The sequence below is a fragment of the Hemitrygon akajei genome, chromosome 16 (assembly GCF_048418815.1).
Source record: "Hemitrygon akajei chromosome 16, sHemAka1.3, whole genome shotgun sequence".
NCBI classification, from domain to species: Eukaryota; Metazoa; Chordata; class Chondrichthyes; order Myliobatiformes; family Dasyatidae; genus Hemitrygon; species Hemitrygon akajei.
The window spans coordinates 33091189-33157170 of NC_133139.1; the positions used below are offsets into that span (position 1 = coordinate 33091189).

Genomic DNA, 65982 nt, shown 5'->3' on the forward strand with positions numbered 1-65982 from the left:
CCATGTACAGTAGTCAATGAAAAGGCAGGCATAACTGGGACCCTTGGCTACACCTTGAGTTTGGTGGAAGTGGGAGGAGCTGAAAGTGAAATTGTTGAGGGTGAGGACCAGTTCCACCGTACTGGTTGGGTCTGTTGACAAGAAAAAAGCAGAGAGCTTTAAGGTTGTCTCCAAGGCTTTAAGGTTGTCTCCAAGGCTTTAAGGTTGTCTCCAAGGTTTCTCCATGGAGAAAGTATAGGTAGATTGTTTTTTTAACAGAGGCAAGTGCATGGTAGTAAAGGCAGATACGTACATTAGAGACATTTAAGAGACTCTGATAGGAATATAGATGAAAGAAAAATTGAGGGCTATGTTGGAAGGAAGGGTTGGATTGATCTCGGAGTAGGTTGTACAATTGTGTACAGTTCTGGTCACTGAATTATAGGAAAGATGTCAACAAAATAGAGAGAGTACAGAGAAGATTTACTACAATGTTACCTGGGTTTCAGCACCTAAGTTACAGGGAAAGGTTGAACAAGTTAGGTCTTTATTCTTTGGAGCGTAGAAGGTTGAAGGGGAACTTGATAGAGGTATTTAAAATTATGAGGGGGATAGATAAGAGTTGATGTGGATAGGCATTTTCCATTGAGAGTAGGGGAGATTCAAACAAGAGGACATGAGTTGACAGTTGGGGACAAAAGTTTAAGGGTAACACGAGGGGGAATTTCTTTACTCAGAGAGTGTTAACTATGCGGAATGAGCTTCCAGTAGAAGTGGTAGAGGCAGGTTCGGTATTGTCATTTAAAGTAAAATTGGATAGATATATGGACAGGAAAGGAATGGAGGGTTATGGGCTGAGTGCAGGTCAGTGGGACTAGGTGAGATTAAGCGTTTGGCACGGACTAGAAGGGCTGAGATGGCCTGTTTCTGTGCTGTAATTGTTATATGGTTATAGGTTAAATGATTAGCACAACAATGTAGGCTGAAAGGCTTCTACTGTACTGTTCAATATTCTAGGCATCCTGCACTGTCTGTGTATGAAGGAGAAAATGCTCCCTCTCATCTTAAATATATGTATTAGACATTTTGACACAGAGAAAAAAATACCAGCTGACTACCTTATTTATGTCTTTCATAATTTTATAAACCTCATTCAGGTCTCCCCTCAGCTTCCACTGCTCCAGAGAAAACTGCGCAAAACTTATTCAATAGTGCATATCTTCTAATCTTGGCAGCATCTGGTAAACATGTACAAAAATGCTGGAAGAACTTGGTAGGGCTCTATCTACGGAGGGATGACTGGTCAAGGGAATCACAGTGATCCCAGCAGAGATGGAGTGGGAGGGGGAGGAAAAGTCGACATTTTGGGCTGTGAAGGAAGGGAGCAGAAGCCAGAATAAAGTGGTGGGGGAAGGGAAGAAGTGCAAGATGGCAGGTGAATGAGGAAAGGATGGTGGGAGAGGAGGAATGAAGTAAGAGGTTGGGAGGTGATGGGTGGAAGAGGTAAAGAGCTGAAGAGGGAATCTAATAGGAGAGGACAGTGGATAGTGAAATAAAGGGAAGGTGGAGGGGAGCCAGAGGGAGGTGGTGGGCAGGTGAGGTGAAGAGAAGGGAGTCAGAGGGTAACCAGAATGGGGAATAGAAGGAGAGAGGAGTGATTTAGATGTTCATCCCATGGGTTGGAGACTTCCTGGACAGGTTATATGTTGCTCCTCCAACTTGAGTTTGACTCATCATGATAGTACAGAAGGCCACGGACAGACATTTTGGAATGGGAACATGAAGTGAAATTGAAATGGGTGGCCACTGGGAGAACCTGCCTTTTGTGGTGGACTCAGAAAAAGTGCTTGACAAAGCAGTCTCTTGATTTGCATTGGATGTCACTGATATAAAGGAGGCTGGTCTGGGGCAACAAGTACAATAGATGACCCTGACAGAGAAGCAGTGTTGCCTCTCCTGGGCTCTGAATGGTGGTGAGAGAGGAAATGCAGGGGTAGCTGCAACACTTGTCACGCTTAGATGAACATTGATTTCTCTAAACTGATAATTTCTCCCCCTCCCTTTTTCCATTCCCCATTCTAATTACCCTCTCATTCTTTCTATTCTCCTCACCTGCCTGTCACTTCCATGTAGTTCCCCTCCTCCTTCCCGTTCTTCCAAATCCCTCCTTCTTCAGCCCTTTACCACTTCCACCTATCACCTCCCAACTTCCTCCTTAAACTCCTTTTCCCTTCACCTACCTTCTGCCTCACCTATCACCTGCCAGCTTGTACACTTTCCTCTCCCCTTACTTTCTTACTCTGGCTTCTGCCCCCTTCCTTTACAGTCCTATCGAAAGGGCCTGAAATACCCACTTTTTATTCTCCTCCACAAATGCTTGCTGAGTCCCTCCAGCATTTTGTATGTGTTGTTCAAGATTTCCATCATCTGCAGAATGTCGTGTTTAGTATCTGGTAAACCACTTCTGCACCCTTTCCAAGGCTTCCATGCACTCCCTATGATGGTCCCGATGACTGCTATGATGGGGCGACCAGAGTTGAATGCAATACTCTAGATTCAGCCTAACCAGGGTTTTGTAAAGATGTAATAAAATTTCATCTGCCATCTTTAACAGGATCATACCATCAAACATATTTTCTCCCCCCCCCACTTTCCGCTGGGATTGCTCCTTCAGTGATTTCCTTCTCCATTCGCCCCTCCCCACTAACCTCCCCCCCGAAACATATTCCTTCCAGTGACAGAAATGCTACACCTGCCCATTTACCTTCTCCCTTACCTCCATTCAGGGCCCCAAACAGTCTTTCCAGATGAGGCAACTCTTCACCTGCAAATTTGTTGGGGTCGTCTATTCTATAAATGTGGCCTCCTCTACATAGACCCGACGTAAACTAGGGGTCTGCTTTATCGAGCACCTCTGCTCCATCCATCATAAGCAGAATTTCCTGATGGCCAACCATTTTAATTGCTATCCCCATTCCTGTTTCAATGTCGGTCCATGGCCACCTCTTTTGCCACAATTTGGCCACTCTCAGGATGGAAGAACAACAGCTCATATTCCACTTTAGCCTCCAATCTGAAGGCATGAACATTGATTTCTCTGTCTGGTAAAATAAAATTCCCTCCCCTTCTATTCTCCACTCTGCTTATCACCTCCCCTGGTGTCCCTTCTTTTCTTTCCCCCAGTCCACTCTTCTCTCCAATCAGATTCCTTCTCTAGCCATTTATCTACCCACCCAGCTTCAGTTATCACCTTCTAGCTAGCCCCCCTTCTTCTCCCTCCTTATAAAGGTATCGGCCCTAAACATCGACTGTTAATTCATTTCCATAGATGCTGCCTGACCTGCTGAGTTCCTCCAGTTTTTCGTGTCTGTTGCTCTAGATTTCCAGCATCTTCATAATCTCCTGTGAATATAATTTCCTGACTATTGAATTCAATATTAAAGGCGAACTGTGTCTAGACTCCTGACCACCTCCTCAATTTGGAGACAAATAGGAATGGGCGCTACTTTATCAGTCACGTGCAAATAAGACAATTCTGGCTTTGAAAAGAACCGATTTTATATTGATAGTAGATGCACGTATTATTTCAAAACCAACCAAAGGAAGGGATTTTTTCCGCTAAAGAAAGAACATTTTCCTGAAGCCACACAGCGACAACACGAGCCCCTCACGGCCGGTTTCCGTTCACATGGTCGCCGTGGCAGCGAGCCGGAGGCCCTGCAATCCCAGCATTCCGCGCCCGCCCAGTCCTTCCAGCCTGGCCGCCATCATCGTCAAGTAAGTGAAGGAAGGACGGAATTTAAAACCGGGTTGTTATCCGAGCCATCCTGCTGCTGGGTGACTCTTACTAGGTGGGGATGGAAAGGGTAGCGTTATATGTGATGTTTGGACAGGGTATTGTATGTGTGTGCGTCGTTATTTGTGAATTAAGGAGGGGATTCGGACTCGGGGGGTGTCCGGCTGGAGAACCGTCTTCGCTCGGCGAAGGGGTTGCGATGTCGGTATTACTCCTTTTCTTCGATTTTCCGATTTGTGCTTTCACGATTTTATATCGGATCATCTGCTAAACGTTGGTCAGGTGGTTTGAAGATTTGAGCAGCGTGGCAGGTCCAACTCTGCTGATAATACAGGGGGTTTTAGCCTCACCTCGGAGCTAGATATCTAATGGGAGGTTCTTTTACTCTGTTTTGAAGGCTTTATTCCCGTGGCCTACCGATCTTTTTGTCCCTATCTAATATCACTAACAAATTAGTGTTGCGTAAGGAAGATTTGCCGTGCACAAATGGGGTAACGTTTCCAACATTTCAGCGGTGGCCGTATTCAGGAGTGATAAATAAAGCTGTTGAGTTTATGGTGCCCTGAAGATGTGATTGAACCTCAATTTTCTCGTTAATCTCTGGAATAAGAACGTATTGAAGAGGTGTTGGTAATCTAAGCGTATCCTACAGTAATGACATCTCATAAGTATGTAATTTGTTAGGTGTTTGGGGTGTTGAGAAAGGAACTTTGGAAATACAGGCCCTTTCCATATCAATATAGGATTTCTCCCATGAAACGTCTGTGTAGTGCAATATTTAAGATGTTTCACAACGAGCTGTACAGCAAAACTATATGAGTGTAGTCTACTAAAATTGCAACTGAGGCAGCCAATTTGTATTGAACAGGTTTTTACAGATGTGATGGCAATTTTAGAAATGTTGCTTGGTGTTTGTTGGGAAACTTTATACCAATGCCTTGAGATTCTTTGTAATCAATTCATTCATCAGTTGTTTCATTTTGTTCATAAAATAGTACCTTTTGAGCCTCTAGCATGCTTTGTACTGACCCAGTGGCATGGCTAGATTTGCAGGTGTGCCTGGAGTAGAACTTCATGTCCTGGAGTCACGCCAGAACACTACCAAGCAGTGGGTGAAATTTCCAAGTGCCACTGAATATTTTTCATTGAGTCTTTCCAAAGGCTCATGTTATCTGAAACATTGGCACTAACAGATTTGAAAGCTGCGGTATTTTGAGTTGTATTTGATCCCAGTTGTAACGTGAAGCCATGATTATACTTAAGATTTCCTCAGCTACTTTCCTTAGTAGCTAACTTGTTACCCTGAGACTTGCTGCTAGTTCCAAGACACTAGTCGATCAAAAAGACCTGTCACCTCTTGGTAAAATCTCCTTAAGATGTTGATGTTTTAATGATGTTACCTCCTTAAGACCTTATTGAAAATTGAAGTGGTTTTCTATAATTTTAATAATGCCAGATACGCAGAGGGGAGGAGTACAATGAGTAACTATAAGAAAGTTATAGTTAGACTATTATAAATGTCTCAATGTTAGAACTTATTTATTTACAAAGTAAGAGATTTTTTGGCATTGTGGCAGATGTAGAATGATTATTCCTTCGAGTTTTGAATCATTGACAGGTGATTAAAAGGAAGGTGAGATCTTTAAAACCTGGAAACATCTATTATGTCGTAATTGATGGGCTTAATGCTCACCCCATGAATTTTAAGGAATTGTGTGGATACTTTGGGAAGATGGGTTACAAAGGCGCAGGAACTGGGTCTAAACTTGGTAGTTGCATTAACTCAGACACATTTGAGCCAAATGGTACTATTTGTTGTAAGTTTCCTATTTGAATCTATGTTTCTGTGTTGGAGAGTTAAGTTGAAAATCATGGTGAACAAACTTAACTTGTATAGTACAAAATACATGGCTAGTAAGGTCAAATCAGTTACCTCTGAGATGGAATCCTCTTGCTCTCTAGGCAAACAACAGAACTTTATAGTTAAAGTCATACATGATTTTAAAAATGCACTGAATATATGTGCATTTGGAATTAGTTGGGACAATATCAAGAACTATAAATGCATTGAAAATCTAAAATGTAGAAAACAAACTTAAGGTAGTTGGATTAATGGGAGTTGGGGGGAGGGGTCACCAAGGAGTAAAAGGTTTCTGGAATTGTGGGTGATGGGGCTGAAGTGATTTTTCTTTCACTAAGAATTGGTCAGCAAGTATTCAGTGGGCTGAATGGCCTCAATCATGGATTCTGTTGTACAATGATGATGTTATCAGCATTGAGATACCAGAATTTAAATCCCATCACAGTAACTGGGCATTCAAATTCAACACAGCTGACTGAAACTATGGCACGTCTGACTCTGAACCCACTGAAAAGTTCAATCGTTACTGCCCTGAAAGTTTGAATTATTTAGTTCAAGGCCTGTTAAGGATGAACAATAAATGCTGTCCTTGTTAGTAATATGCATATCCTGTGGTCAAGTTTATATACGTGGGACAGTCACAGAATGGATGATGTAGAACAGTTTGATGCGAGGAATTGGAAACCATTGTTCCAACTAGGTATCATTTTAAAATAGGTGCTGCAAGAAGGAAGATACTTGGTGATTATAAATCTTAGATTTAATCACTAGTTGGGTCATATTTAATTGGAGAGTTTGCATTGAATATTTACTGGTATAATTCCAGAGATTGGGGAATAACATGGAGAATTAATATTTTTCCCCTTTAGAGCAAAAACATTTAAGATACTGCACTGAGGAACTTGAACTCATGAATTTCCAATTCATCCAATTTCCATTCCTGAAATTGACAGCACTCAGCTAAAGTGTCACCAAAATTGATGTACAAATTTGCTGTATTTTTGCATTCACTTTGATTTGAATGACTGTTGAATATTTGTTTCCCTGCTTCTATATAGAAATGGCAATCAGGTATCCTATGGCAGTTGGCCTGCACAAAGGTCACCCTGTCACCAAGAATGAGACCAGCCCAAGGCAAAGCCGCAGACGAGGGGTGAGTAACCACACGAGTTGTTAACAGGAGCTGCATCTTTAATTTTAATGCCTGAAGTTATTTTCCAGGTTTGGCATTCTCAATTCTCCCCTCCAATCAGCAATCCCTGAAAATAGCATAGCAGTTTTCTGAAAAGATCCCGTTCTGCATGGATTTAGGAAACTTAATTTTAAGGTGGTGAGGAGTTGTAATATATTGGAGAAATATTACAGTGATTGTCATCACAATTTATCCTTGCCTATAGCAATCTTACTGGAATTGACAGGATGCACCAGTCTCAAAGTAAGGAGTGGGCCTTTTAAGATGAAGCTGGGATTTTTTAAAATCAGAGAGTGTAGAGTAGTGGTCGCCAACCCGTCGATCACGATTGACTAGTTGATCTTTGAGACTTTCCCAGTAGATCCCGAAAAAAAGAAAATACACAAATACTGTTCAGAGACTGTTTCCAGGTTGCGGGGTTTTAGTTCCGTTCTTTCTGCCCAGCGCGCCTGCGTGTAGCTCCCCCGCAGTACACAGTGTACTTCAATGGTCCCCAACAATATGAGTCAGCTGCACCTTTCCTCATTCCCTGTCATGCCGACTGTTGAACTTGAACGCACGCGAGGTCATCAGTCGCCTAAACGCAGTGATACCCTCGCGCCAGGGATCACTGGTTGGCCTCGGGTGGCCGGCGGGAAGTGCTGTTGTTATTGGCCTGGAGCGCGGACAGATGGGTGCCTCCTCTAATCCTGTTTCGCACACCAAATGTTCGCGGGGAACCGGGTGCTAAAATATTTGCAGACAACCTAATTCGGGCTCAGCGTTTCGTAAGTATCAGAGCAGCTACCTCGCTGCGATCTACTGAAGCAAACTTTTGTTAGCCGATAGGTCCTACGGGGGGGGGGGGGCAGGCGTGCGCTCTGTTGCACTCCTCACTTGGTTGGTCGCGCTCTCCAGACTGCGGCCCCAGCACGGGGACCTCCGGCCCTTCCCTTGTCCTCTCACAACCAGCCACACCTGGCCAAGGTGGCAGGAGGCTGGAGTTTGGGCCCGGAGGCTGTCTAATGAGGCAATGAAACCCTCAAAACTGCTTCGGTACCTTGAGTCCAAGCACCCTGCACTTAGGACAAACCCGTTGAGTTTTTTCAGCGGAAAACACGAGCAGCGTGGGACAGAAGCTAAGTGCCGAGAGCTGCTAAAACTAAATTGCAGAATAGACTGGACATAAAGAACCTGCTTCAAGTATCGCTGTATTCCCATCGTGTTTAACCCCCCCCCCCGGTCGGCTGGTCCGCAAGAATATTGTCAGTACTAAACCAGTCCGTGGTGCAAAACATGGTGGGTACTCCCGGTGTCCATACATTATTTCTACTTCCGGGTTGTGGGGTTTTACTTCCGGTCTTTTCTGCCCCAGTGCGCATGCATGAAACTAATTGATCTGGGGTCGATCTTGCTTTCACTAAGGCCGAGGTAGGGGATCTTGGGCTTAAAAAGGTTGGTGACCACTAGTGTAGAGAGTAGTGAACTTATGGTTAATACAGGAAAGTAGGACTGAGATAAAATGTCAGTCATGTTATATAATAGCAGGGCAAAGCACAAAGAGTTGAATGGCCCATGTCTCCTCGGTGTCTTGTTTACTTATTGGTATTGGCTTAACTTTGAGCAACGGAGTTTGACTGTCTTCATCCTCCAATTAACTCAGCACCACAATTTAATGAGGGAAGATGAGGTTAATGGTTCTGGTTCACGTCTTCTGTTTTTAGTTTATTCTGGTTTATAATATAAGGAATAGCAGAAATAGGCTGTATGGCTTTTGAGATTGTTTTAACTTTGATTCCCATTCTGTCTGTTCTCCACAATCTCTTAGTTTTGAATATACTAATTGGCTAAATCCTGCTGGCTGTGGTCATGTGGGAAAAATGCCTCTCTGGAAAAATTGTCAGATATTTGTAAGCTTTAGTTCTTGTACAGCTTTGACACAAGTCAGAACGCTGCGTCAGCTTGTATTTTGTCTGTGATGCTCTGGAGATAGGGTCTCTGTGGCCTTGTGCCATGCCTCATGCCTTCAGGATACGATGTCCAATGAGATTCCACTTGTGCATCTGTACCAGTTTAGTGTGGTTGGCAGGTTTGGGGAGCAGATAGGCTTAAGCAAAATCTAACTGATGACTCAACTACAGGTCTTTTGGGTGATGGATTTCAAAGATTTACCACTCAAAAATTCCTCATCTGTGTTAAGAGACCTGTTCCTCAAGTCTAAACTCCAGTGAAGGTACCCTCACAGCTTTTACCTGATCAGACAAAAATTAGATAGAGTACTCTTGTTTAAGAGGGTGATAAGTTTAAGTCCATTCTATCAAACCCTCATCCCAATAATCAACATGGTGAATCTTTGCCTAAAACAAGTATATTCCCTTGAAGATTAAATCTGTGCAGAATACTTGAGTTATATTTGCCAAATACCTGCATGGTTGTAGGAATTCTTTAATTCCTGTAACCTTTTAACAAGGGTCAACATTACATTTTGTTTACTGCAGTACTTGAATTCCAGCATTTTGTTCTATTGGAAACATTTTATCTCTCCCTGACAGCTAATAATTAACATTTTCATACAGTCTTATCTAACTGGCACAATAGATAATTTCACGTTTCCCAACTTGAAACTGCCCTTTATTTGTCCACTCTGTGCTTACTCCTTTTTCAGATTTTTACCCTCTGAAACTTTACCACTTAGCATCATCTAACTTGGGTACATTAAATTTATTCCTATATCACAACAAACATTAAGCATAAATAGCTGAAGCACCGGCTCTGATTTCTTAAGTTTACTAACTTGAAAAATAAATCTGTCCCTGTTTTTCATATTAATTAACTGTCTATTCATGCTAATCTGTTCTCACCATGAATTATTCAGCAATGTTTTGAGGAAAATTTAAATAGGTTTAATAGATCCAAGTCCAGTTTAGTGGTTTCCCTTTTATCTGCTCTGTTGGTTACTTTCCTAGTAATCTGTAATAAATTCTTTAAGTGTGGTTTTCCTTTCATAAAAGCTAAGGTAAAATATGATTTTAGAAAATTGTTGTTTATCAGCATTATTTATCCACTAAAAACAATGGTAACAAGTGGGTTTGGAATGGAATTTGAGTTCTATTATTTTTTTTCAAAAGCGCCTGACCAAGCATACCAAGTTTGTCAGAGATCTAATCCGTGAGGTCTGTGGCTTTGCCCCTTACGAGAAACGTGCAATGGAATTGCTGAAGGTCTCTAAAGATAAGCGTGCACTCAAATTCATTAAAAAGAGGGTAAGCAACAATATGGTCAACATGTTTTCATATCTTAAATATATTAAGTTTTTATTCTGGTTGTTTTGAATAATAACAAGTTAACTTGATAATGTATATTAACATGTTTGAGGATTTTTCACAGAACCCCCCCCCAAAAAAAACTTCTAACGCATAAAAAAACTAAAAGTTCAAAAACCAAATGTCAGCAAGTATTCATCCCCTTTTGCTCAATACTTAGTTGAGCCACCTCTTGTAAGTAATACAGCCAATAGTCTTTTTGGGTAAGTCTCCATTCGCTTTGCACAATGTGATGGAGGAAGATTTTGCCCTTTCTTCTTTGCAGAATTGCTCAGTTGGGTAACAGCAGTGGACACTGATCATGAGGTCTTGCCAGAGATATTCGATCAGATTAAGGTCAGGACTCTTGACTGGGGCACTCAAGGACATCAGTTTTCTTTATTTAAAGCTGCTCCATGGTTGCTTTGGCAGTATGCTTTGGTTCATTGTCCTGCTGAAAGACGAACTTCCTCCCCAGTTTAAGCTTTCTGGCAGGGCTAGCAGATACTTATCCAGGAACTCTATGTATTTAGCAGCATTCATCTTTCCATCAATCCTGACTAGATTTCCAGTCCCTGCTGCTGAAAAGCTGAAAAGCAGCCCTATAGCATGAGCTACCTCCTAAGCAAGTAGGGATGGTGTTACTTGGTTAATGCTACTTGGTTAATGCACAGTATTAGATTTACACCACACATACACCTAGTGTTAAGGCCAAAAAGTTCCACTTTAGTCTCATACAACCACATCTTTACAGTATCTTCTGAGTGATGCTTTGCAAAGTTAATATGGGCAAGGGTATGTTTCTTTTTACCAGGGCTGCTTCCTTGCCATTCTTACATAAATCCCCTTCTGGTGCAAGACCTGGGAGATTGTGGGGCCATGAACAGTGGCTCCAGTTGCAGCCACTGACTGATACAACTCAAGAGTGACTCTTGGTGTCACAGTAGACTCTGTGCCAGTACCAATCTTCTCCGGTGACCCAAGTTTAGAGGGTCAGCCTGACCTAGACCATGAGGTTCTGGTTTTGCAGTGAACTGCACTGAGCTCCAAGGTAGGTTCATTGCCTTCAAGATTGTCTTGTCACCTTCCCCAGATTTGTGGTCCTGTATTATCACTTCCCTGACTTGTCTTGAATCTAATTGGGCCTTACAGAGAGAAGTGGGTATTTATTCTTGTAAATTCATTGAAAACAAGTCCAAATTTTATTGCACCTGAGGTAAAGCAGATGAATACAGCTCCACAATTTTGGTTTTTAATTTTTAGTGAATTGTTGACAGGTTTTAGAATGTTTCTTTTGATTTGACATGATGCACAATGTTTTTGTAGATCAGCTCAGTATATTTTTAATTTAGAAAAATGAGACAGTAAAATGTGAAATAGTTTAAGGCACTGTGTATCCATTCTGATGGTTGGTTCATTAGAAAAATATCAGGTTTGGAGATGTCTTGTTTTATGCTGCATCATCCATATTAAATTAATAAAGCAGAAAGTATCCCAATAATAGTTAATTGATATGGCTGGAGATTATAGTGCTGTATGCTAGGTACGTCCTGAGATATGGGTAATTTGAGTGAGTGTGTTACTTGTGGAGCAGCACTCTAACACAATGGAAGGCAAAAGTTCCCAACTTGGGGACTACAGCAGTAAACAGGTTGGGAACCTTACCATAAAGGAACTGTACAAGTTGAGAGTCTATGGATTAAAAGATGCAGCCCAATATACACAATTAATTTAATTGTAATGCTGGCAGTATTGAAACCAAAAAATAATTTAAACTGCAGAAGCACCATTCTAACAAAAATAAGTTGTGTTATCAACTTAATATATTGAGGACCTGACAAAAATGAGCTTTTGTTCACAACTGCTTTGTAAACATTTCTCTAAATCTGTTTACATTTCTTCCAGGTTGGAACCCATATTCGGGCCAAGAGGAAGAGAGAAGAACTCAGCAATGTATTGGCAGCAATGAGAAAAGCAGCAGCAAAGAAAGATTGATCTGTACTAAGTTGTTACCAATAAAATTCATTTTTAATGTTGACACGTGAACACCTGGTTTACATTTACAATGAAGACTGCTTTTGTAGAACCATTTATGGTATTTAGTTTAAAGCCTTATTTCATATTTCCTTATGAGGCAATTTAGTTTGGTCTGTACAACCTCACCATGCAATTCCAAAATTGAATTTCTGTTACCTATTCTTCTTTATATTTAATAGCACATGACTAGTGTCACTATTAAGTATAAAGAGGAGGGAAGTGTAGAAAAACTGCATAGCTTGAGAAATAGTACAGAACGACTATCCTGGGGCACTTGGAGTAATTTAGGCAGATGTGTAAACCATAAAGGTCAGACAAGTTTGTGTGTTAGGGCCTACGAGGGATGGTTCACTAACGAGATAGCATTGTTGAAAAATAATTGCTAAAAAAGATGGAGAGGGGAAAACACATGAGCCAATCTTCAGCCAGGAATAGCCTAAGAGAATATAGGGAGAGTTAAGATATTTTCAAAGTCTAAACACTGGAACTTAAACAATTTGAGCTGCAACTATAATGTAATATAAATTAAAAGATCTTGGCAGCATGGGTTTCAGGAATGGAAGACACTGATTAGAGAACCTAAAGAGCAAACACGAGGAAATCTGCAGATGCTGGAAATTCAAACAACACACACAAAATACTGCTGGAACACAGCAGGCCAGGCAGCATCTATAGGGAGAAGGGGGTGCCAATCACTTTTCCAGCTCTTAGCTTCATCCCTCTTTAAATGCATGTGAAATGATAGCAGAAGACCAGAGGGGGTGGGATGAAGCTAAGAGCTGGAAAAGTGATTGGCTAAAGTGATAGAGCTGGAGAAGGGAAAGGATCATGGGATGGGAGGCCTAGGGAGAAAGAAAAGGGGAGGGGAGCACCAGAGGGAGATGGAGAATGGGCAGAGAGAAAAAACAACTAAATGTCGGGGATGGGGCAAGAAGGGGAGGAGGGGAATTAACAGAAGTTAGAGAAGTCAATGTTCGTGCCATCAGGTTGAAGGCTACCCAGCTGGTATATAAGGTGTTCCTCCAACCTGAGTGTGGCTTCATCTTGACAGTAGAGGAGGCCATGGATAGACGTATCAGAATGGGACGTAGAATTAAAATGTGTGGTCACTGGGAGACCCTGCTTTTTAGAGGAACTTTGCAATTAGATCAGAATCACAATGCATTTGTGGTGAAGTATATTTAATGTATAATGGATGGTACCTTTATTGGATTTGATTTTGAAAAACAAGCCAGGCCCAGTTGGAGGACAGCTATGAGATGACAATAAATGATTTAAGATATGTAAAGTATAACCCAAGTTTGAGAAGGGATGATAAAAGTATAAGGAAAAAGCCTGAGCTATGATCCCAGAGTACAGCAGAGAAAAAGCACATTCCTGTGCTATAAACCAGGCCAGTTGCACCTGGAGGAAACTCACCCAATTCAAGGGGAGAACTTAAGAGAGCACCAGAATTGAACTCTGAAATTCCTTGAACTGCAACTTGTACTAATTACTCCACAAGTGGTGAATCTTTAATATGGCGTGCAGACAAAAACAAATGGCCGTATCAAGACTTAAATGATACTAAATAATGTGATCGTCAAAAGGAATACACATTTAGAAAAAAAATACAGCAAATGGTTCTAGCATATACTTCCAAGGGCAGTAGTGATAGCAAATTGTAGGCTTTCAATAGAGATGGAAGCTATCCCGAAAGAAAATGCAAGAACCTTGACATGGCAAACAGCTTCCTTCAATGCTGTAACCATGATAATTTAAATAAAAGCACATCTCCAATGCTCCATCCAACCTGATTATTAAGGCTGAATATGTCCTTACAAACTGGGACAGGCATAAGCGAAACCCCTATAGAAGGGTTAATCTGCGAGTTTGAGAGGCAGGAGGGGGCCTATCCTGGGATTAGAGGCCCGTGAGGATGGGAGAACACCTTTTGTTCTGTTGTTGCTGCTTGTGTGTTGTGTTGAACATCACAGACATGCTATGTTGGCACCAGAATGTGGCAATGCTTACAGGCTGCCCCAGCCCATCCTTGAGTGTTGCTTCCTAATACAAACAGCACATTTAAATTTTTTTTGATGTACATGTGAGAAATAAATCTGAATCTGAGATTCAGCAGCAAAACTCAGTTACTTTCAATTGGAATCTAAATCAGTAATTTCACAGACGAGTAATATACTAAAAACTGATTATTAAAACAAAAATATTCCCAACTGTTCGGTTAAAATTGAAGCATCAAGTTCCCTAGTACAATAAAAAATGAACTGGTAGCAGCTGAAACTAATTATTCTACCAACTAATACTCACTTCTCTTAAGTGGAGTACATGTTTTCAGATGCCAGACAAGTTTGCTTTTTATAAAACTGACATAATTATAGCTATAACTACAGCTGAGGCAGTTGCAGGTAACGATTGATAAAATCAATCCAGTTTGTATTCAACTGAAGAAGAAAATCAAAGGCTAACTAATAGAATATCAAAGGGTGTGGTTGCCCAAATAAATTAATGAATGCAAAGCAAGTTACTGAAACAGTACAACTGTTCCAATGTGTCTTATTCTCAAACACAGATTCACTGGGAAATGCGGAGGGAATTTTATGATTCCAGCAACATTGCAGAACACACATTTGTCACTAACTGGAAAAGTAAATTAAAATAGACCATTCTGAATGTATCAATTCATATCTGGACATGGAGCATAGATGCCAGGCACCTCAACTCTTAAATGATCAGTGAATATCAAAAAACAATTTGACTAGAAGTCATCACAGACCAGATTTCACTTACACAAAGCAGAACTTGTACATCTCTGGAGATAAGAATCCTGTTGACATTTTCTCAATCATCAAATTGTGCCAAGTGTAAAACATAAACTTAGTAAAAACTAGAGATAATATGAAGCCTTCCTGATACATGTAGCTATCATACAGGATTTATTCATAATCTACTGATTCCAATTGCTCCAGGATTCTATAATATCAAAATTGAAGAATAATTCTAGTACATTTATTAAAATAATTTCTTAACAAAATTATTGATGCCAAGATATGATACAATACTTTAGTAAATGAGCTACATAGTTCCTCACGCTCAATTTGCTTTGTTGCTTTAAGTCTTCCAGTGGTGTTATGGACCACATAACATCTGATTGTATTTCTACAAAAGGGCAATTTATAGAAATACCTTGTGATCAGTTCAATCATTTGTTCTGTGGTCAGTAATCCTATTTATTTGGAAAGGCTGTATTATACACATCCTGGTAATGTTCAGCAAAATGCACCTCCAGGCCCTCTGTAATAAACTTTGGTAGATCAAAAAAATCCTTTTTGTTTTCCATTGGTAAAATGATGCAGTTTACACCAGCTCGTCTTGCCTAAAAAAATATAAAACACCATTCAGCTGCAGTCAAACTTCTGGACTACTTGCTTTAAAATTTACTACTATTAACGTTTTTAGATTCCTTTACAGACACTGATCTATATCAAGAAAATCATCTTAAATATTTGAGAAAACCTGAGTTTTAAATTCTTAGGAAAATACTAAAATCAGAATTGCAAAATTTAGAACTGGCAGAAAAAAAACTTTAAAAATGATTAAATTCTCTTATTTAGCTTAAAGTTAAGTGCCTTAATTAAACAATTACAATTTTGATAAAGCTTTTGAGCCATTCCTTTTCAACTCCAGTTTTGCTTTCAGAAACTTCACTGCAACTTACAGCAATGGTCTTCTCCTTAATTCCACCAACAGGCAGGATTTTTCCAGTTAATGACACTTCACCAGTCATGGCTAAATTTTGCCTTGCAGGTTGATCCATTGCCAGAGAAAGCAACGCAGTTACAATTGTACAGCCTGCACTTGGACCATCCTTGGGTGTTGCACCCTAGAGAAACAAAACAATTCAGTAATTAGAAGGTTTAAACAATGTCACTGATAATAAAAGAATTGGATTAAACTTTTTCTTCATTAGCAATTATTTGTATAGGTTTGGTAAACCTCTGATAATCCACTATCTGACATTTTGCAAATCCCAGTGGTTCAGCAAATGGCTCACCAGGTGATGTTTGCTACATTTGCCATACACCCTCAGAAGGCTTTGCTTACCCTGTTCCCTTTAACCTCACCTGGTTTTATTGGTCACGCTCTTCTGAAACTTATAAGGTATTTTAAAATGTTGCTACGTTTCATCTTAGAAACAAGTGAATTAACAGTGTAATTGCATTTGATAGTTTGTATTGCTTAAATTAACAGTTATGTACTCAGCTGTCAACACTGGAAGAGTAGGAAGATAAATGTTTCAATGTTTCCTCCACGACAATTCATCATTCCCTCACATCTGTAATATTTATTTATATCAACAGAACATAGCTTTGTGCTGACAGTCTGTTGTATTTTTTAAAAGATGTTAAAATAATTGCAAGAAATGGTAACCTGGTAAATGGAAATACCTTGAGTGAAGATATCTACAACCACACTGTTGCCCAATGAGCTAGTGCCACCTGCCTGCATTTGCCCAGTCTTCTAAACCTCTCCTATCTAGATGCCTTTTAAATGTTGATAATGTTCCTGCCTCAACTACTATTCCTGCCAGCTAATTCCAAATACACACTCTTTGTATGAAGGGCTGCCTCCAATGTTCCTTCTAAATCTTTCACCTCTCATAACCTATGCTGTCTTGTTTTTAGTAGCCCCCTCCCTGGGGGAAAAAAGCTATGATGGACCTTAACAGGGTCTTGCTAAAGTCTATATAGAAACAATTATCGCCCTTCCCTCATCTACCCTCTTGGTTACATTCTGGAAGAACTCCAAGACACAAATTCTCAAGCACAAAGCTACACTGACTGTCCCAAATCAGAACGTCCCACCAAATGTTGGTAGATCCTGTCCCTCAGCATCAACTGCAGCAAGTTACCTACCACCGATGTCAAAATCTGTGGCCTGTAGTTTCCTGTATTATTTTTGCTACCTTTTTTAAAAAAAGGTACCATATTAGTCACTCTCCAGTTTTCCAGAATCTCCCTATGGCAAGAGGTGAAGCAATAATTTCTGCAAGGCTTTCTACAATATCTTCTCAAGCTTTCCACAAGATTCAAGAATACACCAGATCAGGCTCTGGAGATTTATCTACCTTGATGTACTTTAATGCCTCCAAAATCTCCTCCTTGATAAATTTCTGTTGTCCAAGAGAACATCACTCACTTCTTTCACTTTCATAATTTTTCTACATAGTAAAAGCTGAAGAGAAATATTCATTAAATATCTCAGCCATTTCCTTTGGTTCCACACACAAGCAGCCATGTTGATCTTTGATGGGACCTAATCTCTTCATAGTGACCCTTCTACTCTTAATATACCTGTAGAATCTCAGGATTTTGCTTCTCATATCCTCTTGCTCCCCTAACTTCCCTCTCAAGACACTCCTGCACTAATTGTAGTCATTGGAAGATGCACGTTGCTTATGTGTAGTGAATGCCTCCTTTTTCTTGACCCAGATTTTCAATATCTTTCATCAACTAGGTTTCCCTAAACCTGCCAAAATTGCCTTTCACCCCAACAGGAATGAGCAGCTCTTAATTTCTTGACAGCTCTTTAAAGGCTTCCCTCTTTCCCTGCAAAAAATCTCACACTTGCAAGATTGAATTGAATGGCTCCAAATTTTGTGTTGCTTGCTTTCAGGACCTTAATCTGTGAACTGTCTGTTTCCTTCTCCATAACTTACTTAAAAAGTAAGAGAATTATGGTCAGTGGACCCAAAGAACTCACTGACAGACGCTCCACCACTTGCCCTACCTCAATCCCTAGGAGGTGAACCCTCTCTAGAGGTTCCCCCAACGTACTGATCAAGGAAGCTTTCTTGGACACATCCACTCCATCGAAGCCTTGGTTGGCTCAGTCATCATTAGAGAAGTTAAAATCTCCCACCGGTATTACCTTATGTTTACAACTACCTGCACTCTCTCCATAATAGCTCTTTCAATTCCCACTGACTATTGGGAAGGTGGGCTATAATAAAATCCCAGAGTGAACATCCCCTTTCTATTTCTCAGTTCTGCCAATATTGCCCCACTGGATGATAGACCAAGAATATCTTCTTCACGGACTGTTGTACTGTTGCTATGTCCTCTTTCATCAAGAAAGCAACCACCCTTTCTTTCTTGCACCTGTCATGCCTGTAGCATTTTTCTCATCTATTTTCTGTTTTGGTTATGATATTCCAATCCAGAGAGCTCATTCACGTCATGAGTTCATCAGCCATACCTCAAACCTTTTGCACTGAAATAAATGCACTTTAAACCAATGGCCTTTTCTTTCCCCTTTCACTGCACTTAATATTGTAGACTTAGTATTGCATTACCTAGAAAAACATTGGTTTTACCCAAAACACCACTTGTGTGAAAGTAGTGACAAATTGATTTAGTACAGAGTTGCAGTATAGTGTTAGCTAATACAGCCTTTGGTGTACGGTACACGTATAACAGTCAACAGAAAATGCTTTGTTTATAGTTGTGAAGTAAAGTTGTTGCAATTAATTAATGCAATTAGCATCCCTTTTATGCAACAAAATACCTTTGCATACTTAATAACTCAAACACTTACTTCAGGCACATGGAGATGAATATGCGAGTGAATCAGGAAATCATTAGTAGGATCTTTCTGCATGAGAAAGGCCCTGGAAAATGTATAGGCAATTTTTGCACTTTCCTTCATCACATCTCCCAGCTGACCAGTCACTTCAAGAGAACCATCTTTACTTTCTTTGTCTCTTGGTCGACGAAGGGAAGTTTCAATGAAGAGAGTTGAACCACCTGATTGAGTATTATAAGGGACACAATTATTTCAGGATGTTTCCACTGTTGGAGAGCCAAAAAAAAAAGACATCTATCTGGTTCCCCTTTGCTATTTATTTAAAAGAGTGGACATGGGTGGTTGTTGAGGAGATTCAGGGAGATTTAGATATTTAGAATTAAAATACTTAAAACTTATAATGCTGGCTAACAATAAACCAGTTTCCAAGAATCTGGTTTTTTCTTTCTGAAGAAGAAACTAAGGTTGATCACCTGAGGTCTTGTGCAATTTCAATATCTCAATTGAATTCAACCCCAAACAAAAGTTAAGGTGTATTGGTATTGGTTCATTATTGTCATATGTACTGAGATACAACAATGTTTCTCATGCCAACGAGATAGATCATGCCATACATCATTACACTGAGGTAGTTAAGAGAAAACAGAATGTAGAGTTACAGTTACAGAGAAAGTTCGGTGCAGAAAGTCAGACAAAGTGCACGTGCTACAATAAGGTGGATTGGCAGATCAAGAGCTCATCTTCCAATGTGTGAGAGATCCACTCAAGAGAGATAAAAGTGGGATAGAAGCTGTTCTTGAATCTGGTGGTACATGTTCTCAAGCTTTCTATAGTCTCAGCAACAGGTAGGGGGAGGAGAGAGAATGACTGGGGAGAGAGTGGTCCTTAATTATGTTGTCTGCTTTAAGAGTAAGAATGTGATAAGGCAGTCCTCAAAATAAATACTTACATTGTTCCTAATGGTCACTTGAGAAATGGAACAAGTTCCTCATCTTCCCTGTTATGATTTATGCAGACTGGTTCTCGATGTGCAGGTTTGTCACTTGAGGAGTAGTTATGCAGGGTACCACTCTACATTCTTAAGAGTTTAGGATACTGAATTCATCAATACATTAAAAAAAATCTTAGTTAAAGGCTTGACAAGATAGATAAATGGAGGTTGTTTCTCCGGAGTTCAGAACTAGGCATCATAGGCCATCTTGGACTGAAATAAAAAGAAAGTTCTTCATTGAAAAGGACGGTGAATATTTGGAATTCTCTCAACCAATGTGCTGTGGAGCCTTTCTTATTAATTGCTTAAAAAATAGAGATTAATAATTTTCTACATTCTAGTGGTTGGGTTGAGGGGAAACAGTGCAGGGATTTTTTTTTTTAAAAACGTAGATCAGGAATGATCTTGTAGAATGTCAAAGCAGGCTTGAGCACCTGAGCAACTACTCCTGCTTTCATTTCTTATGTTCTTAAAGGAGATAGAATAAGAAATAAAGCATTCACCCCCTCTCAGAAAATATAGTAAGCCAAACAATTTCTTACTGAAATATTGACTTAATTATTAAAAGCTAGTCAAGCTTCAAAATTACATATGATAAATAAAAATTAAAACACAGATTTTGGATATCTAACTAAAAACAGAAACTGCTGGAGATACTCCGTCATTAGGTTAGACAGTAATAGGCAGTAATCTTGGATGGAAGATTGTTAGATGTTTCCCTTTCCATAGAGAGTATCCAACCGAGTATTTCTAGCATTTCCTGTAATTATACTAGAAACTAACAAACTGAAGTTATAGGCACAATCCCATGGTATTCTTGGAGGGGTAGGGAGGATCATAATGTTGAAGGCAGTTACAGAAAAAGAAGGAAAGACCATGACTGAGAATTTTGAGGGAGAAAAAGTGTAGTGGTCCATTTTAGTGAGCAGAGGGATTATAAAAGATTTAGTAAACTTGGTTGACTGAAAATTGTGTTGGAGCTTGAAACTAGCTCTGTGGATGGTGAAAAGTAGCAGCAGCGTCAGATAGATAAACATGAAATTAAGCAATTCTAGAGGTAATATGCATTGTGGTATCTCAGCAGATGAACGAAGCAGAGACAGACAAACAACATCGAAAAGTTGACAATTGTCAAGAATATATTATGTCCTTATTGTGAACCATTTTTGAAATACAAAACTCATCCTCTCACCCATAGCTGTCCAGGCTAAACCCATTACAACTCCTGATGGAGTGACGTCATACATTCGGTCCACTGTGAATATAGGTTTTCCAACAAAATCATGGAGGTTCTCTGGTGTTGCCACTACCCTGTCAGTTTCTTTATGTACAATTTTATATGCAGCCTTGCGGAATACCTGCAGGAGAGTAATCAAGTAATTTGTGGCTGCAGAGATCGTCTATGAAATTATTTAAATGAGGTATCGAAACACATGCAAATCCAAGTAATACATCAAAACTTTTAAAAACAGCTAAGAAATCTCATGTAAAATTATGTCAATTGAACAAACTCATCAGCTGTTCTCCACAGACATCCCCTTCTGCACATGGAGAGGATACAAAATTCCCCATCTAGCAAAGCAGCCAAATAAAAACACAAAATGCTGGCAGAACTCAGCAGGCCAGACAGCATTTACGGGAGGAGGTAGTGACGACGTTTCGGGACTCCTGATGAAGGGTTTCACCCGAAACGTCGTCACTACCTCCTCCCATAGATGCTGTCTGGCCTGCTGAGTTCTGCCAGCATTTTGTTTTTATTTATTTCTAGCATCTGCAGATTCACTTGTGTTGCCAAATCTGTATGGAACCCCTTTATATAGAAACATGCTCCAGCAAATTGTAATTGGATTTGCCAAAAATCTACTGCAACAAATTTTCACTACAAAGCCTGTTGTTTAAAATGTTCATACCCTTTCCAAACACTGATAACTTTTAATTGTTGCCTAACTCCAATCTTCACCAAACTGCCCACTTATTAGACATTCCATCAATTATCCTAAATATTCATTCCCTTCTTCAGCACAGAGTACCATCCAGACAGGCAGTAAGTGCTGACTTTACTAACTATGCCCAGGTTCAGGAAAAAAAATCTCTGGTATTACAAAACAACTATTATGCATGTGCTCCTTTTCTTCAAGTATTCATGTTGAAGAAATTTTTAAATAAATTGAAAGCAAAAAAAAAATTACACCCCCCTCTCCACACCTCAGTTTTTCTCTACTACCTGATTTGATGCTGAATCATTGCACTTCAAATCAAAGTTTGTTCTGGGTCCTTAAACAAACTTTCAATCTGACTTATTGACATCGTTACTTTCCCTGTTAGCTCAGGTTTCAGACAACTCATTCATTTTACTACAGTTATTTAGCTTGCAACTTTATCATTTGCCACACACAAAAAAATGCACTTGCAATTACATGCCCAACTAGACACCATCAGCTACCATCTACTTAGAAGATTTGTAAAGGTTTCACATTTTAGGGGGTATCTTAAATAAAGGCAGAGGCCCCAGTGATTCAGGGAAGGAATTCTTGAGCTGAGAGATCTTGGGATCTAGGTTCATAGCTCCTTGAAGTGGCCACACAGTTCAATAAGGTGGTTAAGGTGGCTTATGGAATGCTTGCTTTTATTAGTCAAGGCATTGAGTTCAAAAGTCAGGAGGTTGTGTTGCAACTTTAAAAAACTCTGGTTTTATAAACATCTGGACTTTTGCATACAGTTCTGGACCCCCACTATAGGAAGGATGTTGAGGCTTTGGAGGGGATGAAGAAGATGCTACCTGGTTTAGAAGGCATGTGCTATCAGCAGAGGCTGAGGGGAGATCTCAGAGATTTAACAAGATTATGAGAGGCATAGATAGAGCGGACAGAGAGTATTTGTTTCCCAGGGTTGAAATGTCTAATACCAGAGGTCAGGCATTGAAGGTGAGAGGTGTTAAGTTTTTTTTTACTCAGCGAGTGGTGGATGCCTGGAATGTGCTGCCTAGTATGGTGGTAGAAGCAAATATATTAAAGGCTTTTAAGAGACGTTTGGATAGGCACATGGATGCAAGGGAGATGGAGGGATATGGACGTGGTGTAGATAGGAATGATTAGTGTTTGGGAATTTAGATTTGCTTTTCAGCTGGCTCAGCATAATATTGTGGGCCAAATAGCCCATTCCTGTGCTGTACTTTTCAATAAAGCAACAAAGATTAGATGCTGAAAAAAAAACAATAATTTGTGGGTGAAGTAAACAAGTGACAGGGACAGAAATGTAGATGGCTACCAAATACAGGGACAGGAGTATTGAACTAGTCACAGAAATGGAAATTGGCAAGATCATGAAAACAAGGTTGAAAATTTTAGCTGGAAAACCTATTTTTACTGACTTATTTGCATATATGGAGTGATGCAATGTAACACTCTACTACAGCAAAACATTTAGTGCTTACACTAATAGAAGGTATGAAATCCCCTTATATATCTTTATTATTACTGGGCAGCAAATACAATGAAGAGAAAAAAATTACATAGTTTTGTCTAATTCTATGTCCGATTCAGCATAGCTGAAAATCAGTCTGCATAATAATTATGTTTTGGATTTTTAGTTTCAACAAAGAAATTTCTCTATATTTTGATGCATGATATACTGTAGTTCATGCAGAGTCACAGCTGGGGCTACTTTATTACACTCCTTTGAGTACAGTGTTATCTGTAGTGTCTCTTCCATGTTAGAACACTTCTACAGTGGCAAAGACACTTACCTTTTCCACCTGCTTTTGCAGATTGCGAACCCCACTTTCCCTGCAGTACTGTTTGATTAGAATAGTTAGTGCTTCAGGTGTGATTTGTGCCTTGTCTTTATCCAGGCCACAGCTATTCATTGCTTGGGGAACTAGATAACGCTGCAATGAAAGTACAAGTTAATTATCATGCATTTTTACAGTACTTTACATCCTCAGACATTTCAAAGTGCTATAGACTGTAGTGCAATCACTGCCTTTTTCTATAGACAAAATGCAACATCTATTTTGTGCATAGCAAGGATGCATAAATAGCTGAAGTAAGGAAATATGGTTCAAGTTCACAACCTTGTGCCAGAAATTAGGAATACAGAACAGAGAATGCAATCCCACTATTAAATAGAGAACATATATGAGATCCTTCATTTATATTCCATGCAATGTAGGCATCACTAACATACGATTTCTCATGTCCAATGCAAACATTAGAATAAATGCACACAGCTTTTAATTATTTTTATAGTAATAAATAATATTCTGCCCATTTAAAAAGGAACAGATTTACCTCAGCAATTGCAAGTTTCTCCTGCGCTACATAACCAGAAACGTTAATCATCTCCATTCGATCCCGGAGAGGTTCAGGAATTGTTTCAGTCACATTAGCAGTGCAGATAAAAAGTACCTACAAAATTTAAAATAAATGGTTGGACAGAGTACTTTCAGTGCTTTTCTTCCGCTTCAGTGCCAAGAGTCCTGATTTGCTCCAGGTACTTTACTACAGATGCCTCAATCCTCATGAGGCTCAAGCAACCTAGACTTGGTGACAATATTTCTTGGCTTTCTTGTTCCAAATGATTTAGATGGCCAGACAGGATGTTTCTGCACAAGACTATTAAGTACAATTTTTTGCAGTCTTTGTCCTTCTGTCTTAATTTCACATTAATTTGATCAGCAATATTAAAATTCAGTGTTGTCAGAATATTGACAAACTTATTCAGCCATTCAGGATATTATAGCTAATCCCAAGTTTTTCCTCCGCTGACATCCACTCAGGCTATTTCCACAAGCAATCAGAAGTAGGAACCAGGGTGATATTCTTCATCTGTTGCCTGGGATGTTGAGATTATTTAGAGCTTTCCCATATGACCCAGATAAAATCAGCTAAACATGACATCATCATCCATATAATGTTTCACTGAGAGTTCCATCTGGAGGTAACAGATTTAATCTCAGGTACTTTTGATGAAAGCCATCAATCCCAAAATTTAACCCCTTTCTTTCATCGCAGGTGCTACCAGACTTGCAGAACCCAAACTATACCTTTGATAAATCGAATGGCACATCAAGATAATGGTCCAAAAAGTTAAAATTCTGTTCTGGATCGAGAAGTTCCAGGAGAGCTGAAGATGGATCCCCTTGATAACCACGACCAATTTTATCAATCTGTAGTAAATAAGTATGATTGATTGATGTGATCAAAAATTCAGAATTCCTGCACACTACTTAATGCTAAAGTCAAGGACAGTAGATCACTAATGGAAATACTGCTTGTGTAAATTAAAATCAACAAAAATGTAATTAAGTACCTGTAAGTGTTGAAAACACATGAAAAAGGCAATTATACTTTAAGGTTATGATGAATTTTTGATTAACACTGGTTTAAAGCTTTCAGATGAAATATTAACTACAACCATCAATAAGAAGGTTACCTCATCAATAAGAACCAATGGATTTTCAGTTTTTGTTTTCTTCAGACACTGAATGATTTTTCCAGGCATTGCTCCAACATATGTCCTCCTACGTTAATTAGAGAAGCATAAAAAGGTTACCACAACCATTAATATATTGCCGTATACTTCTATGTTGAACACCGTTTAGAAGCAAAGCCAGAAATTAACGCTGGTTCAATAAGTACAGAAGAGTCATACAGTTGTCGAACATGGAAACATTTGGCCCACCAGATCTATGCTGACCAATGTGCTCATTTACACTACTCCCACTTGCCTGTATTGAATCTCTAGCACTCTATACCATCCTAATCTAAGTATCTGTCCAGAAGACAGATGTGTTACTGTTGCCGCCTCCGTCATCTCCTCTGGTAGCTCATTCTAGATACCAACTGCTATGTGAAACAGTTACCGCTCAAGTCCCTTTTAAACATTCTCCTATTTACCTTAATACAATGGCTTCTAGTTTTAGACACCGATCGTGGGAGAGAAAGTCAAGTTATCTACCCTACCTATGCCTCCCATAATTATATACACCTCTATCTTGTCACCTCTCAGTCTCCTTCATTCTAGGGAAAACTGACAATTTCTCCTTATAACTCAAGGCCTCTGATCCAGGCAGCATTATTGTGAATTTTTTTTTTTTTTGCACCTTCTCTAGCTTAATCATGTCTTTTCAGCAACAAAGCAACCAGAACTGCACTCCAAGTGTGGCCACACCAAAGATACGTACAGCTGTAACACAATGACCCAAATCTTGCACTCAATGCTGATGAAGGCAAGCCATCCACTTTCCCCATCACCCTGTCTGCCTGTGTTGCCACATTCAGGGAACCATGTACTCACATTCCAAGGTCTCTATTCAACAACCTATCACTCTGTCCTGCCCTAGCTTAATTTCCCAAAATGCACTATTTCACATTTGTACAAGTTTAATTCCACTTTCCCAGTCTTTCCACCTTTTAACAAGCCTGACCAGCTACTTTGAATTCACACTGTAGGATACAAGAATCAGTTACAAATTCCACATAGATTAGAGGCTTTGAGACACAAGTTTCTCGCTACAATGATGAGAACATGGTTCAGAGCTGCACATCCCAGAAAAACGTAGCTATAGGCATCTACAACACTAACCAATGAGGAAACATTTTAGATCAAATAGAGTTGAAAGCTGTCTCTGTCCATTATTAATTATCACAGTGAAACAAGCTATCATGAAGAGTGCTATCAGACAACATTTGTTCATAATTGATTTGCTTACTGATGTTAGATCTGAGTTCTGACAGATTCTGTTATTTTGCATAACACATTGTTGTTTGGAACTTGAAAAGCCTTAAACGCTATGAAAGCTACTGATGTCCCCTTAACATGTGACATTCTTGACAAGACTATATGATGTCAAAACAATCTTATTTTTTCAATCCCCTTTTAAAATGCCCAACATTTGATTTGCCATCTTAATTATTAGTTAGTACACACAGGTGCAAATGTACACAAACATATACTACTTTTCTTGTCATCTCTTATTTTCCCAAATCATACTCCCTATTCCACTGGCCTATCCCATTCACTTGACACAGCTACAACCTCTTGTGCTCTTTTCATAGTCCACACAACCACCTGAATTTGCTTAAATTTGGGTAAATTGTGTTAACTTTTCAATCATCATCAAACTGCGATTGAAAGGGGAACCAATAAAAATCCTAAGGTGACTCATCTAGTAATGATTAGGTTCCAAAGAAATGAAAAGTAAAAAGCTGGAGGAACTCAGCAGGTCAGGCAGCATCTATGGAGATAAATGGACAGTGGACATTTCAGGTCAAAACCCTTCAACTAGACTGGAAGATATAGTTAGTATAAAGAGGTGAGGGAAAAAAAAATCAAGAGTCAGGTTTATTATCTGATTATGGAGGGAAAGAAGCTATTCCTGAATCAGCGAGGTTGGATACCTCCTCCCTGACAGTAGTAATGAAAACAGGACATGTCCCAAATGCTGAAGGATGCCGCCTTCTTGAGTCACTGCCTCTTGAACATGTCCTCAATGGTGGGGAGGATTATGCCCATGATGGAGCTAGTTGAATCTTCACTACATGCCAGGCTGTGAAGCAAACAGTCAGAATGTTCTCTATTGTACATCTATAGAAATTTGCAAGAGTCTTTGGTGACATAGCAAATTTCATCAAGCTCCTAATGAAGCAGAGCTGCAGGTGTGCCTTCTTCATGACTGTATTAATGTGCTGAGCCCAAATCAGATCCTCTGAGATGTTGACACCCAGGAACTTAAAGATCCTCACCAGTTCCACTGCTGACCCCTCAATGAGGATTGGTGTGTGTTCTCCCAACTTCCCATTCCTGAAGTCCACAATCAATTCCTTGTGTTCCTGATGCTGAGTACAAGGCTGTTATTGTGACACCACTCAACCAGCTGATCTATCATTCTTGTATGCCTCTGTTACCATCTGAGACTTTACCAAAACAGTGATGTCATTGTGAATTTATACATGGCGTTGAGCTGCCACAGTCATGACTGCAGAGAGTAGAGCAGTAGATTCAGCATGCAAATAATAGGTGGAACCAGGTGATTAAGGGTGACAGGCAGATGGGGGGGGGGGGCGGGTCAGGAGGAAAGAGTGACAGAGGCAGGGAGGTGATAGGTGTAGTTAACAAAGGGCTGCAGGTGATGGAACCTCATAGGAAAGGAAGGTGAATCATGACACCAAGGAAGATGAGGGGTGAGCAGATGGGAACAGTGGGGTAAAGGATCCAGTGGGAGGCATATGTGGGTTATCAGCAGATGGAGTGGGTGGAGGAAGAGAAAGAAACGGGGGCTGGGTGGTGCGATGAAGGGTTTGTTGGTCTAGGAGATTGGGGAAGAGCAAAAATGTAAAGTATAGCAACAGTTACCAGAAATTGGAGAATTCAATATTTAAGCCGTCAGGTTGTAGATTATCCAGGTAGAATATGAAGTGCTGTTCCTACAGTTTGTGTTTAGCCTCATCCTGGCAGTGGAAGAGGCTGAGGACACACAATGGTGTGGGAATGGGGAGGAGAATCAAAATGGCTAGCAACCAGAAGCTCTAGTAGTTCATAGCATATGGAACTCATGTTAGCACCAGGAAGTGGCAACTTATTGTGTGCAGCTCGGAAGGGAATCATCAAATATTCCCTTTTAGGACTATTACAGCTGAAATCTACAGTCACAGCCAAGGGACTTCAGAGAATAACATCGCTTTAAGGCATTTAAAAATCAACTGATCCTCAAGAGTCGATGGACTCCAGACTCCTGAGTCAGTTTCCTTTTTAGGAAAAGTTAAACACTGAAAGCTTGCTGGTCTGTAAGAAAGATTGGAATGCAGAGCCTTTAGACTCCTCTCCCTACTACAATGCTGGCAAATACTAGGTCTCTGGAAAATAAAACTGAAGACTTCAGAACAAGATTGCAGTATCAGAGGGACATCAGAAACTGTTGGGTACTTTGCTTCATGGAAATGTGGCTCACCCCCACCATTTCAGATGCAGTGCTGCAGCTCGAGGACTTCACCATCCACTGCAAAGGACAGTAGAGTCTTTCAAAGGTACAGGAGCTGGAGTGTGTTTCTTGATCAACTCATTGTAGTGCACAGATGTGGCTGTTTTATCTCAGTCCTACTCACACAATTTGGAACATCTATCAATCAAGTGTCATCCATTTTATCTACCCAGGGTGTTTTCTGCTATCATCCTGTTGGCAGTGTATGCTCCACTTGTGGCCAATGTCCGGCAGGCACTGAAGGAGCTGAGCACCATGATCAGCAGTCATGAAACAGTGAACCCAGATGTATTCTCTATCATTGCAGGGGAACTTCTAACAGGCAACCTTGAGGAAGTCCCTGAACAATTACCACCAACATATCACCTCTGGAACCAGAGGAGCCAACACATTTGATCACTGTTACACACCATTAAGAACACTTACAATGCCATCCCATGCCCACACTTTGGAAAGTCCGATCTCTTGCTGTACTTCTACTTCTGGCGTATAGGCAGAGACTGAGGACTGCAGCACCAGTGATGAGGACTATGAGCTATCTTCATTGTCAAAGAGAGGTGGGGGAGTGCTTATAGGACAGCTTTGAATCGGTGGACAGGAAAATATTCAGGGATTCATTTTTGAATTTGAATAAATATGCCAAACTTCATCAAGACCTGTGTGGATGAATGTGCACCTTCAAGAACACTCCATACATACCCAAACCAGATCTATCCTGGTGGGTCCAACATATTGAGGCAATTACAAAGAAGGCAGGACAGCAGCTGTATCTCATTAGCAGTTTAAAGTGATTTGGTATGTCACCAAAGATTCTAGCAAATTTCTGCAGATGTACCGTGGAGAGGATTCTAACTAGCTGCATCACCATCTGGTACAGAAGGAGCACTGCATAGGAGCAGAAAAAGCAGCAGAGGGTTTCAAACTCAGCCAGTCCATAATGGGCACTAGCTTCCCCAGCATGGAGGACATCTTTAAATGGACTCCCATCACCCAGGACATACCCTCTTCTCGCTGCTGCCATCAAGTAGGAAGTACAGGAGCGTGAAGTCACGCACTCTGTTTTAGGAACAGCATCAGATTTTTGAATGGACAATGAACCCACGTACACTACCTCAATATTTCCCCCCACTTTTTGGTGTGAGTATGAGTGATTTGATCAATGTAGTGTCGGCATCAAACTTACTTGTATGGTGACATACATATACATAGATAATAAAATTTACTTTGAACTATAAACCTGGAATGCTAGTGGCCATCTAGTGTTGATATTGTGAAAGGTAGCCTTAAACCTGAGGCACACTGATGTATTGGTAAAGTGTGAGCTGGGAGTTTTATTCAGGCAAATGTGGGCCACTAATCTCTACCTCTCTACCAGAGCAGAGTACCTCTGTGGCCACTCCCCTCAGCAATAGGTATATCACTCTGGATACTGTTTGGGGTGGGGGAGTGGGGGAGCAGGGAATGACCTAGCAGAGGAAAGTCACAGTGGTCAGGTCTCTGGTATTGAGTCTGGCTCTGTAACTCAGAAGGGAAGGGGGGAGAAGAGGCGAGCTGTGATGGTAGGGCATTTGTTAGTTAGGGGAATAGTAAGGAAGTTCTGTGGGCAAGAGTGAGATTCCCTGATGGCAAGTTGCCTCCCGGGTGCCAGGGTCCAGGACATTTCAGATTAAGTCCTCGTCATTCTCAAGTGGGATGGTGAACAGCCAGAGGTCATGGTCATGGTCCATGTAAGTATCAATGATATGGGTAGGACAAGTGATGAGGTTCTGCAAAGGGATTTCAAGGAGTTAGGAGAAAAGTAAGGGCAGGACCACCAGGGTTGTGATCTCAGGATAACTATTCGCGCCACATGCTGGTGAGGCCAGAATTAAGATTATACGGTTTAACATGTGGCTGAGGAGTAGGTGCAGGAGATAGGCATAAGATTTTTGGATCATTGGGCTTTCTTCCAGGGAAGGTTGGTCATGTACAGAAGAAATGGTTTGCACCTGAACTGGAAGGGATCTAGTATCCTAGTGGGAGGGTTTGTTAATGCTGCATGGTGGGGTTTAAATTAGAGTTGCAGGGGGATGGGAACCAGAGTGCCAGAACAGTTAGTGGAGAAGTTGAGGAGGGAGATGTTGCTAAGACCTCAGACAAAGTCAGGAATCAGAAGGTTGAGCATGGTGCGAATAGTGCCCTGAGATGCGTATATTTTAATGCAAGAAGTATCGTAGGAAAGGTGGATGAGTTCCGAGCATGGATCAACACCTGAATAATGATATAATAACCGTTAGAGAGACTTGGTTGCAGGAGGGGCAGGACTGGCAGCTCAATATTCCAGGGTTCCGTTGTTTTAGACATGATAGAGTGGAAGGGATTTCAGGAGGGGTGGCATAACTAGTCAGGGAAAATGTCATGGCAGTGCTCTGTCAGGACTGAATGGAGAACTTGTCCAGTGAGGTGTTATGGGTGGAACTGAGAAATAGGAAAGGTATGACCATATCAATAGAGCTATATTACAGACCAACAGTCCGAGGGGTTTAAAAGAATAAACTTGGAGAGATTGCAAGAAACACAAGTTGTTATAGTAGGTGATTTTAACTTTCCATGTATTCACTGGGACTCCCATACTGTAAAAGAACTAGATGAGATAGTGATTGTCAAATGTGTTCAAGAAAGTTTCCTTAATCAGTACGTAGACGTTCTAATGACACAGCGTGTGATATTGGACACTCAAGATGAGGTAGTAAACTGGATTAAACATTGGCTTTGTGAAAGAAGCCAGAGAGTGGTAGTACATGGTTGCCTCTCTGATTTAGGCATTTGTGTTGCAGAGATCTGTGCTTGGTGCATTGTTGTTTTTCATCCATCTCAACAATCCAGATGATAATGTGGATAACTGGACCAGCAAATATGTGGATAAAACCAAGATTAAGGGTGTAGTAGACAGTGAGGAAGGCTATCATGCTTGCAGAGGGATCTGCATCAGCTGAAAAAATGGGTTGAAAAACAGCACATGGAATTTAATGCAGACAAGTGTGAGGTGCTGCACTTCAGTAGGACCAACCAGGAAAAGTCTTAGACAGTGAATAGTAGAGCACTGGCGAGTATGGTAGAACAAAGAGATCTGGGAATATAAGTCCATAATTCGATGAAAGTGGCACCACAATTAGATAGAGTTGTAAAGAAGGCTTTTAGCACATTGGTCTTCATAAATCAATGTATTGAGCACAGGAGATGGGATGTTATGTTGAAGTTGTACAAGATGTAGGTGAGGCCTAATTTGGAGCACTGTGTGCAGCTTTGGTCACCTACCTAGAGGAAAGGTGTAAATAAGATTTAAAAAGTACAGAGAAAATTTACGTTGCTGGGTTCGGAGGACCTGAGTTATAAGGAAAGACTGAATAGGTTAGGACTTTATTCCTTAAAATGTAGGAGATTGAGAGGAAATCTGATAGAGGTATACAAAAAAGTGCAAACAGACTTTTTCCATTGAGATTGAGTGGGACTACAACCAGAGATCATGGGTTAAGGGTGAAAGGTGAAAAGTTTAAAGGGAACACAAGAGGAAACTTCTTCACTCAGTGGCTCACGAGCCTGTGGAATGAACTGCCAGCACAAATGTTGCATGCGAACTTGATTTCAATGTTTAAGCAAAGTTTGGATGCATTCATGGACTATAGGGGTATGGAGGGCTATCATTCTGGTGCAGGTCAATGAGAGTAGGCAGTTTAAATGGTTTGGAATGGACTAGTTGGGCCAAAGGGCCTGTTTATGTGCTGCTGCAACTCAGATTAATTAAACCCAAAGATGTAATGTTAGAAAGCTCCACCTGTGGAGGGATAGAAATGAGGTTTACTGAATTTAAAAATAAAAAAGCTATGTGAGAACGAGGCGTGGCTAACACAGGTGTGGGCAAGCAACAGAAACGCAGCAAGCTATAGAAACTAACTAAATATATAAACTGTTAAAAGTGGAACTAGTAGTTAGTATGTCTACCTACTTATTGGAAATCCTCAGGGAGAAACCCCTGGGGAATAGATAATATTGATAAAAGATTTATTGAAGCCACGAGTATAACGAGCACTAGCTACAGCGAGACGATATAGGCCGAGGGTAGCATCCAAAATCTCTTCTGAGTAACCAGGAATTAGCTCTGTTTAATCATACCATGGAATTTAGTGAGTTAAAACTCTTTTACTGTTCAGAGTGTATAATTTGTATGTAATATGTTCAGTATTGTTGTAACTGAGAAACGTTTGGAAATGACAATGTGATATTGAGTTATGTATTTAGAAATTGAAAACAGAATGTGTACAAGAACTTACAGATTGTAATCCTGTTATATACAGGTCAGCTTTTTTATGTGTAAGTTTTGTGAATCAACTTTCTGTGGATGACCCACTATGTCATCTAACAAACCAAGAAACAAGATGGCAAGCAACCCACGATCGAAGATCCAGCACAGAAATGGAATGCTTCAAGATGCAGAGGATTTAATACGGCTGGATGTATGAGTTCATTTCCCATTCAAAGGTTCTGAATTTGATTTTCTGGAAGAACTGATTATTTTTGGCTTTGATAAGTGACTAAATGAGATTTACTTTGTTTAAAAGCTGTGATGTTGGAGAGGTTGTTGTGAAAGGAGTTAAGCTGTATATATTTTTAGAGTTGAATTTGATTTGTAGACGTACTGACCTGAAACTGAAATTGAGGTTAACCATAACACTTAAAAATAGAAATTCTATTAGCTTCCTAACTAAGGATAAATAAAAAAGGTAAGAGTTAATCTGTAAATCTTTAAATAGGGAACAACACTAGATCTAATTATTTAGATAAATTGGAGTAATAAGCTATTCTAATGAATCTCACTGATTCTAACTAAAAAGGAATTTGGTTTTCGTTTGATATCTGAGATTTGGAATCTAAAAGAGAATGTTGGAATTTTGAATTGTGCTTACTCGTAAATATTTTGTATACACTCAGACCCCACTTAATGCTGATGATGTGTTCCTCTGAAGTGGAATGCTACGTAAATCAGCACTATGTGGGGTTGTTCTAACATTACGTAAATGGACGTGTGCCTGCTAAACAAATCAAACCCCAAATATATTATATATTATTTTATGTATACACAGTAATTTGTGGAGTTAGAAACATGCAAATAGGCTTAACCTGTACATCAGCGGAGCAAGCAACGGTGGAGGGAAGCGGGTGATGGAGGAGGGACCAGACTGTGGGTTGCTTCTTCTTCAAGTAGGTGTCAAGATTTGACTACCTTTCCTTGCTTCCACTCATGAAGCAGTTCTTGAGCAGGAAATCATGTTGAGAACACCTTATTTTGCCATATTGCTTTGCTCCCAGTCAGGGTCATTATCGATGTGCTGGCCCATGATTTCTGTGATCGTGGTGATGCTAGTGCTGAGGAATTTTGTGGCAAGGTTTCTTGCTGGTGTTTCCTCTTCTCCATCTGTGTCCTCAGATTCACTCAGGATGTGTTCCCTGCCAATTCTTGAAGCTCTTTGTTATTAAGGCTCGTGCTGTGTGAACCAACTGCTTCTCCAGAGATACATATGCTACGGAGATTACTGCACTGTTTAAATCTATCAAATCAACCTCTGCTGGCTGTGAAATTTACTGATACATCTTCAGCTTCTTCTTGAATATTCAGATTCAGATTATTGTCATTTAGAAACCACAAATGCAATGCAGTTAAAAAATGAGACAATGTTCCCCCAGCATGATATTACAAAAGCACATGACAAAACAGACTACACCAGAAAATCCACATAACGTTTGGTAATCCCCAATCCAGAGGCCGGAGAGGCTGCTGTGTATTAATATCGCACTACCATCTTAGCATGTTCACCGGAAAGGAGCTCCAATTCCAACAGACAAAACAAGACCAAAAACTAAAGCTACAAGTCCTGCACAAAACCACATAGTTACAACAGTGCAAACAATAGCATAATTGATAAAAAAACAGACCATGGGCACAGTAAAAATAGTCCAAAGATGTTAAAAGACTATAAGTTCAAAAGAAACCACCACACAGTTTCCACAAGTCCTCAGGGTCCCCGACAGACTCGTCATCCCACGCAGGCAGAAGGGAATACCCCCGCTATGGACTTCCACAGCACCACCCGACTCAGCCTCGCAGACACAGCACACACTGAAAGCGACCTGATCGCAGTGGACTCCGAGTCCGTCGAACCTCCGAGCCTCCGACCATCCCATCCGGCACAGCTTCTCCGAGCACCATCCTCTGCTGAGCGTATTAAGATGCCCCCGCCAACGGCCATCAGCAACGCGACCCCGAGGACTGGGGGCCTGTTCTTCCCAGCAGAGACTTGGACCTCACAGCAGCAGCAGCAACGAAGATCTTCTTGGAGATTTCCAGATGTTCCTCCGTGCTCCCATGTCCATTTTTCATCCGATTATGATTGTGCACGGCACCCCGCTTCACAAATAACAGATAATCAGTTCCGGAGTGGCCGCTGCAAGCTGCGTCGCGCCGCCATCTTGGATAAGTACCACACTGACTGAATATGACTGAAATTGCTTCTTGCCTTTTTCACTATCATCATCTAGCTTACGGCCATGTTTCATTCTGTTTGGTCATCTACCCATATATTGTATTTAGTTTATTTTCCTTTTTTCAAGCAAATAGGTCCTTGAATGAGTCACCTTCATTAATGATAACTTTGAGGTTGCCGTTGCAGAAGCTTTTATCTTGTCTGCAGTTTTTAATAATTGTTCTGACTGTCGATGTAGCCAACTTCAAAGAGGCACCAACATCAACCTGACACTCACCAGCTTTCAAATGCCGTATTACTTACAATTTCACATCCCAGCTAATGTTTTTCCTAGACATCTTAAATGTACTATCCCCAATGGAAGTTGGAGGCAGTTTTCCAGACATTATGGATGAAAAAATGCAATAAATTGGCGAGGGAGCAAGAATGTTTACTTACGTGGGAGAGGGAGAGCGTATGTAAAGGGCTTTCATTGGCTGATTGAGTGTTTACTGTAATGGCAGCTGCTCTTGAGAAGTTTTAAGTGTTCTTTAAAATGAATTTTCGTCATTTAAAAAAATTTCAATAAAGAATTGAATAACCACGTTGTAATGAATCTGCGGGGTCTGCGTGTGTATTGCTTTTTTTTAATAAATAAGACTTACCTCCACAAGTGTATGTTTTCTATTCACTGCCTCCTTCTGATACCTAGAGCTTCTGATGGCCCACTAGCACCTGGTGTAGTACCACATAATTAGATTTTTCTCAGAGTGCTGTGACCATTCACACGAGATAAGGCAAGCTCTACACAGGTGTTACACTGTACTTTTCTATGACTCTAATCAGATGAAGATATAAATTGTAGAAATACTGAGATACAGAGGGACCTTGCAGTATAACTCCAGTCATACAAACAAGCTGGATGAACTCAGCAGGTCAGGCAGCATCCCGACCAAATCTGACCAAACGGATGCTGCCCGACCTGCTGAGTTCATCCAGCTTGTTTGTACATCTTGATTTGACCACAGCATCTGCAGTGTACTTTGTGTTTAGCATAACTCCAGTGATCCTTGAATGTGGCAATGGTTGGTCGATAATCTGGTTAGGAAGGCATGTGAGATACTGGCCTTCATAAGTCAGGACATTGAAAACAGAAGTAGGAAAGTAATGCCTCAATTTTTTTTAAACATGAGTTAAACATTAGCTGGAGTAGTGTGGTGTAGTTCTGGTTACCGAAGTACAGAAAGGATGTGAGAGCACTGGAGAGGGTGTGGAGGGGGGAAATTTACTACAATATTGCCTGGAATGGAGAACATTAGTTATGGTAAGAGATTTTATCTCCACTCCCAACCCATCAAAAAAAGAATTCTATACCCTTAATGGCAGTAGAATTCCTTGTGTGTGTGTTTTTTTTTGAAAACATCTAGGTTCAGTTGCTACTTTTAAAGCCACTGGCAGTATTCCAGAATATTTTGGAACCTCTCACCAATAGAACCGTTATCACTGTAGCTGTAATTTTAAACACTGGAAGCGGGCCAGCAAGTATGGGAGTCGTCAGCTTTCCCTTCTCCATTACTTTCTCTTTACTGGCATTAATTACATCCCCTTCCTAACACTCATTGACATTCACTTCCCTGCAATTTCCAGTACATTTTTCAGTAAGAGCTTTTCCTTCAGGACTAGACACATATCCTGTACTATATTCTTTGAAGAAATTCCAACCCCCTGTAGTTTACCCAACAGATTTTTTTTTCTAAGCAACACACGCAAATTGCTGGAGCAACTCAGCGGGCCAGGCAGCATCTATGGAAAAGAGTACAGTCGACATTTCGGGCCCAGACCCTTCATCAGAACTGATGATGTAGTGTCTCAGCTCAAAATATTGACTCTACTCTTTTCCATAGATGCTGCCTGTCCCGCTGAGTTCCTCCAGTGTTTTGTGTGTGTTGCTTGGATTTCCAGCTTCTGCAGATTTTCTCGTTCAAGATTTTTTTTCATAGTTTACCGATAAGCACTATCTGGCATTAAAGGCAGACGAGCTTAAATCTGTAATATTAGTGGCAATTTTGTGTTCTTTCTTTTTGAATGTAACAGGTAGTGAATAATACCCATACAAGAAATGAATTCAATTTACACTCAGCCCATATGAAGGGTTTCAATCTGAGATATCAATTGTCCAGTTCCCTCCACATAAGCTGCCTGACTCACCGAGTTCCTCCAGCATCTGATTTTTTTGTTTTGCTGCAGATTCCATCTGCAATCTCTGGTCTTCACTCGCTGTGGGTTGTTAACTCTTAAATCTTACTAAAAGTTGCCCTCTTGGTTCTAGGGCATAATTTTTTCAAACTCTATCCTGAAGACAAAAGAAATTCACTAGCTTTTCTGCTTGACCATTTAACTTAATCTATCTAGAAGTTAAAATCCACCATTAAGCCGTACTGCATTAATAAATTATGCCACTTCTCACCTGTAATAATCCTAATAAGACACTCTCATTGTATCATCTCAAATCATACAAAGTAGCCATCTTAAATCACTATTGCTACTCTGTCCCCCCTCCCCGATCAGATTCCCCATCCTATAATGCTGTATATTCAGTTCTTAATCTAAAAGGGCTCATGGTTACCATGTTGTCCTCTTAAAATTTCAGTTAAATTTCATACATCAGTGGCACCACTGGGTAAGATCACTATTTGCACACTCTTCTTTGCATGGCTACTGATTAATCTATATAACATTGTGACTCAGAGACGTAACTATTAGATATTTCATAAAGATTAGTGAATTATATATAGTCTATTTCAACTTTTGAATAAAAGACTAAGAAATGCTTTAAAAAGTCCATCAGAATGACATTCAAATTCCAAATTGATTCTATTCAAAGATTTAATACTGATCAGAACACAACTGGAAGTATTTTAAGTGAAATTGTATAGCTTATAGCAATCAGATTCTAGAAGTACCTGTGACCCTTGATTTCCGCTACATCAGTCATTCCTCCAACACTGAATCGGAAATATTCTCTATTTAATGCTCTTGCTATGGATCGAGCAATGCTGGTTTTGCCAACACCAGGAGGTCCATAGAAGCACAGAATCTTCCCTTGAGTAGTTCCACGTAGTTGGCCAACTGCAATAAATTCCTGGAATCACAAAAGTGATTACTGTAGTTTATACAATGAAAGACTTAATCACATCCATAGTAAGTGAATTTTGCAACAATGTTACATGTGCATTTAAAATCCTGAATTAGGTCCCAGACTAAGGCTAAACAAGGCAAGACACTTTCAAAGGACAACTTTATACCATTAATGGTTGATAGTACTTTAAGGACAACTGTAGTGCACGGACTGGGTGTAATTTTAAGTCCACGTAAAGTTAATTAAAGAACTGAGACACTGATCTAAACATTCATTTTAATTTCAGATTGTTGACAATAACGCCTATTTAATGAGTAAGCACAGCCTTTCTCAATATAACCTAAATTTAAATCACACAGCAAGAATGAGGTGATACCTAGCTGAACTCAGAAGGCAGACAGGCAAGTGCAATCTGCTGAATCAGTTAAAAGCAGGGTTTGGTTACATCCAGAACATCTTAAACCCAAGCTCCAAGCCAAAGTCCAAATAACTCCAACTAGGATCTATAATTAGCTTCACTGATTCCCAAGGGAAAAATGCCCGGCAACCTACACAACCATTCCTTGTAGGGAAACAGGACATGTCTTTCAGAACTTCTGATAAACGATCATTGACATTAACCATACTTCTCTTGCCACAAATGCTACACTAGATGCTGAACATTTCCAGCATGTTTAAGTTTCTATTTCAAATTTTCAGCATCTACATTTTTCCCTGGGTTCAATATGAGTCCAAACTGTTCAAGTGAAATCAATACAGGCTATAAATCTGTATGTCAACACAAATCATTGACCCTTGGGTCTGACTGATTAACAAGCCTATGCAACTCCCATACCAGGATGCGTTTTTTGACCTCTTCCATGCCATAATGATCTTCTTCCAGCACCTCCTGTGCTCGTTTCAGATCCACATTTTCCTCACTGCATTTTCCCCAAGGCATTGTTGTCAGCCAGTCCAAGTAATTTCGAGTTACACTAAGGGAGATGAAATGGAAACAGGATGTCAGCAAGAAAACAATAACATTATTTTAAGTTGAATTTAAAATTTGATTATACTACTTAAAATTTGTTATAAATTAATTTAAAAATACTGAACGGCTATCTCATTGAGTTGAAGTTTGCATTGACTTGTACTCACTGAAGCCTGACACAACTCGATCTCTGTTTACACAAGGAAATCTGCAGATGCTGAAAATTCAAGCAACACACACAAAATGCTGGTGGAACGCAGCAGGCCAGGCAGCATCTCTAGGGAGAAGCACTGTCGATGTTTCGGGCCGAGACCCTTCGTCAGGACTAACTGAAAGTAAAGATAGTAAGAGATTTGAAAGTAGGAGGGGGAGGGGAAATGTGAAATGATAGGAGAAGACCGGAGGGGGTGGGGTGAAGCTGAGAGCCGGAAAGGTGATTGGCAAAAGGGATACAGAGCTGGAGAAGGGAAAGGATCATGGGACGGGAGGCCAAGGAAGAAAGAAAGGAGGAGGGGAGCACCAGAGGGAGATGGAGAACAGGCAGAGTGACTTTTTTCCCTCTCTCTTTCTGCCCATCACTCTGCCTCTTCTCCATCTCCCTCTGGTGCTCCCCTCCCCGTTTCTTTCTCCCTTGGCCTGCCGTCCCATGATCCTTTCCCTTCTCCAGCTCTGTATCCCTTTTGCCAATCACCTTTCCGGCTCTCAGCTTCACCCCACCCCCTCCGGTCTTCTCCTATCATTTCGCATTTCCCCTCCCCCTCCTACTTTCAAATCTCTTACTATCTTTACTTTCAGTTAGTCCTGACGAAGGGTCTCGGCCCGAAACGTCGACAGTGCTTCTCCCTAGAGATGCTGCCTGGCCTGCTGCGTTCCACCAGCATTTTGTGTGTTGCTCGATCTCTGTTTAGGTTTTTTTCTTTGTTAGACTAGAAGTCTGACTGCAGTAAAAATAAGCCCAGAGTCACTAAGATTTTAAGCTGTACTTTCTAAACAAAGGTCTCTAGACTGACATGTGCTTGGAAAATTTTCAGCATACTACAGTGCAACAGAAGTATTTGAAATGTTTTAATGGACTATAAGATCATAAGACATAGGAGCAGAATTAAGCCTTTTGGCCCCTCAAATCTTTTCTGCCATTCTATCAAGGTTGATTTATTATCCCCTCAACCTCATTCTCCTGCCTTCTCCCCACAATTAGTAAACACGGCAAAGTTTAAATTACTATCAACCTCTGCTTTAAATATACCCAATGACTTGCCTTTCACAGCCATCTATGGAACAAGCTGCTGGATGAAGTGGTAGAGGCAGGTACAATTATGACATTTGGACCAGCACATGGATAAGAAAGGCCCAAAGGCACATGGTCTAAAGACAGGCTGATGGGATCAGTTCAGACAAAAAAAACTTGGTTGTTATACAGTGGTGTTAGAAAGTTTATGAACCCTGAACCCTCTATTTCTGCATAAATAGGACCTAAAATGTAATCAGATCTTCACACAAATCCTGAAACTAGATAAAGAGAACCCAAGTAAATGAATAACACAAAAACATTACTATACTCGTTCACTTATTTATTGAGGAAAAATGATCCAATATTACATGTAGTTGTTGGAAAAGGTATGTGAACCTTTGGGGTAATGCCTTCTGCAAAAGCTATTTGGAGTCAGGTGTTCCAAACAATGAGATGAGATTGGAAGCATGGGTTGTGGAGGTGCCCTGCCCTATAAAAAAGACACACAAAGTCAGGTCACTGACAGAGTCTGCTCTTCTCAAGAAAGATCAGTTTATGTGTGTCATGTCTTAATCAATTTTCAGAGGACCTTAGAAGAATTGCAGATGCATGAAGCAGAAAAAGGCTACAAAAACATTTCTAAAGACCCGAGTGTTCATTAATCTACAAATGCAGGAAACTCAGCACTGTTGCTACTCTCCCTAGGAGTGGGCACCCTGCAAAGATCACATCAAGAGCACAATGTGCAATGCTGAAGGAGGTGAAAAAGAACCCAAGGATAACAGCAAAAGACCTGTAGAAATCTCTAGAACTTGCTAAAGTCTCTGTTCATGTGTCCACTATAGGAAAAATACTGAACAAGAATGGTGTTCCTGGAAGAACACCTTAGAAGAAACCACTGCTTTCCGAAGAAAAACACTGCTGCACGTCTCAAGTTTGCAAAAAGCCACCTGGATGTTCTACAACGCTTCTGGGACAATGTTCTGTGCACAGCTGAGACAAAAGTTGAACTTGGCAGAAATGCACATTGCTATGTTTGGAGGAAAAAAGGAACTGCACACCAACACTAAAACCTCATCCCAACTGTGAAGCATTGTGGTTTGGGGCTACTTTGCTGCCTCAGGGCCTGGACAGCTTGCAATCATTGAGGGAACAATGAATTCAAAATTGTATCAAGACATGTTACAGGTAAATGTCAGGGTAGCAGTACATCACCTGAAGCTTAAAACAAGTTAGATAATGCGACAAAACAATGATCCAAAAAAAAAACCCAAACGAGTAAATCAACAACAGAATAGTTTAAAAAGAACATTTGTGTTTTGGATTGGCTAATTCAAAGCCCTGACCTTAATCCTATAGGAATGCTGGGGAAGAACTGGAAGCAAACAGTTCATGCAAGGAAGCCCACCAACATCACAGAGTTGAAGCAGCTTTGTAAGGAGGAATTCCTCCAAGCCGATGTGCAGGACTGATCAATGGTTACTGGAAACATTTGGTTGAAGTTGTTGCTGTAGAAGGAGGTCACACCAGTTACTGAAAGCAAAGGTTCACATATCTGTTTTTCAGAAAAAGTGTAATACTGGATTATTTTTCTCAATAAATAAATGAACAAGTATAATGTTTTTTGTGGTATTTATTTAATTGGGTTCTCTTTATCTAGTTTTAGAATGCGTGAATATTTGATCACATTTTAGATCATATTTATGCAAAAATAGAGACAATTCTACAGGGTTCACAAACTCCAACACCACTGTATACAAGAAAAGTAGCATGTCTGAAATCTTCTGACAAGCAGACTTGCACTTCAGTGCACTGACAGCTCAAATTGATATGCTAATTTTTTTCACGTATTATAACTGACTACATGTCATAATTAATAGTAAATCTTAGCTGCCATAAGATAGAGTTAGCACTGTAAAATGTAAAATCACTGTAGTTGTAAGCAGCCTAAATAGCACATTGCTATTTTGAAGAAATGATATGGTCACTATTGGATTGTGTTCAGCTGCCTATATGTATTCTTTGTTTCCTGCTGAGCTGTTCATTACCATCTTTCACCTCAGTATGCAAGAACTGGCAGCTAGATTATCAAGTACACAGGATAGTGGCTCTCCCAAGTAGAGGTAGGTAGGGGATTCCCAGGAATCCTGAAGTGACTAGATCAACTCAACATAGCAAAGCACCACAGTTGCACAGCAGTCAGCATGATGTTATTATAGCTCCGAACATCAGAGTTCAATCCCAGTGTTCTCTGTACAGAGTCCCTATGTTCTCTCCTCATGGAATGCGTGCATTTTCTCCGGGTTCTCTGGCTTCTTCCCACAGTCCAAAGACGTACAAAGTAGGCTAATTGGTCATTGTGAATTGTCCGGTGATTAGGTTAGGATAAAATCAGGGTCATTAGGGGTTGTGGGGCAGTGTGGCTTGAATATTCCATGCTGCATCTCGAAATATATTCAGTAAATATAAATTTATAGATCCTCACTGAAATGGTATACAATTACAAACTGGCTCACATGACTTTAATGCATCTTCCCAACTTTTAACTGCTCCATGAATTTTAAGTCCAATTTTAACTTAATATTGTTGTTTTAGCATTTGCCTATTTTCTTGGCATATCCTTTTGAATCTACATATCATCTATTTCCTATCATACTACTTTAATCCTTTCATTTGGTTTCACCAAGATCAATAATTATATAAATGTTTTTCTTTGAAAATTATTACAGAAATTAAATTGCAAAAGAAATCTTCATATGAGATTGACATTCTGAAAGGCACATACACAAGTTATTTAAAATTAGACTGTCAGCTTTTTATTGCAGAGAATATTTCAACCCATTTTGACTTTTCACTGCAATTTAACTGCTCATTGCTATTTTGCTCTCTTACAATTATATTTTAATTCCTCAAATGCAGGAATGTATTTTCTTCACTATTTTTCACAGAACAGGCCCTTCAAAATACAATGCCCGCGTTGATCATGGTGCCGTTAAACTAATTAACTTTGCCAGTATATAGTCTATATTCCTCTCTCCTCTATCCATTCATGTGCCTGTCTAAATACTTCTTAAAAGTTATCATATCTTTCCAGCAGTGGGTTTCAGGCCCTACCATTTTCTGTGTAAAAATAAACAACTGCCTTCCAAATCTCCTTTTAACTTTCCCCCTTTCACTTTAAATTTGTGTCCTCGAGTATTTGATATTTCCACACTGGGTCCTCAATTCTGAAATAAAGTTCCAAAAGGTGTGGGGACCTTTTCTCGAATATTTTCAAAATTCCCAGCCAGACTAAAGGTCCATTCTTTCTCCCTTTCCTCAGTACATAAATCCCTGACCTCCAGCATTTTCTGGTAAAACTCTTCGGACTCAGATTTGTTATCATACAACAGCCTATGTATTAGGAAAATACACCTTCTCTATACCAATGCAGCTCTGTGGGGCCAAGGGTTCTGCTTAACCCTTTTTGCCAATGCACTGATGGCTTGGAGTTGGGGTCTGGGAGGGGTGGGATGATAACATTTGTACTATGGGTGCATCTCTTTCATGAATGTGAATTGTACATTTATTACATTTGTTATGCACTGCACAATTCTCCTTTACACTATGTTCTCTTTATTTAAAAAAAAACAATAAAAATATTGTTGAAAGAAAAGATATTTCCACCCTGGGGAAAAGACCATATACCAAATCTATGCCTCTTATAATTTTATCAGCTGCAATCAAGTCTCCCCTCAGCCTCTAAAGCTCCAGAGAAAATAATCCAGTTTCTCCTTATGGCTAATAGTCTCTAATCCTGGTGAACTTACTTTGCACCTCTCTAAAACCTCCATTTTCTTGCTATAATGGGGAAGGTCAGAAATGAATGCAATACTCCAGATGCAGGCTAACCAGAGTTTCATGAAGCTGCAACATCGAGACTCTCGAACTCTGTGTCTCAATAAAGGCAAGCATACCATATGCCTTGTTCATCACCCTATCCACTTGTGCAGCCACTTTCTGGGAACTATGGACTTTGACCCCAAGAACCTTCTGTACATTAACACTGTTAAGAGCCTTGCCATTAAGAATGTACTGTCTCTTTACATTTGATCTTCCAGTTCACAACACTCTGCACTGGGCTGGATTAAGCTCCATCCGCCATTTTCCCTGCCCATATTTCCACCTGATATGTCCCGCTGTATCATTTGACAAACTTCCTCATTACTTTCAACACACAAAAAATGCAGGAGGAAGTCAACAAGTCAGGCAGCATCTATTGAAGCAAATAAATGGTCAACCATTCAGGCTGCAACCCTTCATCAGAACTGGAAAGGAAGGAAGAAGCCAGAATAAGGTGGAGAGAAGGGAAGGAATACAAGCTGATAGGTGAAGCCAGGTGAGGGGAAGGTGGGTAGGTGGTTGGGGCAGCTGGATGAAGGGAGAAGCTGGAAGGTGATAGGTGAAAAAGGTAAAGGGCTGAAGAAGGAATATGATCGGAAAGGACAGTTGACCATGGGAGAAAGAGGAGGGAAATCAGAGAGAGGTGACGGGCAGGTGAGGAGAGGGGTAAGAGGGGAACCAGAATGGGGATTGGAAAAGGAGGGAAAGGGGAGGGAGGAAAAATTACCAAAAAATTGGGAGAAATCAATGTTCACGCACCAGGTTGGAGGCTACCCAGATGGAATATGAAGTGTTGCCCCTCCAACCTGAGAGTGGCCTCATTGTGGCAGCAAAGGAAGCCACAGATTGACTTATCAGAATGGAAATGAAGAGCGGAATTGAAATGTGTGGGCACTGGGAAATTCTGATGACCTGATCACGATCTTGATGAAGGGTCTCGGCCTGAAACGTTAACTGTTTATTCCCAACCAGAGATTCTATTCAACCTGCTGAGTTCCTCCAGCATTTTGTGTCTGTTGCTCTAACAGTAACTGCTTAATGCTCTGGATTTCCAGCATCTGCAGAATCTTGTGTTTCTCATTATTCATAAATCCCTTAGCTTTTGTGTCATTTGTAAGCTCACTTACCATACCACCTAAATTTTTGTCCAATCATTTATACATGCCACAAACAGCTTTTACCAAACTTCAAATTTTCTCTTTAACAAAATAAAGCTGAAGCAATGTTCCATTCCCCTCAATAAAATAACAGTAAGGAAACTGGAAAAGGTCTATCAGTAAAAATCTGCAGGAATCTCACTTGAACTCAGAGGAATGATTATCAAGCAAGTTGAGTTTGTTCAGTTCTTCATCAATAACCTCCATGACATGCTTTGGAACAACCAATTCCTTCAGCCTTTCTCGAAACTTCTCCTCAATGGCATCTTTATCTTCCTTCTCCAGCCCCAGCTCCTTTTTAATAATCTTGAGCTGCTCTTGAAGCAAGTACTTACGATGAGTCTGCTTGATTTTCTCTTCGACCTAAGAATGAACAAAGTCACTGAATTTTGGAAAAGAAAGCAAGTTTATTTGTATCGCACTTTTCAATGGTTCCTTAAGCTTGTTATAGCCGGAGTGGTAATGGAACAAGCTCCCATTACCTATTAAATGCTCTCAATGGCATGCACCTCAAATACCCTCTGACAACTAAGTCCAGGCCCTGACCTTCACGTGTGGCTTAGCTACTAAGTCCAGCGGAACTGTTTCTACTGACAGCAGAAGAGACAAAGGCAGCTTACTGACGCCTTAAACCCAGTCACTTCAGGCAGATGGGGCTCGTCAGCTGTGGTTGGCAGCTCATCTAGGAGAAGGAATACTCTGTTCTCAAACCTCCACTGTCTTACGGCTATACCCACTCATGGGGAAGGCTTTGGGAGTAAACCCTGAGGGAAAAATTCGGAGCTGGAGTCTCTAAGACAGTCCTACGTTGAGATCAATATTGACTGGTAACTCCTGCAATGCTGCTGGTACTAAACTGTATTGGTCTCTGCCATTCCTTTGGGTTCATTAGTTGTGTGGAGAGGCAGAGCTTGCTACATGGACAATAGCTTGCTCTCCATATTGTACCACCCGGACTTGCGTATCTAGACAGCAATGGTCAACTCTGACCGATGGAGGCCCACACCTCAGTTTTCAAACAAAAGGCAGTTTAAAGTGCTTTACATAGACAAAGAAATAAAAATGAAACATTAAGTTTCAGACAATATCAAGAGAATAAAAATTAGACAAAAATAGATATGATAAATGGAAGTCACAGTGCAGAAGATTCTAGTTAAAAGCTAAAGTGAAAAGTTTTAAGCCTCAATTTAAAAGAGCGTAAAATTGGGGCAGACTTCAGATCCTTTGGAAGGTTAATACAGCTACATGGAGCATGGTAACTAGAAGCAGCTTCACCAGGTTTAATTTTGACCCTGGAGATGGAAGCAGACCTGTCCAAGACAAGCTAAGAGCTCAGTAAGGTTTATAATGTATCAAGATGGATTTTGGCCCTAGACTATTCAGTGCTTTATAAACCAATGGTAATATTTTTAAGTTAGTCTTCTGATGGATAGGAAGCCAGTGTAGCAATCTGAGAACTGGAGTGATCCCCACCAGGAAGGCCTCAAAGCTCTCCATTTCTTTCTGGACACCAGACCCAACCAGTTCCCCTCCACTACCACTCCTCTCTGTCTGGCAGAACTGGTCCTCACTCTCAATAATTTCTCCTTTAGCTCCTCCCACATCCTTCAAACAAAAGGTGTAGCCATGGGCACTTGCATGGGTCCCAGGTAGGCTTACCTTTTTGTTGGCTATGTGGAATAGTCTACGTTCCAAGCCTACACTGGAGTAACTCTCCCCTTTACCTACACTACATCGATGACAGCATTGACATTGCTTCCTGCACCCATGCCAAGCTTGTTGATTTCATCAACTTTGCCTCCAATTGTCACCCTACTCTCAGATTTACCTGGTCCATTTCTGACACCTTCCTTCCCTTTCTTGATCTCTCCGTCTCCATCTCTGGAGACAGCTTATCCACTGATGTACGTTATAAACCCACTGACTCTCACAGCTACCTAAGTGATACCTCTTCCCACCGTTCCTTGTAAAAATGCCATCTCCTTCTCGCAATTCCTCCGTCTCCATCGCATCTGCTTACAGCATGAGGCGCTTCTTTCCAGAACTAATGAGATATCCTCCTTCTTCAAAGAAAGGGGCTTCCCTTTCTTCACTATCAACTCTAACCTCAATCACATCTCTTTCCATTTTGCGCATGTCTGCCCTCACCCCATCCTCCTGCTACCCAATCAAGGATAGGGTTCCTCTTGTCCTCACCTACCACCACACAAGCCTCTGCGTCCAGCACATAATTCTCCGAAATTTCCGCCACCTCCAACGAGATCCCACCATCAAGCACATCTTTCCCTCCCTCCCTACTTTCTGCAGAGATTGCTCCCTAAGCGATTCCCTCTGTCCATTCATCCCTCTCAGCACTTAGTCTTGCAAGTAGGCAGTGCTACACCTGCCCCTACACCTCCTCCCTCACTACCATTCAGGGCCCCAAACAGTCCTTCCAGGTGAGGCGACACATTACCCTTGAGTCTGCTGCGGTCATATACTATATCTCACGCTCCTGTATATCAGTGAGACCCGACGTAGATTGGGAGACCACTTCATCGAGCAGCTACACACCATTTGCCAGAAAAAGCGGGATCTCCCAGTGGCCACTCATTTTAATTTCACTTCCCAGTCCCATTTTGAGATGTCAATCCATGGCCTTCTCTACTGTCACAACGAGGCCACACTCAGGTTGGAGGAGCAACACCTTACATTCCATATGCGTAGCCTCCGACCTGATGGCATGAACATCAATTTCTCAAACTTCCAGTAATCCAGTAATGGCCAACCCCCCCCCCCCCCCCCCCCCCACCATTCCCCATCCCTTCCCCCCCTCTCTCACCTTATGTCCTTGCCTACCCATCGCCTCTCTCTGGTGCTTCTCCACTTTTCTTTCCTCCATTGCCTTCGTCCCTCTCCTATTAGATTCCCCCTTCTCCAGTCCTGTATCTCCTTCACCAATGAACTCCCCAGCACTTTACTTCACCCCTCCCCCTCCCAGTGTCATCTATCACCTTGTGTTTCTCCCTCCCCTTCCCCTACTTTCCAACTCTGACTCCGACTCCTCATCTTTTTTTCTTCAGTCCTGCTAAAGGGTCTCGGCCTGAAATGTTGACTGTACTCTTTTCCATAGATGCTGCCTGGCCTGCTGAGTTCCTCCAGCATTTTGTGTGTGTTGACTGAGTGATAGGTTCTACTTTCTTGGTCTTAATGAGGACTCTAGCAGCAGTATTCTGAATGAACTGCAGCAGTCTGAGAATCAATTCTGTAGATCAGAAAAAAAAACTAATAGCACCCAGGTATTTTTTTTAAATATTTAAAATAATTTTAAAATGTTATGAAAGTTTGAAAAAGCAGAGCAAATACGCCTGCTGGAGATCTAAACAAATACTTGCCCAGGGCAATACCAGGCTTACATTTTCTACCACTGGCATGAGTTGAATTCTATCGTCGCAGCCAAAGAAGAGGAGAGCTACTAGCTTTCAGGTTTCCAAGCTAGGAATAACAAACAGATCCTCAGCACAAGGTCACTGGGAAACAAGTGCAAAAATGAACTTGGTGGTACGTTCAATGATTGATAGACATTGTGATTTGTACAGAAATAAGTGGAAGGACTTGATATTGTAAATAGGTTTCAACTTAGCAAGAATTAATAATAGATTAGAAACAGGACAGCAAGGTAATAGCACAAATAATTACCTCTCTCCCAAGACGCTGCTGAAGCTTGCTCAATTCAAACTCTTTTTTCAACAGAGACAATGCCTTATAGAGTCGCTTTGGAATCTAAACATAGGGACAAAAGAAGCAACACACCCAAGTGTTTCATATATATTCTTAAAAAATCTATCGACAAGTAAATAATCCAAGAAGAATTCAATTTCCCTATTATGCAATATGCTGTATTAATATTGGAGTTGTGGTGACAAATTTGTTGGCAGCATAGTTCACAGTAAATTTATTATCAAAGTGCATACATGTCACCATATACTGTGCAACCCTGAGATTCATTTTCTTGTGGACGTACTCAATAAATCCAATAACCATAACAGAATCGACGAAAGACTACACCAACAGGGTGGATAACCAGTGTGCAAAAGACAACAAACTGTACAAATACAAAAAAGAAAAAAAGGAAATAATAATAATAATAATAATAATAATAATAATAATAATAAAAAATAAATAAATAAATAAATAAGTAAAAAATAGCAAGAACATGAGATGAAGAGCCCCTGAAAGAGAGACTATAGGTTATGGAAACAGTTCAGTGATGGGGCAAGTGAAGTTATCCCCTCTGGTCAAGAGCCTGATGGTTGAGGGGTAATAACTGTTCCTGAACATGGTGGTGTGAGTTCTGAGGCTCCTGTACCTTTTTCTTGATAGCAGCAGTGAGAAGAGACCATGACCTGGGTGGTGGGGTCCCTGATGATGGATGCTGTTTTTCTGTGACAACGCTCCATGTAGATGTGCTCAATCGTGGGGAGGGTTTTACCCATGATGGACTGGGCTGTATCCACTACTTTTTGGAGGATTTTCTGTTTAAGAACATTGGTGGTTCCATACCAGACAGTGATGTAATCAGTCAATATACTCTTCACCACATATCTATAGACGTTTGTCAAAGTTTTAGATATCATGCCGAAACTTCACAGACTTCTGAAGTAGTGGCACTGCTGTGCTTTCTTCATAATTGCACTTTCGTGCTGGGCCCAGGACAGGTCCTCTAAAATGATAAAACTGAGGAATTTAAGGTTGCTGACCCTCTCAACCTCTGATTCCCCCGATGAGGACTGGCTCATGGACCTAGAGTTTCCTCCTCCTAAAGTCAATAATAAACTCCTTGGTCTTAGTGACATCGATTAAAAGGCACCACTCAGCCAGATTTTTAATCTCCCTGCTATATTCATCACCATCTTTGATTCAGCCTACAACAGTGGTGTCATCATATTGGAGCTGTGCTTGGCTACACAGTCATGAGTGTAAAGTGAGTGGAGCAGGGGGCGAAGCACTCAGCTTTGCACATCACCTGTGCTAATGGTGATTGTGCAGGAGATACTGTTGTATATCTGAAGTGACTGAAGTCTGCAAGTGAGGAAATCAAGGATCCAACTGCACAATGAGATATTGGGGCCAAGGTCCTGAAGCTTCTTTGACTAGTTTTGAGGAGATTATAGTATTGAATGCAGTGGCGTAGTTGATAAAGAGCATCCTGATGTATTCTTCTTTGCCATCCAGATGTTCCAGGGTTGAGTGAAGGAACAAAGAAGGAAAAATAGTAAAAATAAATGCCAAATGTGTCAATGAAAGTTGGAAAATGTACTAGAAGTGTTTTTGAAAAGGTGAAATAAGCAACAGAAAGGTACTGTGATATGAAGAGAAATTCAGAAAGAAGGGTTCAGGCTTGGGATAAAGATGGGGGAGAAAAGAGTGCAGGAGGGACTAGATTGAGGTGGGGGGTAATGCAAGGAGAGATATAACTTCAAATGGAATTGGAGAAAAACAATGAATAAAAAACATAGAATGAGAGTCTGCGACAAATGCTCTTCAAAAGAGTCCTCAGCAGATTCTGTAATTTTAAGAACATGGATTTTTTTCTTGATAGAAAAATTCATTATAAAATACAACACATCAATATTTGAACCTTTGATCAATTCAGTTTATATTGAAGCTTTCAAGGTCATTGCTTTCAAGCTGGTTCTTTACCACAGAACTCAAAAAATAACATAAAAAGGAGAAACTATTGGATTGTGTAAAGAAAAAGTTCATCAATAATCTTAAGAGAACAAACCATGCTTATCCGCATGCCCTATTGTGACTCCATTCTTACAACATTATGAACAAGTCTAAACTGTCATTATCACCATAAAAATGCCACAGCAAATCACCTTTGCTGCCCCGATTGTTCCTGATCAGAGTAGGGCTGCAAATAATGGATTTGTCCAATATATTATATGCAGAAACAAAGGCCAAACCCAAAATGGGTTTGGTTTAAATATCAGGACAACCTGAACTGACATCTTACGTTGGTCTCCTCCAGAACTTCTTGTAGTTCATGTGATTCTGCACCTGTGAGAGCGGCTCCCATGTCACTTAAATAAATTGGGTTGTCCACTACCCTTTGTCCTGCCTGCATCATCTGAAGTACTGATTCTCTGAAAAATAGCATGGGAAATTTCACATTTAAGGTAAAATAATGACATTAATTCTATTTTAAACAAAATCAAAGAATTATCTTTCTTAGCACCCAAGTAAGAGAGGCAAGCAGAAACCAAATAGCTCCTCAAACTTCTTCCACCATTCAATAAGATGATGGTCGATTCAGTCTTACTCCCAACATTACCTTCCTGCTCATTCCCTTATCCCTTAATTCCCTTGATGCCAATTTCCACTTTGATCGCATTGAATAACTTGGCTTCTACAGATGAGGAAGAGAATTCTTGACCTCCCAATCTACCACATTGTGCTCTTGCACTTTATTTATCTTCATTCACCTTCTCTGCAGCTGCTGTACTCTGCATGCTGTTTTCTTTTTACTATCTGATGTACATATGCACGGCATGATCTTATTTCTTAATTTGAAACCACTGTCTTATTTTGAGATAAAACCTCCAAGCATCCATTCTGTCTATCCCTATCAGAATCTTCCATGTTCTACTATTTCTCTAATCAGCTTTGGGCACAGCTGCTTCAATTTTACTTCATACATCAGCTCCTTCAGTCCAGGAATTAACCTGGTGAACCTTTGCTGCATTGTTTCTAATGCATGCAAAGGATTTCTTAAATATGGAGATCAAACCTCTACATAGTACCTCAAACGTAGCCTACCTACTACCTACAGAGAATCCTCCCTGGTCATATACTCTTATCCCAATAAAGGGTAACATTCCAATCATCATCATTATGTGCTTTGTTATATGATGTGGGCAATCGTGGTCTTATTCATGACTGTTCTTGGCAAATATTTCTACGAAAGAGGTGTGCCATTGTTTTCTTTTGGGCAGAGTCTTTACAAGACGGGTGGCTCTTCAGAGACTGTTTGCCCGGCATCAGTGGTCAGTTAACTAGGACTTACGACATGCACTAGTTGCTCATATGACCATCCACCACTAGCTCCCATGGCTTCATGCGTCCCTGACTCCAGGGTGGGGCTAAGCAAGTGCTTGCTCCAAGGGGACCTGCAGGCTAGCAGAGGGAAGGATCGCCTTACACCTCCTTTGGTATAGAGACGCATCTCCACCCCACCACCCAAACATCCCAACAGCCTTTTGAATTACTGGCATGCTGTCTTGCTGTACCTGCATACTTGCTTAAGAATTATAAACCCTAGATCAATAAGTATAGCATAACAATGTCTCACACTGTTTAAAAAATAATCTTACTTCTAGTGGATAACCTTGTATTTTCTCACAATACTCCATCAGCCTGATAAATAAATTCTCCACTCAGTTAATTCCTCTTTATCTTCCAAATCATAATGAATATAGAAAAGTTATTATGACAATGGAGAGGAAGAAAATAGTGTAAAACTGGCTATACTTCCAGGTGCATTAAAATGCATGATGTGGCCAAATTGCTGGTGCCCATCAATGTGCTGGAGCACAGAGTTATCTAATGCATATTTCCCTAGAAAAAGTGTCTACTTGTAACATGGAATTAAATAAGTACTGGATTTCAGTGTCCAAGTTGAAATCACATGGGAACAAGATACAAACAAGCTTACCTTTTCCACAGAGTAGTCAAATGATAAACTATGGAATCATATCCCTTTTATACCTCCTACTGCTAGTGATTGGCAAATCAAACTCACAGCTGTTCCTATTGTCATTATTGCTCTAAAATCCATTGGTACTTATTATTATGTGCCATGCATGGTATTATAATATACTTATTCTGCTACACTGGCTGTTTATTCCCCATCACCCCATTGCAAATACCTAAGACATGAACAGATGAAAAAGAAATTAAACTGATGGTGTTAGGCAAAAGTGCAGAATGTTCAAGCAATTACCTGTAGAGTGGATTCAGGGCAATGATATCACGTATAGTTTTCACAACTTCTGCTGTAAGTGCCTGTTTAAAAAAATGCCAGTTAATATTTTATTCACATTAAGAAAGATTTGTTTCAATCCATTTGGACTTTTAAATAAATCTGCTTACATTTCAAAAAGACTTATGAATTGTTATTAAATCTTAATGGGCAACATGACAGCACAGCTAACTGAGCTGCTGGTCTCATAATGCTAGTGACCCAGGTTCAGTCCTAACTTCTGATGATGCCTGTGTGGTGCTTGCATGTTCTCCCTTTGACTATATGTATTTCCTCTGGTTTCACCCCCCATCCCAGACATGGAGGATGGCAGCTTAATTGGCTATTATAAATTGTCCCTGGTCTATAGGCAGGTGGCAAAATCGAGGCAGACCATGGGAACATGGGGGGATAAATGGATCCTTGGTGGTTAAACATCAGTGATCAAAGATTTCAGAGGCATCCCCAGAACTTGACCAAAATTCTGGAGGTTAGCAAAGACCATGAACAGTAAGATGCTTCAGAGACAGAGGTACTTTGGGATGCTTGAGTATATACAGAATGCAAATACCTACTGTTGTTCTACAAAGGGGAATCACTTTGAAGAGTGGAGAAGAAAAATATTGGCACTGGTATTTTTATTTGCATCATTGCCTAAGTAATTTATTACAGAAAATTGCTGGAAAGCACAAGAGCAGGAACCATATGTTAAGTAAACATGAAATTACTGCAGGTGTGGGGAATGTAAAATAATAACAACAAAACAGAAAGCATTGGAAATAGTCAGTGGGTGAGCCCGCATGTGGGAGAAGGAACAGATATAACAGTTCCAGTCGAAGACCCTTCATTAGAACTGGAAAGGAAAGTGTTAAGTTGCAAGAAGGATGACAGAGGAAGGATGTCTCTGATAGGTAATGACCATGGAAATAATCTGCAAACAAGCTTACCTGGTCATTGAGGGAATAGGAACAGTATTAGAATGAGAATATAGATGAAATAATACAGGAATTGTGAAATTCTGAGAAGGAAGACATACCCAGCAGGCCAAGTTGGGCCTGTCCTCCACTTGCAGGTTAACATCTCATTAAGGACAAGGAAGGAAATAGACGTCATTGAGGGAGATTTCCCAGCTCTGACTAAAGGTTCGTAAATCAAAATTTTAAACTCCATTTCTCTTCTCACAGATGTGGCCTGAAATGTTGAGTATTTCCAACATCTTCCACTCTTTGTTGTGTGAACGGAACTGAAGATAACACAGCACAAATGCTTTGAGAGTGTGACACTTCAACATTACCATTTATACTTACTTTGACCTCTTCAGTAACCTGAAAATCTTCATGAGAAACATTTTCCACCTCTACCATCAGAACTTCACCCATTGGGGGTAGATGTGATTCCGTATTTAAGGACATCTCTGAGCTTTGGCCATTGGTTCTATCTATTCTGTCAGGCTTTTGCTTCTCCTGAGTTGGTTGATTCTGCTCAAATTCCCCAGGTACTGATTCATCAGCCTCTACTTCCAGCTGCCTGGTTAACTGGATTCTGGGGAACAAAAATCAAAAAACATTTCAGAGTCAACATAAAATAACAACAAAAAAAATCATAGAAACCTAGAACCAGTCAACTAAGGGTAACAAAATTGGCTCAGTGGGAATTCTGTTTCTGCTGTCTCAAAATGCTGTGAGTTTAAACCCCAATGACAATAAAGCAGTGGTAGTTTGTTGCTTTTAAAGTGCTTCCGGCTATTTTTGTTCCTCATGAATGCCTTTATGGAATTAGGTACTCAAATGAAACAGAGAAGGAAATCTATTGAGACCTGCAAACATCCAAACTAAGACTATTGATACAGATTTATAGTTACTAGGTATCAAACAAAAATAGGAATTTTAAATGTTTTTAAATAAAGAACTATGGAACAAATTTTTAGTAACAGGCAGTGGAATAGATAAGTCCTTTAAGAAAAGTAACTAAAAAGGGCAGAAATTGCTGTACGTAGTCAACCTGACTTGCATTTTCTGTTTATATTTTAGCTTTTAGTTTTCTGGCCAAAACATTAAATTTATTCATTAATCTGTTACAACTATATAGAGAAAAGAAGGTGGCGAGAAATTACAATAACAACTGATCACAAAATCCAGCTACATCACAGTTTGGTATGGCAACTGCTCTGCCCAAAACCATGAGAAATTGCAGACAGATTTAAATGTAGTTCAGTTCATCACACAAACCAACCTCCCCTTCACTGACTCTATCTATACTTCCCACTGCCTTGGGAAAGCAAGCAACTTAATTAAGAATCCACCCCCACCTTCCTGCCCAAATCTCTAGAAATTCCCTGTTTTCTCCTCTCCCACTGGGCAGAATATACAAAAGGTTAAGAGCACACATCACCAGGCTCAAGGACAGCTGCTATCCTGTTGTTATCAGACTCCTGAAAAGACCTTTCATACACTAAGTAACAAACTCAAGGTTATAACAATACCAAAATCAAAACAAGGCATTTTATTGAGTTGAGGGCAACTAAAATGTATTTATTGAGATACAGCGTGGAACAGGCCCTTTCAACCCTGCGAACCATGCTACCCTGATTTAATCTGAGCCTAATCATGGGACAATTTACAATGACCAATTAACCTACCAACCCATACATCTTTGAATTCTGGGAGGAAACCGGAGCATCTGGAGGAAAACCACACAGTCACAAAGAGAACATGCAAACTCCTTACAAGCAGCAGTGGGAATTGAACCTGCGTTGCCTGTACTGTAAAGTGTTGTGCTAAGCGGTATATTATAAGCAACACACTTTATCACAGAGAGGAAACTTTATAGAACCTAAGTTCTAACAAAAAAAACAATTTTTTTTTTAAAAAACACAGTAAGAAATGAGGTAATTCAATGCAATGTCTTACTTACCTTCTATGTCCCATTACAATCATGCGCAGTCTGTCTCCCAAATCCTGCATCTCATGGATCTGAACGAATGTTCCCGTTTGGTAAATCTCACCCAAACTTTCAACTACATCAGATTCATTGCTGTGTGTTGGCAGAAACAGAAACAAATATCATCCCTCTTACAGATTTCTAAATTCTGTATCACCCTTAAATGTTTAAAAGAAAGCTGCAAAAAAATTAAGAATTTGAAAATAAATTTTTGACAGTACCCATATAAAACCAGTAAATTCCCTCCAAGTTTAAACATTAATTGCATTAACCTCAATGGAAGACATGGAATTCAATGACTGAGATAGAAATAAAGTAACAGATTTTTAATATTTTTTTCCTTTCAACATTATTCCCTCCTATTTTGAAATTGTCTACCCAGCAACAAATAGTCACACATTACATGTTGGCATTAACAGACTTTTATCACATTATCTTAATTCCCGATCTATCCGGTGAAGACTTTCTAGCAGGAATCACTAGGAGAGCAGGAGTGAAAAGTCAAGCTGATTACTTTTAATTTCTGATACGAGATCATCAACCTTGATTGTTAAGCATTTCTCTAACCCACTGAGAATGCTGCCCCCCATGTAAATCCATGGAATTGAAGCTGCTTAATATTTAACCAAATACAGAACTGTGGGCAAATTTGAATTTTTAATAATCAACCATCTAAGCCTCTGGGGAGTCATATGCAGCAACAAACATAGTACTGACTAATTTTATTTTGAAAAAAATTCTCAAATTTTCCGGCTCCTCAAGTAAAGTTTGTGTAGAAATTTAGGAAAGAAAGAAATTGCTATTCATTTTAGTTGAAGACAGATAGCCTGACTTCTGAAAACACTTCCCTATCATTTTCACAAGGTTGATAGTAAAACACTGGTGACGTTACTGCTCATCAGTACTGGACTGACCTTCTAGGCTCAGAAATTTATTATCCTGCACAAACGGCCATGACTTATTCTCTAATTTTTTAGGATCCTTAGAAGGACTTTAATAATCACACAGATCAGGAAAAAGTTATTAGCCTCACGGAGTCTTTGTAGATCACTGAAAGATCTACCTATTGATTCCATTCCCTCGCTCTTTCTCCATTGCTCTACATATTTCAGTGTCTGTCTACTAGAATTATTAAATGACTTGCCTCAGCAACATAAAAGTCGGGCAGCATTTACAAGACCACAAGATATAGGAGCAAAAATAGGCCATTCAATCATGGCTGCTTTTTTTTAAAATCTATTCTCCTGGCTTCTCTCCATAACTCTTAGACTCTTTACCAATCAAGAATCTATCAATACCTTAAACACATCCAATGACTTGGCCTCCACAGCCCTGTGTGGCAGCAAGTTCCATAGATTTACCATCCTCTGACTAGACTCTCCTGGTAATGGAAACATTCTCTCCATGGAACACTCTGCCTAGGCCTTCCAGTATTTGGAGTTTTTAATAACTTCACCGCTCATCCTTCTGAGTACAGGCTCAGAGACATTAACATGTTATGCCTTTCATTTCCAGGATCATTCTTTCGAACCTCCTCTGGACGCTTTTCCAGTTACAGGGACACCATGCAGCCAATGCACAGACAAACTCTGTCTAATTACTCTGCTCTCAGATGTAGCATCAAATAACTCTGTAAAATGATTATATTTTCCCCTCCAAGCCACAGTTTGTGTCACTAGAGTATAGAACACATTTCTGAGCATCCAGTGGAACAGCAGTTAAGGAAACAAACAAGAATGAACAGTCAATATTTCAGTCTGAGACCCTTCATCAGGGTTCACTTACTTGTCATCTTTTTTAAGAAATATTCCTGCATATGGCAGAGCCAAACGTACTTTCCTTCGAAGCAGTTCCATCAACTTTTTATTTTTGACCTAAAAAGGAGTGAACATTCATATTACTGTGATAGAATATTTTTAAAATATTAAAAACCAAGGCCTCAAGTTTAGACCCAAAAGGAGAATTGCAACACACTTTTTACAGATAGATTCTATTGGTAATCAATATAACTTCAAAAGATGACTATATAAATTAGTTTGTAACTATTGAGAAATTTGCCACATTTCTTGCTAATATATGACTCCACAAGCACTTGGTCCTGGATCTTTTCTCCTTTGGATTTAAAAAGCAGCGCTGGAACCCCCTTTAGGCTCTGTCAGCTCTCAAAGAATCCCAGTGAGTGCTTTTCTCCCATTTATTTCCCTCTAATCCTTTCTCTTGATCTGTTTTACATGCCCACCAAAAGTTTAAACACCACTCGGACAGTAGCAATGTTTGGGAGCTTTGCTCAGCAGCGTTAACAGCTCTGCCACTGTGCTGCCTAAAAGTAGCTCAAGTTAGCAACCATTATTTCTAAGCAAGTTTCATCAGGCAACACATTAATTTCCCTGTCTAAGCCGCCCACAGACAGTGATCAAGAACACAAACTGACTCAGACTTGACTGTCTTGAGCCACAGTGCATTTCTTAGTACAAAATTACAATTGCTCACTAAATTGGGTCAAATCATTCTAATTGCATGCTTTTACATTTCCTAAAATAACATTACAGATTTTCTATTGTACAAGTGTCATTTTGCACTCATCATCTTCCATATATTTGTCTCATAGTTTCAGCAAAATGCAGGGTAATAATCAGCTTATAAACAAACAGGATGATTCAATTAAATACACAGGGTGATTGACCTCCTTCAGCTTTATGACATCAGCAAAGCAAACTGATTACGAAAGTCATTGAATGAGTTATCCACACAAAGCTCAACTGATAGCCAGGGAGCAGAAGGGAGACTAAGTTTTCTTGTTCAAACAGTCTTGGAATATTCTAAACAAATTTTTAATCCATTAATGCAGGATCTTAAACTGTCTTGCAGTAAAATTCAAATTAGTTCTGAACATTCAGTCAACTCCCCAAAGGTTCTTACTTATGGTACATCTGATGCAATTCCTTGCCTTGTATTGCATCAGACATGCAACAGCAGTGAAGATGACCATATGAATAGGTTTACAATGAGTGACTCACCAACACTGGTTCCCCAAAGCCTCCCCAACATCCACGATGCACCACAGGAGTGCAATGAAATATTCTCCACGTGTTGAAGTTACAACAACACTTGAGACACAAAACATCTCCCCAGATGAGAGCTTCTGTTTGATTAGCACTCAGTTCACCACTCCATGATACACATACCTGTTATACATCTACATGCCCTCCAATAAAGGCTTGTGATGAGACTTTTAAAAACATGGACCACACACAACATCTTGGAAGCTGTCCCTCAATCAAGGATAATGTTAATAATGAAATTTACCAGTATCAGAATTCCAACACCTGGGGCTGGGGGGTGGCTTATCAACTTCTCAAGGGCAATTGCAGCTCACTCTACCAACCACACCTACAGCCCATTAATGAATTAAAACATGCACTCTATATTATATGCTTGCTTAAAACAGTTGCATGTTTGCACTTAGTTTTAAATTTAATTCTCATATTTCAAATACAAGATCCACCATTGTTTTTTTTTTTAAATAATACATGGCATTATTCTTCTCCTCCCTGTTTCCAGTTGCATCTATTTGAGGAACTATTCCTCAAAAGTTAAGGACACCCCTATCCAGCCCAAAGGGATTCATCTAAACACTTGTTAAACTAGATCAGTATTGTATTTCGTAAACGAGTTGCTTTACTGTGTGAACGGCCTGCCGCGGACTTCTTACCTCGATAATTTTAATAAATCTGGGAAACACTGGATTCCTGGTGACTGCGATCAAGGGAACATTGGGGAAAACATCTGGCACGATCATGGGAGACAGCGCTGTCATGGCAGGAGCCATACCTGCAGCTCCTTCCTCACCATCTCCCGCTCCGCCTTCCACACCATCATCCCCGGAGTGAATCGAATTACCTCCGCTCCTCTCACTGAAATCCTGGAAGCTTCGAGTCTGCTGGAAACGAGTACCAGGAGCGATGCCACTACCGCAGGCCGCATTGGTCACCCTGGTTACCGACCAGCACTGACTGCAGCCCAGCAAACGCTCAGGCGCACTTGAGTGCAACCGCTTTATTAAACAAGCGGCAGCAGTTGCCCCAGGTTTATTGCCAACCGCAGCATGGTTGGGGACCGCAGTGGAAGAAGGACAGCGAAACCTACCGCCTCCAGTGAACAGGCGACTCAGTGACCCGAGCCGCATGTACGCTGACATCTTGGACGCACACTAAACTCCCACAATGCGTCTGGACCAGACAGGGACTTCCGGGACCCCAATAACCCATCACAATTGGTCAATGTTGTCCTCCGAGTAGGCGGGATCTTTCAAAACGATAGGCGGGGCTTTTCTTGGGGACTGCTGCTTAATATGAGCTCAAAAATCAGTGCCAAAGGAAACACTCTACAGATGCATAAGATCTCATTAAAAAGAGTGTAAATATTACTTGTCAGGCAGTGTTCGGGGAAGATTAAAGGTTGCCAGTCTGATGCTGTCTATAAGCTGTCAGTGCAATTGAACCCCAGAGATATGTTTAATAAAAATTATGTGTTTTCAATGCCATTGTTTCTGTCGTGCACCTAGCCCTGATACATCTAGAAAACAAGTACACTTACGTCAGAATGCTCTTTCTGGATTTCAGTTTGGCATTCAATATTATTGTCCAACAGACCGTGGTGAGCAAACACTCCTTGGTCTAGATACACAACTGCAACTGGGTGTTGGGCTTACATCCAACGGATATTCTGAATGCACAGCCGCTCCTCCCTTCCTATCACGATGGGTGTTCTCCAGGGTTCTGTGCTGAGCCCATTGCTGTATGTTCTGCTCACACATGACTAATCACATTGTCAAGTTCGCTGATGGTATAATGGTGATGGAGCTCATCGCCAATAACGCAGGAATGGCCTATAGAGTGGAGGTGAAGGGCTGGAGGTCTGGTGCCAGGCAAATAATCTCTTCCTCAATGTCAGCAAGACAAAGGAGATGGTTATCGACTTCAGGAGAACTTGTGCCACTCAACCCCCTCTTTACGTCGGTGGCACAGCGGTGGAAATGATGAGCACGTCTCACACAACCTCTCGTGGTCCCAGAACAATCAGGAGAGCTCAACAACACCTCTATTTTCTGAGGAGGCTGAAAAGAGCCATCATGAACAAATTATACTGCAATGGATCTCCTTTGCAGAATATAAATCTCTCTTTTAGGCAAAGATAAAATGCATTGCTGTTGTACCAATACGGTTGTTATTTCATTTTGCTTCCTCATAATATCAATAATACTATTCTGACATCTGTCACCTGAAACAAGAGTATTTCCATGCTAACATGAGGAAATCTGCAGATGCTGGAAATTTAAACAACACACACAAAATGCTGGTGGAACATAGCAGGCCAGGCAGCATCTATAAGCATCCTTATTGTGTTGTGTTGTATTTCTGTGCTGTAAGTGAATGCCCCCATGAGCACTTTGAGCTGTGGGATATGACAGATTCAGAGTGACACATTAGTATAGACTGGGCGTAAACACCCTGAACTACCTCTTGACGGGTATAGCTCATGTTTCACAGATACCTGAAGAACAAATGAATCAATATTGACATTGAATGCTTTTGTCATCTTCTTTGCCTTTTCATTACAGGAACTCCCACCACAGGATTGTCCTGCTGAAGCACTTCCAGCACTTGCAACACTTAAAGCCCTTAGCCCATTAACTTCTGCCACATGTGCAGCAACTTCTTCCTCCAGCTTAAGCTGTTCTTTCCTTCTCTGTGGCTCCATAGCAATTAATCAGTCCTCTTGCTCTTCCAGCATGTCTGTTTTCAATATTTGTCATGTGCCAATATTGCAGTGAAATCGGTCGCTGATTTCATCAGTCGCATGCAGAAGAGGTAATAGATGGCGGAGATTTTCTTTTTGCAACAGAAGTTCAAGCACTGACATTTGACACACTGTTTGGTTTCACATCATTTTGTGGGTTCTCTACTATATGTGTAGTCAAAACATGCCTTGGAATTTGTGAAACATTGTTTGTTCGAAGTAAGACACATATTCACTTGTTGCAGCAATATGACCTTCAATGGAACATGTTCGATTCAACCATAGTTTCACATCACCTACAAAAGCACTACTATAGCCAGCAATGTTTGAAAAACGCTCACTTTGTCTGTCCTGTTCAACCTTGGGAAGTAATGAGATTAGCATATAATGTTGCCTAGCAACAGCTTCAGAGATTAGTCAAGTCCTCAAGAGGAGATTGAATTTTTAAGACATTTTCTTTATTTTTCATAAGATCATTAATTGTTATTCAATCTTTAATTTCATTCACATTTGTTCCATACTCCTTTTGAAGACTTTAAGTAAGATTAGCCTTAGGTTTAGCTTCAATTTATCTTCTGCAAGTCCTGATACTGGGGCATTGGCGCCTGTTCCATACTTACTTTCTCTAGTTGTGCGACTCGCAATTAACTCTTTGTTTGCCCGCAGCACCGTGATATTCGATTCAGTGAACATAGTCAACAGACAAACTGTCCGCACAAATACGGCACTTAAACCAGACCGAACAAACAGCCTTTAATTCAAACGTCAGCAACCAGAATATTTCAGTACTTCAATAAAACAAAGTGATAGACTCTCAGGCAAACACCACATGATCAAGCAACAGTCCACAGTGGACAGATAGCACTGCCCATTCAAAACTGTCTTCAAACCACAAACACAAAGCATGAAACAACGAAAGGTCGTTTACTTGCCGCAAACTGCTCCAGTTTCACCAAGAGGTTTGAGGCAATCCTTTGCTGTAGACTGGTGTTCGTTTGGTATAACAATTTTTTTGTTGACAAAATGTACCGGTTACTTGGAAACAAACCAAAACCATTGAAAGACTAAGCCAAAGTATTTGACGTGTATGATGTGCTTTCAAATAACGAATTTCTAAACTGAAAAAGGAATGTTCAATTCTTTATTATGAAATCAGCAAAGATGATCAATCTTGTAGCAATAAAAACATAACAAAACTAAATTAGTGATATAACAATCTTAGCATTCAAATCAGATAACTAGGCATTCTAATTTGCATAATAAGAGAAATCAGTGATCTATTAACATTCCAATTAGCTATCTAGTTAGCAAAACTAAGCAAAATTAGTGATATAGTTAGTGGTTTAACTAATTAAGTGAAATAACAAAGTTAGCAGTCAACAAAAAGTCATTTCCTGTGTAATACACACAAAATGCTGGAGGAATTCAGCAGGTCAGGAAGCATCTACGGAAAAGAGTAAATACTGTAGTTGACATTGAATGAGACCGTCAGGACTGGAAAAAAGAGATGAGGTCAGAGTAGGGAGGTAGGGAGAGGTGAGGAAGAAGGTCAAGGTAGTAGGTGTTAGGTGAAACCGAGAGAGGGTGAGAGGTGAAGTAAAGAGCTGGGAAGTCAATTGGTGAAAAAGATAAAGGGCTGGAGAAGGGGGAGTCTGATAGGAGAGGGCAGAAGACCATGGAAAAAAGGGAAGGGAAGAAAATATAATTTCCCATGGCTTACCCTTTCTCCACCAAACTAAACTAAACTAACTAATCCAAAGCCTGAATACATAACTATATCCATTTGCTTCTACCATGCCCAAAATCACATAACAGATTGCCATAATAAACGCACCACAAAATACAATACAGATAGAAAATAGATACATGGCTCCTACGGACAGAAATAGATACATATCCATGAAGGACATATATACAGAGAGGTGCTGGAAAAAGGCCAGTGACATCATGAAGGATCCTACCCGCCCTGGTCACAGACTGTTTGACCCATTCCTATCAGGGTGGAGGCTATATAGCATCCACACCAGAATGAAATGGTTTGTCCATCGTCATCGATGAAGACCTCGACACCATTAGTCACTTTGAGACTGGATGCGGTGTGTCCGAAGATGACTGGTCAGGCCAATTCAGGCACGGAATGTCCTGGCACACGTTGGGCAGACATGTGTAGGCACTGCAGTTGATGTGCTGGTGGCTCTGGACTTGTGCAGCTCGCACTTATGTTGTGTTTCAGCAGTGTGCCTTGCTTCGTAGGCTTGACAGCCCTTGAGGATAAGGCCACACCAGGTAGGGTGGTTTTGTGCCAGTGTTTCCCAGGTGGTCTGTCTATGTCAAGCGACTTCAGGGAGGCCTTTAGTCTGTCTTTGTAACATTTTTTCTGCCTTCCATGCGAGTGTCTTCTAGTAGAGAGTTTCCCAAAACGGACCTGCTTGGGTATGCGCTCATCCAGCATGTGGATGACATGACCTGCGCACCGGGTCTGTGCTCTCATCAACAGTGTGTGGGCTGATGGTAGACTTGCTCTAGAGAGAACTTCAGTGTCTGGTACTTTGTCTTGCCATCTGATGCCTAATATTTTGCAAAGACAAATCACATGGAAATGGTCTTGCCTGCCTTCGATACACAGTCCACGTTTCCCAGGCATACAGGAGGGTAGTGAGTTCCACAGCTCTGGAGAGCTCTGTAGGGGCATACGGGATGTCAGGGAGGGGGTAGCACCTCTGGTGGGGGAGCATGTCATGTCCTTTTCAAGGCGGTTTGTCCACCTTTAGTCCCCACCTGGCACTCAGCTCGCACCTGTGGCTCCCTGTAGCTGTTTGCATGCGACAGCGGTCACACCCAGGGCAACGGCTTTGACAAACCGGCTAAACCAGGTGAGGGTAGCCGATGGGTCTCAAACCCTCAGTGAGATAGGGAGTTGTCTATCCCAGCATGTGAAGACAGACTCCAGCGATTGAGCAGACGAGATCAGTGGAAATTCCAACAGTCAAGAAGGCAGTCTCTGCAAGTGTATTGGAACGTGTAGAACATGACAAGACACAGAAGATCTTCTGGTCATCCACTGCACCTAGTCCCATCTCCAGCCATCTCAACTCTTGTCTTGCCACTGGATCCAGATGGGAATTGGGAAGAGAGAGTGAGGCTGATGCTGCGCAACTCTCCCTCACTTAAATCCAAATCAAGCGCTAGTCTCGACACAGAGAGCCGTTTACAGAGCCACACGAGAACTACTATACTCAAAATACAGTGACTTTCCCCAAGTAGTAAGGCTGATCAACACCTCCATCCACTAACCTACCCCTCCACCACAACTTTATCATTTCCTGTCAGAGTTTTCTTATGTACAGACACGCCTGAGCCAAGTGTCACTATGGACAGACAATCAATCAATGTATATAAGCTGTCTTGTGCACTTATATTTATTGTTTTATTATTATGTTCTTTATGTTATTGTGTTTCTTTTGCACTGTATTGGATCCAGAGTAACAATTTTCTCCTTCTCCTTTACACTTGTGCACTGGAAATGCCATTAAACTATCTTGAACTTGATTCCTGACTTGTTGAGTTATATAGAACATGGAACAGTTCAGCACAGTATAGACCCTTCGGCCCACAATGTTGTGCCAACCCTTAAACCCTGCCTCCCATAAATTCCACCATATA

At 40.5% G+C, this 65982-nt stretch overlaps 2 protein-coding genes across 4 annotated transcripts; one reads left to right on the forward strand and one right to left on the reverse strand.

The window, feature by feature from the left end:
• The first annotated feature begins 3622 nt into the window (after positions 1-3622).
• rpl36 (ribosomal protein L36) lies at positions 3623-12147 on the forward strand. Of its 2 annotated transcripts, none has more exons than XM_073068651.1 (4): positions 3623-3756; positions 6695-6789; positions 9936-10070; positions 12015-12147. In XM_073068651.1, exons 2-4 carry the CDS (start codon positions 6697-6699, stop codon positions 12102-12104), a joined length of 318 nt encoding a protein of 105 aa, XP_072924752.1. In that variant the 5' UTR covers positions 3623-3756; positions 6695-6696; the 3' UTR covers positions 12105-12147. The 2 variants fall into 2 exon arrangements, with proteins under 2 accessions (XP_072924752.1, XP_072924753.1); XM_073068652.1 differs by having other exon boundaries at positions 3731-3830.
• A 2909-nt stretch (positions 12148-15056) lies between these two features.
• lonp1 (lon peptidase 1, mitochondrial) lies at positions 15057-60736 on the reverse strand. Of its 2 annotated transcripts, XM_073068649.1 has the most exons (18): positions 60233-60736; positions 58306-58394; positions 56494-56613; positions 54888-55122; positions 53563-53624; positions 51577-51706; positions 49254-49337; positions 45718-45938; positions 39171-39309; positions 38160-38338; positions 25153-25240; positions 24764-24886; positions 24009-24125; positions 23465-23605; positions 20912-21077; positions 18741-18949; positions 15862-16026; positions 15057-15519 (listed from the first exon to the last, which is right to left on the reverse strand). In XM_073068649.1, exons 1-18 carry the CDS (start codon positions 60716-60718, stop codon positions 15370-15372), a joined length of 2904 nt encoding a protein of 967 aa, XP_072924750.1. In that variant the 5' UTR covers positions 60719-60736; the 3' UTR covers positions 15057-15369. The 2 variants fall into 2 exon arrangements, with proteins under 2 accessions (XP_072924750.1, XP_072924751.1); XM_073068650.1 differs by lacking the exons at positions 18741-18949; positions 20912-21077.
• Between the last annotated feature and the right edge of the window lie 5246 nt (positions 60737-65982).

Excerpts from the sequence above, each read along its gene's own strand:
- rpl36 (XM_073068651.1), top strand. The coding sequence starts at position 6,697 with ATGGCAATCAGGTATCCTATGGCAGTTGGCCTGCACAAAGGTCACCCT. Across the intron at positions 6,790-9,935 it reads GGCAAAGCCGCAGACGAGGG|CGCCTGACCAAGCATACCAA; the intron begins GTGAGTAACCAC and ends TTTTTTCAAAAG. Across the intron at positions 10,071-12,014 it reads TCAAATTCATTAAAAAGAGG|GTTGGAACCCATATTCGGGC; the intron begins GTAAGCAACAAT and ends CATTTCTTCCAG.
- lonp1 (XM_073068649.1), bottom strand. The coding sequence starts at position 60,718 with ATGTCAGCGTACATGCGGCTCGGGTCACTGAGTCGCCTGTTCACTGGA. Across the intron at positions 38,339-39,170 it reads AGGTCAAAAAACGCATCCTG|GAATTTATTGCAGTTGGCCA; the intron begins GTATGGGAGTTG and ends TTGTGATTCCAG. Across the intron at positions 18,950-20,911 it reads TTTAGCCTGGACAGCTATGG|GTGGTTCAACTCTCTTCATT; the intron begins GTGAGAGGATGA and ends ATACTCAATCAG.